General features: G+C 41.7%; 3 protein-coding genes and 1 non-coding gene across 9 annotated transcripts; 2 read left to right on the top strand and 2 right to left on the bottom strand.

Moving 5' to 3' along the window:
• Positions 1 to 1,753: 1,753 nt before the first annotated feature.
• On the bottom strand, positions 1,754 to 17,619 carry atxn7l3b (ataxin 7 like 3b). 6 transcript variants are annotated; one of them, XM_047032753.1, is made up of 9 exons: positions 17,536 to 17,612; positions 17,042 to 17,096; positions 16,795 to 16,898; positions 16,520 to 16,652; positions 6,458 to 6,629; positions 4,291 to 4,391; positions 4,016 to 4,038; positions 3,153 to 3,195; positions 1,754 to 2,498 (listed from the first exon to the last, which is right to left on the bottom strand). In XM_047032753.1, exons 3-9 carry the CDS (start codon positions 16,855 to 16,857, stop codon positions 2,419 to 2,421), a joined length of 615 nt encoding a protein of 204 aa, XP_046888709.1. In that variant the 5' UTR covers positions 16,858 to 16,898; positions 17,042 to 17,096; positions 17,536 to 17,612; the 3' UTR covers positions 1,754 to 2,418. The 6 variants fall into 6 exon arrangements, with proteins under 6 accessions (XP_046888709.1, XP_046888708.1, XP_046888712.1 ...); XM_047032752.1 differs by having other exon boundaries at positions 1,755 to 2,498; positions 16,795 to 16,946; XM_047032756.1 differs by having other exon boundaries at positions 1,755 to 2,498; positions 16,807 to 16,898.
• A 331-nt stretch (positions 17,620 to 17,950) lies between these two features.
• LOC124475899 (nucleolar transcription factor 1-B-like) lies at positions 17,951 to 35,212 on the bottom strand. The gene is made up of 13 exons (XM_047032760.1): positions 34,899 to 35,212; positions 32,998 to 33,170; positions 32,099 to 32,182; positions 31,764 to 31,919; positions 31,311 to 31,375; positions 27,665 to 27,761; positions 23,648 to 23,695; positions 23,426 to 23,505; positions 23,009 to 23,198; positions 18,623 to 18,670; positions 18,444 to 18,527; positions 18,280 to 18,345; positions 17,951 to 18,200 (listed from the first exon to the last, which is right to left on the bottom strand). The coding sequence occupies exons 1-13, from the start codon at positions 34,927 to 34,929 to the stop codon at positions 18,105 to 18,107; spliced, it is 1,218 nt and encodes a 405-aa protein (XP_046888716.1). The 5' UTR covers positions 34,930 to 35,212; the 3' UTR covers positions 17,951 to 18,104.
• On the top strand, positions 32,590 to 32,704 carry LOC124476144. Its single transcript, XR_006957012.1, has one exon. It is a non-coding gene; the product is annotated as a U5 spliceosomal RNA (small nuclear RNA).
• Positions 35,213 to 52,019: 16,807 nt separating the features above from the next.
• Positions 52,020 to 53,051, top strand: LOC124475826 (centrosome and spindle pole-associated protein 1-like). The gene is made up of 4 exons (XM_047032664.1): positions 52,020 to 52,097; positions 52,413 to 52,535; positions 52,645 to 52,757; positions 52,950 to 53,051. The coding sequence occupies exons 1-4, from the start codon at positions 52,025 to 52,027 to the stop codon at positions 53,049 to 53,051; spliced, it is 411 nt and encodes a 136-aa protein (XP_046888620.1). The 5' UTR covers positions 52,020 to 52,024.
• Positions 53,052 to 60,948: the final 7,897 nt, after the last annotated feature.

Raw genomic sequence — 60,948 nt, 5'->3', positions numbered from 1 at the left:
TAGCGATTGTAAAATACTGTGTTTATATAGGCCTAGCACAATTCATTTACAATGGAAATTCCAATTGCTTTGCAAATGAGCAGAAGTGTAAGTGTGGTGTGTATTTATTAAAACAAAAAAACAAAAAACAAAAAAATGAAAAATGATAAAATGGAAAATTATAAAGGAGAGAAATATTCAATTTTAAATTAGAACGGACGAAAAAGGTATAACTACTTATTTTGCGCAAACATGTCAGCTCTCAATTGTGCGTAAGAGTGCTCTTGGGTGTGCGTAAATTCTGTTTTTACCTAAGAACAAATCCCAAATAAGAAAACATTAGTGAATGCCAGAATCTTCGTAAAAACTGCGTAAGTGGGGTTAGAGAACAAATTTGTTTGTAAGAAAATTTGGTGAATGAGGCCCACAATGACTCTTATTGAGAGACTTGTTGTTCTTGTTGGTTAGTTGTAACTGGCTGTGTAATATAATTTTGTTCCTTGCTTTTTTTCCACAGTTACACCCTTGCACTTTTCAAGGTTCATGTTTAATTGTATCTTGTTTAACTACATGTTCTTATGGTTCTTCCCTCTGGGACTTATTTAGTTTTCACAATGTATGCTTCATGTTTTGGTTACCCGCAATGTTTGGGGCTATCTCGTTGTTATGATCAGTGACCTATGCGCTTTTGTAAAGTTCTCTTTTGGAATTCGCTTTGGATGAAAGCGTTTGCTAAATGCGTAAATGTAATGTAACAAAATATACAATTGTGGAATGCAATGCAAAATGCAATGTGTTTAAGACATCATTTGAGTCATTGAAGTCAGCGTGAACCCTTGGCCTTGTTGAAAAGGCCAACAGCAGATAGGAAGAAACTAAGTAACCATATACAGGAAAGCAACAACATTATTTAGGGATAGTTTACTTACTTGTCCGAGGTTTGTAGCTGGACCAAGGAGAGTTGATACTGATCCAGACTTTTTAAATTTCAGACAGGCAGCAAGGCCAGCTTTGTATTATCCCAAGTTGAGGAAACAGTCGTAGTTAAAATGTTTGGCGCTGACATGCAAAACTTTGGGAAGTTGCGCCGGCGCATTTCCAGAGAAAATACAATTAAGACACTGGTTCTTCACAGGCTCGGATAAAGGAACTAAAAAAATACTATGGTTTTCCATAGTATTGTATTTCCATTTGTACATCAACACTGATCAACTTCTATGCTTCGTTCGTTTGCGAGCCATGATGTCTCTCGAGGAAAAAACTATATCGAACTTGAATGGTCATAGCTCAGTTTCTCATGGGCATGCCAGATTCTCTGGGCGGGCAAAGCAGAGAAAGGGGAGGTAACCCTCCCTCTTATTACGACATAAGAAGATTTTCAAAACCGAGCGTTTGAGTTTCCATTTTCTCAAAGGCAGAGGAGAATTACCAGGGCTTGGTTTACACCTATCAACATTTCTAGCCACTGGGGGACCAAAGGCAGGCTAGGGGAACTCATTAATGTTAAATAACCTCCTAAAGTGAAATGTTAATGTCATGGGACCTTTAAGACTATGTGGTGTCAGAAACAGGCTGGCATAACTTTGGCAGTTACATTACTCTGTTTGAGCCTCTGCAGGTTTTGAAAAACTCAAAAGTATATAAATAAAATTGTTCCCTGTTCATATCAGGCTTACACATCTGAGGTAAAACATACATACATTTTATGGATTGTATTAGAATTTATGAATAATATTTTATGCTAGAAGACATGGTCAACGAAGGCATTATTTTTATAACCTTTAATATTTACATGATCACAACAAGTTTGTAACTGGTCACAATGTAAACATATAATATAAATTATTGTTTGATAGATAGAATCCAAACTAACCATAGAGTGGAGGTTTATATGGTGAACTAAATATTTGTCAAGGATTTGAAAACATCCAGAATCATAATAAACAGGTGTGACAACAGCTGGGAATCATTCCATGCATTGGTAAAGAGAATCATGATCTTAACTAAGTGAATCTGAAGAGTCTAAAATACAAAGACACATTAGCCGTTATTGTCTGAAAAGTGGTCAAATGGAATCATAATTATGTTCACTGTCTACTGAACAGCTTAGTATCTAAACACAAAAACCTTTCAGCTAACATTTTACACTTTGTACATAGTGGTACCTTTTCCTGGTTGTTAATTGCCCTGACACATATTTATATAATACATGAAGTGATCAAAATTGAGCCATCTGTAATAAAATAAGTAACAGATTGAGAATTGGTGTAATGATTTGTGTAAATAACAAAAAGGTTAATTAAACTAACAAATACATATATTCAGCTTATTGGCTGAATATATACATACGTACATAGCATACTGACCTATATAGAATTATAGGTCAATTTAAAAACAATAAACCAGAGATGGATTCTTTTTGGTTTTCTTGTCTGCACATTACTGTCGAAAAGTTTCATCTTTCATCATCATGTGCGGGCTTTCCTGGTTCTCCATACGACGCCGAGGACCCATCATAGCTGGTAAATAAGTTTTTTTTTTTTTTAACTCCCTTTATTGCCACAAAGACAGCTCCCTAGGAATACAGTACTGTGCAAAAGTCTTAGGCACAATAAAAATAAAATAAAAGTTAAAGAAAAATGCTTTAAGAAATAATAAAAAATAAAAAAAATCCAAAAGGTTTTGCAAAATTGCACATTTATACTGCTGCACAAATAAAAAATGTCTTTGATTAAATGTTGCATTCAAATCTGATACACTTAAACGAAAAAATTTAGCAACATTAAATTTCGATTTACTATAATTCTAATGTATTTTTACTACAAATAGGTACGGTACAAAACTTTCTGCATCACTATAAGTATCCTCATCTGCCTCCTCACCGACGAGACACAAGAGATGTCGCCTACTAATTAATAAACTGCTTTGCGCAATTCCTGTGTTGTTCTTAATTACGAATGAATTATTAATAATAAAAGCTGCCTTCGTGTACACACCACCCTCATCGAAACATAATTCGAAACATAATTCAAGAAAAGCTGTAGCATTTCATTGAAGAAATACAGTATGAGACATTATTTGTGTAAAAAATCTTGAACCCCCAAGACTTATGCAAAGTACTGTATATTTCAAAAGTCATGTGCTCAATTGGAGAGAAAAATGTGTCCACTTACTCTTATGTTTGAATGATTTTGATCTTCGGGGTGAATTTGAATTCTGATATTGAAAAACAATAGAACCGTTACAAAATGTGGACACAGTATGGAAGAGTTATAGCAATGCACATGAAGCTTGATGATCTGTTCTGTTTGTCATGTCCATATTATGGCATAGTATCTATTAAAATATTGAGATGAACCCCTGTGACAATGGGATTTTGGTTTCTTAAATGCATTCAATTTCAGGCAATAAAAGAAACATAGGCTATAGGTTGTTAAACTAAAAAGACGGCACTAGACAAATAGCAATGTCTGAGTAGTGATTGGCATAAAATCTTAATTAAGACAGAACAAGACAATTATATTATCTCCACAGTTTTGTAGATTGGGTTTCAACTGAATAGTGTTTAAATATTTAATGCCAACATTGCATTGATTTCAATGTATATCTAATAATAAATAAAACTGGAAAATTAGCGCTTGTAAAATATTAACAGTCATATAGATATTTCATTTCATTACGAAAATAAACCTTTTGTGGTGAAAAAGATCTTAACTAGAAAAAGGTTTCAGTTTATAAAAGTTTTAAGAATGGGGAATTGTCAATTGGAAAAGAATGAGTCATGAATTGGGTCTCTTTAGACAAATGTAAAGATGATCTACAAATCTTTTTTTTACTATCTGGTGGGCTGACTGGCCCATCCCACAACCTGGAAGTCGGTGAAAGCTCCAAGCTCACTACACCTATGCCTTTACTGTTTGATACACAGCAGTTCTGGGTATCATGAAGAGCAACTGGGAGGTCTGAATGGTAAACTGAAAACATTGGGTGTCACACCTTAGGGGAAGAGTGAATATTTCAAATAATATACAGGTACCTTATCGGATTTTCTCTTCTTGGCTGCAAAAAGAGGGATTTTAGTGGAACTCATCATGGACAATATGTAAGGTTCTCATAAAAGCACATATTCAACACTGGATATATGAGACCATGTGTAATCAGAGAAACTGCTCACTATATTATGCTATGCATGCAATTAAAATGAGCATTCTAGGTAACATTAAAGGTGTGTAAGGTATGTTACAAGTAAGCAATCAATAATGCTGACATTAATCAGTTGCTTTGTTAAAATACTAGAAACTTGTCGGTTACCTTTTTTTTCGGTCCCATAAGACCAGTCATTATCATTGACATCATCGTTGTCCTCTTGATCACTCTCTGATTTGTTATTGGTATTGTTACCAGTCACTATTCTGTGAGAGAAAGCATGAAGTGATTCAATGGAAAAAGTTACATAGTATTACACAGAAAAGAGTGTAGATCAGTGGTGCAAAACAGATGTGGACATGACATTTATGGTCAGAGGAGCATGCGTGGCATGCAGTGGCAAGTCTTAAGTCTCACATATTCGCCTTGAGACTCAGGCATTTCAACCATTTCTCACGCAACACCTTGTATTTCTCACGCTGAGAGGTAAGGGATGACTTGTGCCGTTAAAATTAATGGATGAGGCGCAGGCATTCGTTGGTAATTATCCTGCAGAGTTGAGAGCAACACCCCCCAGCACTGAAGCCTGTAAAAACTATAACAACCATTGTAGTTGTGGTGCTGCTTATAAGGTGCTGTAAAGATAATACCATGATTTGCTTCTCAGTACATTATATACGTGTGAAATGAGTTGCTGACAGCATGTGCAAAGCGCGAAACCTTTGTTGCACTGAAATGTGGAGTTAGACCGTTGAACAGTTTCTCACCCGTTTTCAGCTCAGGTTTTATAAAGGCGGGGCAAAACCCAACCTACCTACGTCACAGCTACCTATCTACGTCAGATCACAGACAGTTTGTATAACCTGCATTCTGTTACTCAGCTGGTATGATGCAAAGACAAAGTAATTAACACATAAAACACTCAGAGACTGCAGGTAGGTATGTTCTGATATCTGCAATAGGGGTTATGCGCAACATTCTTCCGGGTTCTACAAAACAGATGCAACTACTTCCGGCCAGCCGCTATTGAGTAAACACAGCGTAGTAATGGCCACCCTCTACCGCCGGTGTTTATAGAAACTACCCTTAATTACAATTTCCGATGTACACAGTATTGGCAAACGAACGTCCAGAGCCCAGAGTACTCTGTTAGACAAAGTATTTAAGTTTTACGCCTCATTTATTCATAATTATGAGGGTATCATGTAGCTTTTACTAATGGCATCGGATATAGCGATTGTGTTAACTGCTAGCTAACATGACAGTCGGCTAGTTAGTTTAGACGTGTATGCTATCAGTAGTTTTGATTAAAACAGTCAAACGAAGACTGCATTTTAGCGATGGGGTTATAGTACCTACAGTATAATTACTACGATGTCCTGTGTGTTTATGCTGGTCAACCGTAAGGTAATCCATCTGACTGTAGGTCTAGCCTGATGTAGAGAGTAATACAACTTATAAAATCCTTGAACTTCCCTGTCAATATAAGTTATTTGGATCACCTAGCGATGCAGATGTGTACGGACATGAGAAGCGGAAACGATTACATCTGTTATCCGGTTCATACGCTGGGCGCTCCGCATAACCCCTATTGATTTAGCTAAGTGTTGCTGCTAAATTCAATAAATTTGAGGGGCGGAGCTTCTGCTCTTTCAGGCGACACGCCCCACCAGTATCAAGCAGAGAAGGCTGCTGATTTTCTCACAATTTCAAAACCTAATTTAATCTACTTGTCAGTTTTTTTTCCCATTCGAATTTGGATGTGTAGTTAACAACACATTCTTCTGTGGTGTGATTAACTTGAAACTCATTTTCAGTTCTGCTTTACAGCCACTTTAACATGGCAGCGGCAACCAGCACCCCCTGTTGACAGCAGGAGAATTTAAAATGATTTGAATTGAAATAAAGTTAATTAGTTAGGTACATTTTTCACCTTTAGTCATACAATTGTTCAAAATATAATTTAGTTTTTATTTGATGTCAAATATGGTTTGTGATTTTGAGAAATAAATATGTTTCAAAAGTCGATCTGGTGTAAATGACGTAGCTACGCTAAAATTTGAATATTCAAACGAGAAAACAAACTCAGCCAACTATGGCGAGTCAGAAAAGAATATCTGATTTCTTTACAAATCCATCAGGCCAAAAGCCAAAGCCAAATTCAAACGTGTCTGCGGACCCTACACAGACGCGTCTGGTGTTGAAGTATAAATCAAACTTCCTGTGCTCTGGTCTAACAATTTATGTAGTTTTTTCCTTTAGTTTGTTAACCATCTTTATATGTAACTTTGACAATGCATTTACAAAAAATATTTTCAAGTCGCTGTCTTACCTGCGGTTGGCTATGCGGCTGCTGTTACGTCCCATTCCCAGGCACTTCTCCAAGTGTGGGGCAAAACGTGAAGCAGCAATGCTTCGGCTGCAGTTGGGACACACACACTCCTTGTTCTTCCACTGGTTGTACACCTGCCCAAACACGTCCACCCCTGGCTGGTCCACAATTTCTGGAAAAGTATTTTATTACAGCACAAAAAAAAACTCTAAAGAATAAACTAATGACAATAACTTTGAGAGCGGTCGGCCTGAACAGTTCCGCCCTTTTCAAGAACCTGTGGAAGACACAGGTTCTGAACACTTGTCGGGGCTGTGCACATGGCTGGTAACATTGTACCCAACATTTTTTTGTTTTGGTCCAACATAGATTACCCACATGTACTGGTTATATACCCGTCAACACCCCGATTAAAGTTCTAGGTGTGAACGAGTTTTACTGAGTACAGTAGGTGTATTTTTTAGGGCTGTGAAATGATTAAAATGTGTAATCAAATTAATCACATGTTCCTGTGGATTAATCATGATTAATTACAAATTACAGATTTTCCAAATTGTTGTCATTAGTGTGCGTCTTTGATTTTGCGGTACCTTGATGCTCGGAGTCACCCGTTGCCACTCGCAAAACTTTGGTGAACCCCTCGTCCTCAACAACATCCATCAGTCTACAGCTTTTTGCAATACATTTGGCAACTGTGCTAGTCACCTTGTCACAGGCAAATTTAGGGCCCTACGCTGTTCAGTGAGGGTGGTTTGGCGCATTCTACTTGAACTCCCCTCGCCGACCAACGCATGCTTCGCGTTGAGGTGGTATAGGTTACTTTAGGCTGGTATTGCTTCGGTGAAACGATAACATTCAGTCATTTAGCATTCAGTCATTTAGCAGTCGCTCTCTTATCCAGAGCGATAACGTCTTCCCGCAGAGTGTGCATATCACTTTGGTTTTATTGGATGTTCCATCTTAGTTTTTTTGGAACACGAACTTCTCATCCAGAAGTTGCAGATTGGGTGGAATTGTGGGTATATTACGTTAAATCCGTCAAACCAAAATAAAGAATTAATCCTGTAATTTAATCATAACGCGTTAACGCGTTATTTTTCACAGCCCTAGTATTTTTATCATGTGGTCTTTGCAGGACTCAAATGTGTTTTGTCATCAAGAGACAAATTGATAATTTTACTTAGGTCGTTTATTTCTGACTTTTCAAAATACTTTTACACTGGAACCAAGGACACTGTTGAAGATAATGCATCCAATTCAAGATCAACAATTTGATGTTGTTTGTCATATTTCATCAACTTGTTTTAACTTGATACAGAACAAGCTCCTAACTGTACATTACTGTGGGACTTATTCAAACAGCTTTAACCTATGAGCATTTCCCTGCAACTGTGCTGCAGGCCAAGTGGGTAGGAGAGAGAACCTCAGTTAGACTGCTACTCGTTACATTGCTACATGTGTACGCAACTTGGGTCAAGAGCTGGGTCAAGAGTTGGATCAATCTTGTTGAACACTGGTTGCTCCTGAACATGGACCTTGTTTAGTGCACACTACTGGCCATTGCTTCATACAAAAAATCATTTTGGTGACCATGTTGATGAAAGTGTGGGCAATTTAATTAGCTTCTCTATTTTACCCAGTGAAACAGATAGTAAATCACAAACAAGATACCAGGGCGTGTTGATTGGTCTGAGAAAGTTGGAGTTTGGTCACAACATGCATCTACTGTAGGCCGTAAGGTGAAGCCGTTTTTCGTTTCATCCCGTTCCCATATATGGGGCACTACATTCCTTTGATTCTGATAAAAACCCCTATTGGTTTTGAGCAAGAAAAAAAAAGTTATCCATGTGGAATCCTGCTGTTATTTTTTTATTAGTGTTTAAAGTAGCACTAGTTCTTTCATCGCGTAATTATATTTTGATCATGAGTGATGAGGAAATCATCACGTGCTTGCCGCTAGACCAATAAGGCGCCTTCCTTGAGTCACCACCTTACCGCGGTGGAGGGGTTTGCGTGTCCTAGTGATCCTGGAAGCTATGTTGTCAGGGGCTTTAAGCCCCTGGTAGGGTCACCCAAGGCAAACAGGTTCCAGGTGAAAGACCAGACAAACCGTGGCTCAAAAAACCTACCTCGAAGAAAAACAACAATGGTTCTCAGTTGCCCCTGCCCGGAAGCGGGTGACCGGGGCCCCCCCGGAGCCAGGCCCAGGGGTGGGGCTCGATGGCGAGCCCCAGGTGGCCGGGCCTTTTCCCATGGGGCCCGGTCAGGCACAGCCCGAAGAGACAACGTGGGACCCTCTTCCAGTGGGCTCACCATCCGCAGGAGGGGTCATGGGGGTCGGGTGCAGTGTGACACGGGCGGCGGCCGAATGCGGGGGCCTTGGCGGTCCGATCCTCGACTGCAGAAGCTAGCTTTAGGGACGTGGAACGTCACCTCGCTGGCGGGAAAGGAGCCTGAGCTGGTGCGCGAGGTAGAGAGTTTCCGGCTATATATAGTCGGCCTCGCCTCGACGCACAGCGTAGGCTCCGGAACCAGTCTCCTTGAGGGGGGCTGGACTCTCTTCCACTCTGGAGTTGCCCTTGGTGAGAGGCGTCGAGCTGGGGTGGGAATACTTGTTTCCCCTCGGTTCGGCGCCTGTACATTGGGGTTCACCCCGGTGGACGAGAGGGTAGCCTCCCTCCGCCTTCGGGTGGGGGGATGGGTCCTCACTGTTGTTTGTGCTTATGCACCAAACGGCAGCTCAGAGTACCCACCCTTTTTGGAGTCTCTGGGGGGGGGGGTGCTGGAAAGCGCTCCTCTCGGGGATTCCCTCGTCCTCCAGGGGGACTTCAATGCTCATGTGGGCAATGACAGTGAGACCTGGAGGGGCGTGATTGGGAGGAACGGCTCCCCCGATCTGAACCCGAGTGGTGTTTTGTTGTTGGACTTCTGTGCTAGACACGGCTTGTCCATAACGAACACCATGTTCAAGCATAAAGGTGTCCATATGTGCACCTGGCACCAGGACACCCGAGGTCTCAGTTCGATGATCGACTTTGTAGTCGTGTCGTCGGACTTGGGGCCGCATGTCTTGGACACTCGGGTGAGGAGAAGGGCGGAGCTGTCAACTGATCACCACCTGGTGGTGAGTTGGCTTCGATGGTGGGGGAGGACGCCGGTCAGGCCTGGCAGGCCCAAACGTAATGTGAGGGTCTGCTGGGAACGGCTGGTGGAACCCTCTGTCAGAATGAGCTTCAACTCCCACCTCCGGGAGAGCTTCGATCATGTCTCGGGGGGAGCCGGGGACATTGAGTCCGAATGGGCCATGTTCCGGGCCTCCATTGTTGAAGCGGCTGACCGGAGCTGCGGCCGCAAGGCGGTCGGTGCATGTCGCGGCGGTAACCCTCGGACCTGGTGGTGGACTCCGGAGGGGAGGGATGCCGTCAAGCTGAAGAAGGAGGCCTATCTGACTTTATTGGCTGGTAGGACTCCAGAGGCAGCTGATGTGTACCGGCAGGTCAAGCGGAACGCGGCTTTGGCGGTCGCGGAGGCAAAAACCCGGGCATGGGAGGAGTTCGGCGAGGCCATGGAGAATTACTTCCGAACGGCTTCAAAAAGGTTCTGGACCACCATCTGGCGGCTCAGGAGGGGGAAGCAGTGCTCTGTCAACACTGTATACGGTGTTAATTCCACCAACATGCTTTCCGACGTGGAGGCAGAGTCTGGGGACATCGGGGGGGGGCCCTTCTATCTCTGGGGCTGAGGTCGCCGAGGTGGTTGAAAAGCTCCGCGGTGGCAGGGCCCCTAGGGTGGATGAGGTCCGCCCGGAGTTCCTTAAGGCTCTGGATGTTGTAGGGCTGTCTTGGTTGACACGACTCTGCAACATCGCGTGGACATCGGGGACAGTGCCTCTGGACTGGCAGACCGGGGTGGTGGTTCCCCTCTTTAAAAAGGGGGACCGGAGGGTGTGCTCGAACTTTAGGGGGATCACACTCCTCAGCCTCCCTGGGAAAGTCTATTCAGGGGTCCTGGAGAGGAGGGTCCGTCGGATTGTCGAACCTCGGATTCAGGAGGAGCAATGTGGTTTTCGTCCTGGCCGTGGAACAGTGGACCAGCTTTATACCCTCTGCGGGATCCTGGAGGGTACATGGGAGTTCGCCCAACCAGTCTACACATGTTTTGTTGATTTGGAAAAGGCGTTCGACCGTGTCCCTCGGGGGCTCCTGTGGGGGGTGCTCCGAGAGTACGGGGTACCGGATTCCCTGATCGGGGCTGTCCGGTCCCTGTACGACCGGTGCCAGAGTTTGGTCCGCATTGCCGGTAGTAAGTCGAACTTGTTTCCGGTGAGGGTTGGACTCCACCAGGGCTGCCCTATGTCACCGATTCTGTTCATTACCTATATGGACAGAATTTCTAGGCGCAGCCAGGGTGTTGAGGGGTCCGGTTTGGTGACCTCAGGATCGGGTCGCTGCTTTTTGCAGATGATGTGGTCCTGTTGGCTTCATCGGGCCGCGACCTTCAGCTCTCACTGGAGCGGTTCGCAACCAAGCGGAAGAGTTCAAGTATCTCGGGGTCTTGTTCACCAGTGAGGGAAGAATGGAACGCGAGATCGACAGGCGGATCGGGCATCTGATTAGGATGCCTTCTGGACGCCTCCCTGGTGAGGTGTTCCAGGCACGTCCCACTGTGAAGAGGCCCCGGGGAAGACCCAGGACACGCTGGAGGGACTATGTCTCTCGGCTGGCCTGGGAACGCCTCGGGGTCCCCCAGGAAGAGCTGGTGGAAGTGGCCGGGGAGAGGGAAGTCTGGGCCTCCTTGCTTAGGTCGCTTCCCCCGCGACCCGATCCCCGGACAAGCGGCAGATGACGGACGGACGGACGGACGATGAGGAAATCATCACGTGCTTGCCGCTAGACCAATAAAGTGGCCGCTTTTTGTAACAACATTTAAAAAGTCCAAGATGTTTTCTCCATCAATCTCGTAAATATCAACTATTTATTATTATATATTAGGAGGTGTATTATATTTTTGCTTATCATAGATGTAATCTATGTTCTGTGTACTTATATGTTATGTCATGCCAGGTTGCTTTGCGTTGTCTTGTCCTAAGAAATTTTCAGTGACCAGTCTGACCTTGTGTTGTTCTGTGCATCTGACAATAAAATACTTGACTAGAAATCCTGCCCCTGAAAGTGTGTTGCAGGTAGTCCGCTGCAGTTGCAAGCAAGGCAAATGTGAGGCTGGAAGATGTTCCTGTATGTCTGCAAGACTTTCTTGTCTTGATTTGTCGGTGCCAAAATTGTGCAAATGTTACCCAGGAAACAGAGGAAGGGCTACATGGGATGACAGCTCTGACTATAGCGATGGGGATGATACTGATCCTAATGGATGAGACTGATGATTAGGGATGATACTGATGAGGAAAGATGATACTGATGATACTGATGAGTAAAAATGTTACTGATGAGTAGGGATGATACTGATGAGTAGGGATGATACTGATGATTAGGGATGATACTGATGAGCAAAGATGTTACTGATGATTAGGGATGATACTGATGAGTAAGGATGATACTGATGAGTAAAGATGTTACTGATGAGTAGGGATGATACTGATGATTAGGGATAATGCCGATGATTAGGGATGATACCGATGAGTAAAGATGTGCAGTGTTTCCCCTATGTTGATTTTACCGTGGCGGCCCGCCTTGTTGTCAGTTCATTTAAGCCTGTTATTGTATTAGTCTATAGTTCTTGCAAATTTAAATTAAGTTAACTGGTGATTTTCGTTGTTTGTATTCTTCCATTGCTAGCGAAATTGCACGTCTGTTGATTCGATAGCGATTGCTGCCCTTGCTCACGTTTGTATTTTAGGTGCATTATTATGCTTAAGTAGCCTAGTTTTAATGAATAAACAGTGGGTATATTGTTATTATTTGCTACAGAATGCTTAGCCAATCAAGATCAAATGAAGCAGACAGTATACATGCTTCCGAATGGCCTACCTTAATCTGTAGGCTAGGCCACCGCATTTACAATAAGTTGTTACGTCAATTATTAATTGGCAGCATTTATGCCATTTAGAACATACTGTAAGGTGTCTTTAAGTATGCTAATTGTATTTATTTAGGGGAAATAGGACGAAAATATGTGCAATATTCAATATTACATTAGCTATTAGATAATTACATTAAGCTGCTCCGAAATATATATATATACCTGACCTGCCCCCACTGCAAAAAAAAATCTTAGGGGAAACACTGATGTTACTGATGATTAGTTCAAGTTCAAGTTCAAGTCTTTTATTTGTCAGGTGCACAGAGCAACACAAGGTTAGACTGGGCACTGAAATTCTTAAGACAAGACAACGCAAGCACTTGGCATAACATAACATATAAGTACACAGAACAAATTTACATCTATGCTGAGCTTAGATAAGTGAACTTCCTAAATATACAGATAGCAATAAATAAACGACTATACTAACCCTAACACTAAAACTTCCTAAATTACAGATAACAATAAATAGTACGCTATACTAACCCTAATACACAAAAAAAAAAAAAAAAAAAAAAAAAAAAAAAAACCTGTTACAACCCTATAAACTAATCTAACCTAAATGGAGTACAGTGCAGTAGTGCAAATTTACAGATCAGTGACTTTGTCAATGACCAAACAGGAGCCTGGTGGCGAGGTACAGTAGTGCAATGTTACTGAAAGAGCAACCAGTAGCTGAAAGTGACAGTGTATAAGTGACTAGTTTGCAGTAAAAATGTCCATATCAGTGTCCATTGAGAAGCCTGATGACCCTTGGGTAGAAACTGTTGTCCAGTCTACGTGTGCGCGACCGGATGCTGCGGTAACGCCTGCCAGAAGGCAACGGGGTAAAGAGACTGAAGGATGGGTGGGAACAGTCTCTTAGAATCCTGCTGGCTTTCCTAAGGCAACGTGTGTGGTAGGTGTCCTGTAGGGCTGGGAGCTTCCTGCCGATGATGAACTCAGCAGAACGGACCACACTTCGTAGGGCCTTGCGGTCCCGGTCTGTGCAGCTCCCATACCACACTGTGATACAACCAGTCAGAATGCTTTCTATAGTGCATCTGTAAAAGTTAGTAAGGATGACTGAGTCCATACCAAACTTCTTCAGTCTCCTCAGGAAGAAGAGGCGCTTACGGGCCGTTTTGACCACCTTGTCCGTGTGAACAGACCAGGTGAGGTCATTGCTGATGTTCACCCCGAGGAACTTGAAGCAGCTGACCTTCTCCACTTCCGATCCATTGATGAATAGGGGTGCATGCTCCTCCTCCTGCCGCCTCCTAAAGTCCACAATCATCTCCTTGGTCTTGCTGATGTTAAGAGAGAGGTTGTTGTCCTGACACCATGATGTCAGGGTGTCAACCTCCTCTCTGTAGGCTGACTCGTCACTGTCAGAGATGAGGCCCACGATGGTTGTGTCGTCAGCAAACTTAACGAGGAGGTTGGAGCTGTGCGTAGCCGCACAGTCGTGGGTGAACAAGGAGAACAGGAGAGGGCTGAGCACACAGCCCTGGGGGGTGCCTGTGTTGGTGATCAGTACAGATGAAGTGCGGTCACCGATTCTCACCACCTGTGGCCTCCCCGTCAGGAAGTGGAAGATCCACTTGCAGAGGGAGGTGCTTAGTCCCAGGTCCACAAGCTTGGAGACCAGTCTGGAGGGGATGATGGTGTTGAATGCAGAGCTGTAGTCAATGAACAGCATCCTCACATATGTATTCCCCTTGTCCAGGTGGGAGAGAGCGGTGTGCATGGTCAGAGCGATGGCATCGTCTGTAGACCTATTGGACCGGTATGCAAACTGCATAGGGTCCAGTGTGGGGGGCAGCGAGGAGCAGATGAATGATTTGACTAGCCGCTCGAAGCACTTCATGATGATAGAGGTCAGTGCTATTGGGCGATAGTCATTCAGACATGTGACCTTGGTGTTCTTGGGCACAGGGATGATGGTGGTCCTCTTGAAGCAGGTGGGGAGTACAGACAGGTTAAGGGAGAGGTTGAAGATGTCACTGAAGACCCCTGCCAGCTGGTCAGCGCAGCCCCTAAGGGCCCTACCTGATATGCCGTCTGGGCCAGGTGCCTTGCGAGGGTTGATCTTCTTAAAGCATAACCTCACCTCAGCTACAGTTAGTGTAGGCACACCACTGGCTTGGCCTTCAGGTAGCTCCACTGCAGGGGGTTCACTGTCCCTCTCAAAGCGAGCGTAGAAGGAGTTCAGCTCGTCTGGCAGTATTAGGATTAGGGATGATTCTGATGATACTGATGAGTAGGGATAATACTGATGGGTAAAGATGATTCTGATGTGTAGGGATGATACTGATGAGTAGGGATGATACTGATGAGTAAAGATGATTCTGATGAGTATGATACTGACGGGTAGGGATAATGCTGATGAGTAAAGATGCGCTGTGTTGTATTTTAGGTTGTCTTTGAGCTGTAATTAATCTATTGTAGAATTGTCAAATGTTTGGCATTATTCAGAATTAAGTGACGGGGTAGTATTTTGAGTCATATCAGCCAACTTGGGCCAGTGTGCTTCTTTCTTTGTATCTTTCTTTGATTATACTGTGCCTACTGAACATTTTGATGTATAAAACATCAGTTTTGCTAAATTTACAATGTGCATGTTTAATTTTGCTTGGTGCCAATCCATAAAGTTTAAGCATATAAGCATACAAATGTACCATATTTCATGGTCTACATTCACACTTGAGTATACTAATGCACCAATACCTGTCTCAAATGTTTGGGTACATGTATAAATGACAGTTTGAGAACTATTTTGTGTTGCTAAAATGAATACAAGCAAAACCAGCAGCCTAAGAATTTAGTTTTTATTTATTTAAAATTATATACATTTATGGATCGTGACAAAAAACTTCAGGATATTTTGCGGAGAACTTTTAACAAAATCCATAAGGGTGTTGTCTTTGCAAAAATGATTTTAAAAAGTAGTGCTCAGGTGTGGGAACGAAAATCACTTTCTAGCCACTTTTTCCTAGTTCACCTTATGGCCTACTACTCTGTACATTGCTGCATTGATTTTTGGTTTGACCCCAAGAAGTGCCAGATGATGAGAAACAATGCTTGTATTCATGCCAGCAAGTGGTGTTTTTGTCACCTTTTGCCACATTCAGTAATTTGCTTGAATACAAACAGTGTTCAAGGTGGGCTTTTCTCACCCTACCTCACAGGCCAGATTCGTGGAAGGATGTGGTTAACACATGCATACTAGACTAGTCTTAGCTTTGAAGGCTGTAGCTTTATCAGATCTGCGAGTGGCGTCTTGGTCGTGTCTCTGATTAGTGTCCTTCTTGCTCGGTCATCTTGTTAGGAAGGAGGGCCTGATCCAGGCAGGCTTTCAGTGGTGTCATACACCTTCTACTTCTACATACTTGTCCTGATAGTGTTCCAAAGCCGTAGAATTTTGGATGCTCATGCACCCCTGATCTGTGCCATTTCACATCTTTCTTTTACATTTTAGCAGACGCTCTTATCCAGAGCGACTTACAGTAAGTACAGAGACATTCCTCCCGAGGCAAGTAGGATGAAGTGCCTTGCCCAAGGAGACAACGTCATTTGGCACGGCGGGGAATCGATCTGGCAACCTTCTGATTACTAGCCCGACTCCTCACCGCTGAGCCATTTGACTCCCTTTTATCTTTTAGAGATAATTTGAAAGCTCCTTCATGCTCATAGTTGACTGTTTAATTTCCAGCGGATTCTACCGACAGATGTGGCTGAATTTATTCTGGAATTATGTGAATCACAACATTGTAAAATGTGGATTTAACTTGTGTATGATTTTGAACTTTTCTTGTATGTTAGCTAATATGATTGATATAAGAGGACAATTATCTAACCAACTAAGCTCATGTTCAGCATTCAGAAAAGGAAATGAGTAACAGACACTTACTAAATGGCCAGAACTGGAATACGACAATCTGTCAAATATAGCCATAGCAAGAAAAACTCAAGTAAACTGTGAGAATCTTCTGAGTATCATGCCAGTCAACTAAAACATCCTACTGTGAGGCACTGTGCACTTACCAAAGTCCTTCATGCTTTCTTGGTCAGTGTCTTCCAAAAAGAAGTAGCCCTGCTTGACGGCCCGGTGGACTTCAAAACAGAGACCGAGACAGGCGTCTTCTATCAGCTCAGACAAGACGTCCTGAGCTAGGCCCTGACAAGCCAAAGAACCAGAGTATTGGGAGGGGGGGGGGTTACTCAAAGAAACTATCACACTGCACAACACTATAACAATTGGAATGAGTTTTTACAATGTGAAATGGACAATAAGCAAAATAACAAAACAAAGAGCACACCTCTAGTTTTACCTCTAGTTTGCTGTTGTCCAGACTGGACATTGAAACCTCCTCCATTTTCATTTGCCAGAACGTCAGGATAAGCCAACACCTCTGTGTTCATACTGTTGTGCAGCAAGTGCAGCAATGGTTCAGACAGGGACAGATGAGAACTGCATGTGGACGAAACATAATTAACCTACAAAATGGACCCTTTGCAACTTCTAATAAGACCATTCCTTGTGAAAGTACTTTAAGAGATACTTACCGCTGCAGTACAAATTATGTTATGATGCGCAGATTCAGTATATCACGTTCGTAACCTGTTTTGAATAAATACATGATGGCCTCTTAGTATTTTAGCAATGTTGCGGTATCAGCAGGCCCTATGAATGTTAAGAGACTTTTACCTTCGACAGTCCTGATTTACATTATTTTCTATATATAAGTGATAATGTAATTACAAAATAATTGTTACAGACACCAAATCATTATCATTTTTGCTGAGGCAGTCCGGTGATAGAAAAATGGCATGGGCATCGACTCAATTGCAAAGACTAAACAATGGGAAACATTTGTAACCCACTGAATTAACCTTTAAAAGATGTAATTAACTTTTCCACGACCGAATATATACTGTTCATCAGCAGTCTCGTTCGTCCGACAAATGACAGATGACAGAAAATTACCACCTCGTAAATTAGCACATGCCTTGTGAAAATATAAGTCAAATAAATGACCACAATTTCGGCTTTTGTTTACCTATTCCTGCAGACGTCCATCTTTAGACAACAGGGCTCAGGCAGTAGCAATCGAGCACTACAGCTGTAACCTATGAAATCATTGTCCAGTCAAACGAGTAGATACCGTAATCAGTTTGAGAACGATGTTTCAATTCGCGATTCTTATTTACCGTAGGCTATTTTTACAAAAATAGTTCAGTTTGTAGCTTTTAATTAATTGTTAAACTACATAACGCATCCATGTGCGTAAGTCTGAGTTCTTAAAGCTCTTTAAAAAAATAAGCCTCTGATGCCGATCAGTCATCATTTAATTCATTCAAGTAGTGTTACTAAGTATGCAATATAAACATTACGATTTGTTGTCATTTTTTCTCTTCATATTCCTCAGTTAATGACAACCACAAAAGCTCAAACCCAAAAAATAATAATTGTAAGGAAACAATTTTTTTAAGGATTTTTATTTTAGTATGCATTAACAAACTGCATACAAATTTACATTTGCTAAAACTCGAGTGCCACACCATCTTAACAGCACTGGCCTGTGATTTCACTGCCTTCAGTCACTGTAGTCTAACAAAACTAAAAAAATCAATCTTCTTCAGAACTGGAACCATCACTGGAGCTCGCTGTCACGTTCTGTTTTCGCAGTTTTAGGCACTCTTCTTCATCACTCACGTTCTCATCCTAAAAATGCATTAATAGATCAGTTTAAATGAATGTAATGTGGTAAATTCACAAAACTATGGGTTAGAGGTCTTCTAACCTCATCAGAATGGTCATCGTCACTCTTTTCACTGGACGTGTCATCGATCTCATCATCTTCTGAGTCCTATGGTAGGAGAAACACTGTAAGCCCCCGACATAGCATGTTGGTATTGGACTCCCCAGCTCCATTGTGCGTGACAGGAATGTGTTAAATCCACTTACTGATGTTCTTTTCCTGGACCTTTGTGACTCTTTTGTTCTTTTTTTTTCTTTGCAGAACTTGGAATGATTCAAAATAGCATGTTTCTGAGGAGCAGACATTTTTTTAAGTTTGAACACAGTATGATCCAAATATGCAAGACCCACATAGAAATACAAGTAACAAAAACATAATTACATACTCTTGGGTTGTGCTTCAAGAACTCAGCTTTCTTGATGGCTGACAAATGCTGAAATGTATAAATGTTAGGGCCACCAGTTAAAGGATGTCAGTAAAATTCACAGAAAATCAAAATGTTTGTCTCAAGACATAACTATATACAAACGTGCACATATGAAATAAGGTGAGTTCAGGTAATGTAGGACATCAGGTAAAGTGGAACAGTTATGCATTTTGATTATTTAATATGTGCAAAACCGACATCCATTCACCAGAGCTGATCTTGACTCGTAAATACAACACTTCTAGTCACTATGCGTTTTTATTTGTCTGACATCATCAGAGTAGGCGTGATCTGGCTTGACAATAGGTCTATACAGAAAAAACGCATCGAAAGTTCAGCGGCGTATGACATTCTATTTCTCAATAATAAAGCTGGCAAAGGAATTTAAATTAAGTTACAATGAGTACTATTGCAGCATAATGAAGGGTTTTGACCACTGATTGAAACATACACAAATTTGTAAAATAATGCTTTGTTAGCAACAAAAAAAACGTTTCATCTGACTGTCCCACATTACCTGATCATGTCAGGTAATGTGGGACAGCATTCTTCAGGTAAAGTGGGACATATAGTAATGCTTTGTTTATGCTATAAAAGTAATTTAATTCGACAGTTCTCACATTTTTTATACCAATGCATCACACTGCACTTAAGTTCCCAACTAAATAACAACTTTCACTGTTATCAAACCAGCGCTTTCAGACTTGTAGGGTTAGTCTGTAAAGGCCGATTTATACTTCTGCGTTTTTACGCACACGCACACGGGGAACGCCTTCTCCATCAAGAAACGCCCTCTGCGTGTCCTCTCCGAGCCCCTCGCAGAGCTCTGCATGCACCTCCTAATTTTCCTGGCTATCCTTCTGTCCGTCCGTCATTTTACGGAATTAAAATTAATCCGTATTAAGAACCACTTGCGTCAGGGGTGGGGTTGCCGTGACCAACAAGAGAACAGAATCAGAGAATGTGACAGAATCCTTTGACCGCCATTGTTTGAAGTTTTTACAATTCATATTTCAGCTAAACAGTACATGTAAATCAGCATCTGAATTAAAATGTAACCAGAAATGGCCAGTGTAGTTGCTGAAAATGTGCTTGTTTTATTGATGAAACGATTAATTTGTAAATTTTTCGATAACCTAGCTAGCATCGCAGTGCAGCGCCATCTACTGTTCTGGCGGTGAATAGCTTTCAGCACACAGAGCCGTCGGAGTAATAGAAATTCAACCAATCCTTCCGACTCCGTCCGACTCCGTGCGTGCGTCTGTCCGTTAACGGAGACCAGAAGTATAAATCGGCCTTAAGTCCAACGAAATGCTAAAGCATCATGACTAGCTAGCTAGCACATAGACTGCAGATCACTAAGGTTTACATCAGTTACACTTAATGCCTATTGTATAAATCAAACCCCACAATTAAATAAATCTTGCCACACCCTAGAATTATTGTATATTAACTACTTATTATTAATATTAGCAGACTAGGCTGACAGACAATGACTGTCCCACTTTACCACACAGGCTGTGCCACCTGAAAATGCTGCCTGAGTCAAAGAGGGGGTCATGTTATGTTTGAAAGTGTGTAGCTCCTAAAATACTGTGTATTCCCATTTCATTCCAACATGAAAATGTTCTTAAGCCCTAAAACCATTTACATAAACACAACTGGGGTGAGTTAACAGTTTTTTTTGTAAGTTTACTGGAGCCTCTACCAAAAGGTCTCCCACATTACCTGATATCACCCTATATATATATATATATATAGTATATATAGTGGTGGGCAAAGATTTCTTTTTTTAATCTTGATTAATCTCACTGTAATCTTGGCGTTAATTTAGATTAATCTAGATAAAACTGAAATCTAGATTCATCTAGATAAAACTGAAATCTAGATAAAACTGAAATCTAGATTCATCTAGATAAAACTGAAATCTAAATTAATCTAGATTAACAGGTTTCTCAAGCCAGGTGAGCGAGGAGATTAGTAACCTTGGCTGATAGAGCTGTGCTGACGGGCTCGCCTCGGTTGCACTCAAACAAAGTAGTTTGACAACGACTCTTCCCCTGCGCTACATCAGTGCTTGGCCCGGCATCTTCCGCATTAGCTAAGGGATGCTTTGCGTTTAGGTGGTATTTGAGACTGGAAGAACTCATACAGTAAACTAATTCCCCATAGCACAAGGTGCAAACAACCTTAGTCTTGTCGCGGTTTCCATTGGGAAGCTTCTTAATAATACATTTTCCCTGAAGCAAACCCGGCGGCTTCATAGCTGCATCCATGTTAGCACGTCACGTTTGATGTGGTAATTTCATACACAAGGCATAGAGGGATTTCACAACAGAAGTATAAACGTCATTCACGTCATCAGATCGGAAGTCGCCATACTGGAGGCACTCCGCATCACAACAAAGCACAGGCACTGAAGTATTTACCGAACGTCGTCAAGGAAAATTGTTAATTATTGCCGTGTTTCAGGTTGTACCAATAGGACAGATAGAGAAAAACAGTTGGAATATTATCGACTTCCAACAGTTATTAAAAACCAGGGCGAGGAATGCCAGAGATTATCAAAGGAAAGGAGGCGCTTGTGGTTAGCAATGCTCAACCAAGATCTACGAGGGAAAAAACACGATTGAGAGTCACTTGGCTACACCTTGAGTATTGGAATGATATCATACAGTTAAGTTTAGGTTGGTTAAATACGTTATTACATTAATTTGGCCTTCACAACGCAACGGTCGTTGATAACTTGGTACTGCGTCTCGCTCACCCATCCACACACCATCTGGTTATAGGCCTTCAAACCTTTGTAGGATTTAAGGTCTTCCGCTGTGTATGTAGCCTGGCTGCCAGCCCAACTTCGTCCCACCCACAAAAAGATTTGGTCGGGAAGTTGGGTCTGGAGGGTCTCGTATTGGGAACAACTACAGAAAAACAGGATCTGGGCGGACCAATTAAATTGTCAGGGCGGGCTTTATACGATGATGGACAGATGATCAACAGTAACGTAATCAACAACGTCACCAAAGAGCACTTGGGTTGAATTTGTTTTCAACAAACAACATATTACGTTGCTCTGATTGGTTGTAGGTCTATCCAATTGAGCGAAGAGGCATGCGTTTTACGTGCTCGGAAGGAAGAATCACCGGGTCGCCACGGATCCAAGAAGAGGGAGCTAACTCGTAGGGATCTGCACCGCCAATAAATCGTAATTTCTCGAAATATCGCGCCTTTTCTTGTGGTCCAAGTCCTTCCCTATATACCTTTGCATCTTGGACGCATTTTGATGAGCTTTTCAGTTGTTTAGACAAGGCTACATTCACTTAAAGTATCCAAAGCGCACAATACTCCATTGTACTGTTTTTTACACCGAGTGCCTCCACAATGGCCGCGCATCCGGGTTACGGCCCAGAACGTGACGTCGGTGAAAACCCTATAGACCATGGAGAGAGATATGTCTCAAAAGTATTCGTAAATGCAAGTACCATGATCCACAAATGTTTCACGATTTACCAATGTGTTTTCCGATCCACAAAAACAAAATTGTTACTCGCGATTTTTTAAGTTGTCATTTACATAAATGTGGTATGATTTGTACATATAAATGTCCATTCGGGGGGGGGGGGGCTTCTGTTTGTGGATCAAAAAGCTATTTGTGTGTGGATCGCAAAAGACCGAAAAGAATGTCTCAAAATTACGTCATTGGAAGAAGGATTGCACACGTGTATTGGGCGATCCACAAATGCAGATTCAACACTTTACACACGAATTGTAGATTAACAAATGACAGACCATGAGAAATGCACACACGAAATGTTAAGTGTTTTAAGAAATTACAAACGATACATTTACGAATGGACATCTATGTGTGAAAATCATAGAACATTTATGTAAGTGCCAATTTACAAATCACAAATAAGAATTTTATTTTCGTGGATCGCAAAACACATTTGTAAATCGTGAAACATTTGTGGATCATGGTACTTGCATTTACGAATACTTTTGAGAAATATCTCTCTCCATACTAAACACACGTTCGAAGACTTGTTCTCGCCCCCTACAGTGCAATTTGGCTAGGTATACATCCGCGCTAAAATATCAAGGTGAAAGTATAGCTTGCGTAGTATAGACCCAGCTCCCAACCCAATTTTGAGAATAGATTAACGGAAATATTTTTTTTATCAGCGATAAGAGTCGCCGATAACGGCCCACCACTAATTATATATATCACCTAAAGAAAAGCTATTCCAAAAGGATGGTGCCAGGACCCTCCCAAAAAAATACATCTTCAGAAAATGTTTACTATAACTGTTACACCTTAAGTGTGAAAAGATAATACAATCATACACTGAACCAGATTTGTAGCTCCACGGAGTATTTTAGAACACTTTTCTTTGCTCTCCTCTGGTAGTCCTCCTTCTCTTTCTTGTTTAGCTCCTTCCATCGAGGTCTGACCAAGGCCAGGCGTTGCTTGGCACTGAGGTGATGCAATTCTAACTTCTCCATTTGCTCACTGCAGAACAATGTGTGACCCCATCTGATTGAAGCAAACACAAGCAATACAAAATTCAAATTAATTATTCTAGTGCCCCTGCGTCAAAGAAGGTTGTGTACATCAAAAATCATGACCCCCACACTACACTGACAAATACATTTCCGCATTGTATTTCAATTATACTATTTACTAAATGAGTCAATTGTCTTATCAAAAGTCAGTCTAATTTCCCAACTTATGAAAAAAGCCTTCAGGGCTTAATGACTCACGCAGGTGGTTTCTTGGGTTCACCAGGAAACAGTGTTTTATTCTCCTTTGGGTCAGGTGGATTTGAGATGCCCAGGGAAGGCTGCAGTACATAAGTGTAAATGTAATTTTTTTACAATCAACACTTGATTGAGGACAACATGTCTAGGTTTGTTTTGATGAGGTAGTTCTACTGATAGTCAATGTAACGTATTTTGATTGTGAGTTGACACCACTCATCTAACCTCTTTGTTGGCCTTAGTTGATGTGTCCATGGGGCACTCCTCTATTGTCTGAAAACAGAAACACACTTTGGGTTAGAAAGATGTAATATTATGCTTGCGGGTGCAAGGGAAGGGCTAATGGTCTGAAAATGTGCTGGTGTTAAGTTTCCAGTTGACAGGAAGAGCTACTAGTGACTACTATTGTGGGAATTCTGCAGTTCTTCACATTTTGCAAAGAAACGTTAACTTGAGAATCGATCTAAGACTTATTCTAAATTCTTAAAAGTTGATGCAAAGATGAGTAGTTAGATTAGTAAGTGACATAAATCATATTGATGTGCAAGCCAATGAGCAATCCCCGATCCTGCCTTAAGACATTAATAACGAAATCATTGTCATAAAAACTGCAATTTTACCATCACCACTATGAAACTTGTCTGTTGTTTTTACATAAGTTTTCTGTGCGATCCATCATCCTCACACAATTTTAAGTATTTGTTTCTCCAAACTGATGCCTACAAGCAATTCCTATTTCAATGTGGACCAGAAGATACCCTTGATACTCCGACATTTATTAAATAATGGGTCCCATTTACATTTATGCATTTAGCAGACGCTTTTATCCAAAGCGACTTCCAAGAGAGAGCTTTACAAAAGAGCATAGGTCACTTATCATAACAACGAGGTAGTCCCAAACATTGCAAGCAGCCAAAACATGAAGCATACATTGTGAAAAAAACTACACTAAAAACAAGTGCCAAAAGGGAAGACCCATAAGAGCATGCAGTTATACAAGTTACAAATTAAAACAACATGAACCACAAAAAAGTGCAGGACTGTACCTATAGAAGAACAATCAATAGTCAAATATTTCACAGTGAGTACAAGACTTAACTTCGTTATAACTAACCTACAAGAGCAACAAGTCACTCAATAAGAGTCATTGTGATCCTGGAAACTAACAACAGGTCTAGCCAAGCATTCCTAAGTGCCGTTGTACTCCCGGAACAAGTGCGTCTTGAGCCTTTTCTTGGTGGGGAGACAGTCAGTGTCCCTGATGGAGGTAGGGAGCTGGTTCCACCATTGGGGGGCCAGGCAGGAGAATAGCTTGTGTTGGGACCTGGCAGTCTTGAGCGGTGGGACCACCAGGCGGTTGTCTGAGGAAGACCGTAGGTGACGGGTGGGGGTGTAAGGTTGCAGGAGAGACTTGATGTAGTCGGGTGCAGTCCCGTTCACTGCTCGGAAGGTCAGTACCAGGGTCTTGAATCTGAAACGGGCGTTGATGGGTAGCCAGTGGAGAGAGATGAGGAGCGGGGTAACATGGGAGCGTCTGGGTAGATTGTAGACCAGGCGGGCCGCTGCGTTCTGAATCCTCTGAAGAAGGCGGGTTACAAATGCTGGGAGACCAGCGAGCAGCGAGTTGCAGTAGTCCAACTTGGAGAGGACCATTGCTTGGACTAGCAGCTGGGTGGAGTGCTCAGACAGGTATCTCCTGATCTTCCGGATGTTGTAGAGGGTGAATCTACAAGACCGGGAGACTGCGACAATGTGGGCCGTGAGGGAGAGCTCGTCATCCATGGTAATATCCATTTATTTAATACTAGCCAGATTTGGGCTTGGTATTTTGTTATGACATGCACATTTAGGCAGTAAATAGTTTCCCTGTTATATAGACTAGGGTCCAAGTCTGGATTCATTTGATCATTTACCAAAATGTAAAAAAGATAGGTAAATGTCTATTTAAGCAATCAAAGCACAACCTCCCCCATTCATAAAGCCTTGACCCTAACCAAAAGGAGTGGCCCGCACAATCCTCCAGGACTTCACCCAGCCATTCACATCATTTGCACAGTGGTGGAATGAGCTACCCATTCAACTTGGCACCTTTCCTACAGTCCTTTCACCATGGTCTTAACACGCTTCTCTTCAGGCTCAACTCTTTTTTTGCTAGGTCACCGAAAGCAACACATTACTTATCTCACTGAGTGGGTATAAAGTATGAAGCTTACATACAGCTGTGGCATTGGACAAATGTCCCTCTGCACGCATCAGGGATGTAGGTTTCATTATACATGTATACATTAGACATGTGTACATGTCTAAAATGAAAACCCATCCACTTTAAAAAAAGGCTAATCTGTCAACACACTTTGTTTATTAAGAAAATTGTATTTAGTGGGAGTCAGATGGCTGAGTGGTGAGGGAGTCGGACTAGTAATCAGAAGGAATTCCGGTTGTGTCCTTGGGCAAGGCACTTCACCCTACTTGCCTCGGGGGGAATGTCCCTGTACTTACTGTAAGTCGCTCTGGATAAGAGCGTCTGCTAAATGACTAAATGTAAAAAATGTAATTTAACGGCTGTATCTTCAGTTATTCAAAAAACCTTTCCCATCTACATGGGAAAATAAACCTATGCCCCTGGCACACATTATGTGAGGCCAATGGGAACATATGCTTTTATTTTACACATTTACATGACTTTGAGTCTGGAAATCAACTGTTTTCAAAAATACATTTCCTAACTCTTCTGGGTTTTCCACGACCACGTAGAAACCCAGACAGTCATCCAGATCTGATGAACGAGCGAGGAATCTTGGCAACTTGACCGTGCTCCAGGCATCTTCAATGCCTCTCCTTCACACTGTTCTCCCAACTTTTTTCACATGGAAGTTACAGACAGGGTAAACAACAAATTTTATGAAATATCAGAGTCCTGTTCCATAAGGCCGCTCAAAAAAGCTGGACTTAAAATCTCAAAGCTGACTTGACCTAACAAGTCAGTCAGGGCTAAATGTCTAAACGGGGCTAAGGGCTAAATGTCTGTGACGGCTACCTTACAGACATCTCCGCCTGGATGACCGAGCACCACCTCCAGCTGAACCTCGCCAAAACAAAACTTCTCATCATCCCAGCCAAACCCTCCATCCTGACCCCTTCATCCTTTGCCAGGAACTTCAGGGTTAGCATGGATGACAAGCTCTCCCTCACAGCCCACATTGCTGCAGTCTCCCGGTCGTGTAGATTCACCCTCTACAACATACGAAAGATCAGGAGATAACCATCTGAGCATCCCATCCAGCTACTAGTCCAAGCACTTGTCCTCTCAACTACTGCAACTCGCCAGTCTCCCAGCATGCGCAACCCGCCCTCTCCAGAGGATTCAGAACGCAGCAGCCCGCCTGGTCTTTAATCTACCCAGACGCTCCCATGTTACCCTGCTCCTCATCTCCCTCCACTGGCTTCCCATCACGGCCCGTATCAGATTCAAGACCCTGGTACTGACCTTACGCGCGGTGAACGGGACTGCACCCGACTACATCAAGTCTCTCCTCCAGCCTTACACCCCCACCGCCACCTACGGTCTTCTTCTGACAACCGTCTGGTTGGCCCACTGCTCAAGACCGCCCGGTCCCAACACAAGCTCTTCTCCTGCCTGGCCCCCCAGTGGTGGAATTAACTCGCCACCTCCATCAGAGACACTGACTGTCTCCCCACCTTCAAGAAAAATCTCAAGACGCACTTGTTCTGGGAATACAACGGTACCTAGGAATGATTTGCTGGACATGTTAGTTTCCTCCAGGATCACAATGACTCTTACTTAGAGACTTGTTGCTCTTTTTGGTTAGCTGTAACTGATAAAAAATGAGTTAAATATTTTTACTGTTGCTTGCTTTTCTACAGGTAGGTAGGTTCATGTTGTTTAATTGTAACTTGTTTAACTACATGCTCTTATAGTTCTTCCCTTTGGCACTTTTTTATTTTTTCACAATGTATGCTTCATGTTTGGCTACCCGCAATGTTTGGGGATATCTCGGTGTTATGATCAGTGATCTATGCACTTTTGTAAAGCTCTCTCTTGGAAGTTGCTTTGGATAAAAGTGTCTGCTAAATGAATAAATGTAAATGTAAAACGCAATGTTCACGGCCATGTGACTTCATCCCAAAAGAACATTCTTTCTAAGCTAACTGACATAAGCCTGGCTTATTCGGTAAACTGGCTTTATGGAACAGGGTTTACTTACAAAACATAAAACTCACTTTTGTGGAAGCCGGCAAAGACTCCTGTTCATCGTTGTTCGGGAGTCCATGAAGTGTCACAGGACTGCATAAACCAATAAAGTCCAGACACAGATTTCTGAAAAACAATCGGTTTACTTGATACTTTTAATATCAATACAACGCCACATACCTTTCTAATGTAAGCATAAAAGAAGAATAAGTACAAAATAGTGCATGTCATTAAGTATTTTACAAGTGAGAATGTGAAGGAAAATCCTAAATAAATACGAAGAAACATAATGACTGCCAATACTTTCATACAGGTGTACTGCATGATCCAATTAAGCAATTAACAGCTTGTCATGCTCTGTGACATACTTAAATACTGAGAATGCCCATTTGACTTTAAACAACAGGAAACTAAGTGATTTTAAAGAGGCTAAATTAGCACGTTAACGCCGATAACGGCCCACCACTAATTTCATGATTCACAAATAAAAGTAACACGATTCACAAATGTATTTCATGATTCACAAATAAATGGAACGCAATTCACAAATGTATTTCATGATTCACAAATAAATGACCCCATTACATTTGTTTGCAACCTGACGACCGGACTAAATTACTACAGACCCGTCGCCCTGACCTCTGCGGTAATGAAGTCTGCTGAGCATCTGGTGCTGGCACACCTCAAATCCTGACAGACCCTCTTCTGGACCCCCTGCAGCCTAACAGGTCTATAGACGAAGCAGTAAAAATGGCCCTCCACTTCACCTTCCAGCACCTGGATTCCATAGCATCCTATGCCAGGATCCTGTTTGTGGACTTTAGCTCTGCCATTATTTGGCACCAATGACACGATCATCCCGGCCCTGCTTTAGGAAAAGCTCTCCCAGCTGAACGTGTCTGACTCCACCTGCAGGTGGATCACAGACTTCCTGTCCGACAGGAAGCAGTGCGTGAAGCTGGGGAAACATTTGTCTGACTCCCGGTCCATCAGCACTGGGTCCCCTCAAGGCTGTGTCCCTTCACCTCTGCTTTTCTCACTGTACACCAACAGCTGCACCTCCAGTCACCAGTCTGTCAAACTCCTGAAGTTTGTAGATTACACCACCCTCATTGGGCTAATCTCTGGCGGGGATGAGTCTGACTACAGGTGGTAAGCTGAAAACCTGTTGACCTAGTGCAGCCAGAACAACCTCTCAAGACAGTGGAGATGGTTGTGGACTTCAGGAAGTATACAGCCCCATCACCATGTGCCACTCCTCAGTCAACACTGTGGAGTCCTTCAGCTTCCTGGGCACTATCCTCTCCCAGGACCTCAAGTGGGAACTGAACATCAGCTCGAAAAGCACAACAGAGGATGTACTTCCTGCGGCAGCTGAAGTAGTTCAACCTGACAAAAACAATGACGGTGCACTTCTCCACAGCCATCATTGAGTCCATCCTCACCTGTTCCATCACCATCTGGTATGCTGCCACTGCCAAGGACAAGAGCAGACTGCAGCGTATCATCTGCACTGCTGAGAAGGTGATGGGCTGCAATCTGCCTACCCTTGAGGACTTGCACACCTTGAAGACCCTGAGGCAAGCGAGAGAGATTGTGTCTGACTCCTCCCACCCTGGACGCACACTGTTCCAGCCACTCCCTTCCGGCAGAAGGCTGCGGTCCATCAGGACCGAAACCTAACACCATAAGAACATTTTCTTTCCGTCTGCAGCTGGCCTCATCAACAAGGCCCAGGACCCCCAACTGACACCAACTCACTTATAAAATACTGAGCATTACATTAACGCTCCTCTGACTCACAGCCTACTGAACTCTCGTTACTTTATATGTTATTGCATACTGTACAGTTTGTCAGTATTTTGTTGTAAATATCAACAACAAAAAATACATTTAGTACTTTTTATATTTTAAGACTGCACACACTTTTAGAATTCTTATATGTTTACTGTATGCACCTAGCCTGGTCCTAACCAGACCCTCGTACATTTCATTTGTACAGAGGGTCTGGGATGTCTCGATTGACAAACGTTAACTTCCTTGAAGGCGGGTCCTCTGTTGAAGTTTAAAACTATTGGATCCGCCCAGAGCCACTCTGATTTGCCATAACCAATCGCAAGCGTTCGCCTTAGCCAACTCCTTCACCACTACTGTAACGGAGCTAGCTGCCGTAGCTGGAAAATCAAACTTTTCCCGAACCCCGTGGGGAGGAGGGCCACAACATCATGGCCACCAACAAAACTCAGCAAGGAATGTTCTTGCTCCGGCTTTAACCTATATTCGGCAGCGTTGCCACAACGGCAGAATAGTTTCGCTCGCATCTTTCTCCGCCACCATTACTGAACTACTCAAACAAGTGCACGACATTAACGTCATCGTTCTCAGGCACTCCCTCTGTTCGCTGATTGGACCTACAAAAACATTGTTTCTGGAAACCGACTACAGAACCGACATCCCAGACGTAGTACAGAAGCAAAATCCAAATTGAGCGAAAGTACGTAGGAGGGCAGAGCCAGGCTAGTATGCACCGCCCCTACCAAAGTAATTTCCTTGTTGTGTAAACTACTTGGCTATTAAACTGTATTCTGAATCAAATGTAACTGCAGCCATGCCATGGCCAACCAACAGAGGGCAGTTCTGCCTTGTGTTGGCAAGTGGCTTGTTATTGGCCTATTGTTGTTTTATAGCGTAGTTCTACTATGTAAAATGTACAGCACTTTGGATCAATTTGTATTGTGTTAAATGGGCTTTATAAATAAAGGTTGTTGTTGTTGTTATCAAAGAAAGTGTTTCAGGAAAGTCATGCAATCCCTCCTGTCCTTCCAGAAGCTCGCCCTATGAGGATCCCTCCTCCACAGGGTACCACGGGTCACTGAATGGTTTGATGAGTATGAAAATTATGTGCCTCAGGTGCTAGGGCCTTCAGTGCCATCAGATCGCAACCTAGTTGAACAGTTATGGGAGATTTAGAGAGACATGTTAACACTCTTCACCATCATCCTCCAACCACCAAATGAGGGAATATATTTTGAAATAACAGTGTGCCATTCCTCCAGTAGAATTCCAGTCTTGTAGAATCTATGCCAAGACTCATGAAGCAGATCTTGAATCATGTGATGGCTCGACACCATGCAAGACACTTTAAGTTGGTGTTTCCTGTCACTTGTTTCTATATTAAAAGGTGATGCGGAAGAAATCAGAGATTTTTGTTCTTATGTTAATCCCAACAAGTAGATCAGCTATTGCTTCATCCGTTCATAAATTCTTATCCATTCATTTATATGTGTTCCTACTATAACCTATTGTGTTCTGATGACAGTCACCAGTCTATGATGTAGCATCCGCATGCCTATAATAACAAACACAATGTAGACATGTTATCTTAGTTTTTCTCCATTGAGTATAAACCCCGTCCTCTGACATGTTTCAGAGAGACTTTGCTAGTACCGGTTTGTCTGAACACATCATGTCTCTCTGTCTCTCTCTGTCTCTCTCTGTCTCTCTCTGTCTCTCTCTGTCTCTCTCTGTCTCTCTCTGTCTCTCTCTGTCTCTCTATGTCTCTCTCTCTTGATCCTAAATTCATGGTCACACCATTCTAGTGGAGATGGATTGAAAATGTTTCCACAGTTGCCATTGTAAAATGCCTTACACTATTTCAAGGATGTTTCTACTTGCCTTCTGTGTTCCTTTTCTTCGGTATACTGTTTCTTTGCTGCCTGGAACTTCTCGATGTATATACCCTATTCACAGAAACAAAACAAGCATTACTTAGTAACACGATTACCTCTGTCAGGCCTTTCACTGGACACAATATCTAAAACTGTTGGTGGTCCTGGGAGTAGAATGGTACACAAATGAAAACAGTTAGCTTGAGGAAGAAACATCATAGATGGGTTGATGCATTTGGGAACAAGGCAGCGTTAGGCTGTAAAAATATCCCAGCATAAAAAACACCAAACTTAAATACCCAACGGGTGCACCGATGTCTACTTTTTGTTCTCGTGAGTTTCATTTTTATTGTCAAGTTACATTTATTGTACAAGGTAACTGTCTGGAATGTGAGTGAGTCAAAGCTTTGATTTCCTTCCAAAGGTCAGGTTTGTGTGTTGTTTTTCTATTTGTACTAACCTTCTCCTCCTCTGGAAGACCCTTGTACTCTTTGTTGGTCAACTTCAAAATTTCAACAGCATTCATCTCTGGGTGCTGCTCCTCAAACATTCTGTGCTTCTCCTGATAGAAAATGGCGTTTGGAGGACATGGTCTTTTCAGGCCTTTAGCGTATACCTATCAACAGTACAGCAGGTCATTTCTCTTCAAATGATCAACATCACAGGGAGACAAATGGATTGTAACAACATATTTATATGTAGCCTATTAACAAGGGCGAGAAAAAAACCCTACAAGTCTCATGTCTCATTGCAACCAATTTCATGCATTTTTGGAATGAGTGCCTTGTCGCTTACCTTCAAGTTATCTTGCTTGAAAGGACTGTCAATAGCAACCTCAGCATCACTGATCAGTTCAGAGAGAGTACGAATCTTCCGGATCTATCCAGAAAAACCCACAAGTTGCTTTACTGACACCATTTGATCACTTCATGCATGATTTTGTGTAAACAAAATAAGAAAACAAATTGTTTAAATTCAACAAAGTCATTAAAAGGGCTGCAAAATGCCATCTGAGTTGAGATTTCTAGTACTTTAGTATACATCCGCTCACTCAGTATTGTCTATATAAAAATGTTTTGTGCTGTAAACCAAAGCAAGTTAGTTAGGAGCATTTGTGCAGGTGTAAAAAATCATTATGGTGCAACCTGTTTGAATTTCTTTACAAAACGCTTGCTAATGAGGCCTACTTATTTAATTGACGAGGCGCAGGCATACGGAAGTGAAGTGTCTCGAGTTAAATGCCACCGACCAGCCCATCAGAAACAACATTTCCTTCAGTTTTCAGTACACTTTGGTTTCTCTTCAGCACGCACAAGCATTTTGTCCTTTTACTTAAGACTTCCGTGGAGAGGAACATCATGAGTATCAACCCATTTTTTGATGCCCTTCTCAGGCGGGGCTGCCTGAACTGTTTAAAACATGAGATGGTAGTATGGTATGATAGGGTATGGTAATCTCACGCCAAACTTTTGATCAAACTTGAGGGCCCTGTAAATCTATAACATAAAATGTTTTGTTGTGGTGCTCATTAATATTCAGTGAGTGCTCCAAATTTTTTGCTGGTGCTCCTAATTTTTTTTAATTGGGAGCAACAGTGCCACCAAGTAAAAAAAGTTCATTTCAACTTTGTGACAGTTTTGACAGTCATTGGATTGACCATAAAGCTCTCACATGCCAGCAGTAAAGTCACCAACCTTTTTTGAGAGCTCTTTCCACTTCCTGTCACACATTTCTGCTGTATATGGATGGAATGCCACCTTCTCCCAGTTCATTTTCTTTTGCCTCTGAGAGTATACACTCATGTCCCTTTTTGGTATGTTGTCTTTCATACCAGAAAACAGCCTCTGAAGATCCTCCTTATTCCAGGCTGTAATGCAAGAACATATTTAATGCAATTATCAGCAGCAGTAACAGCTCAATCCACAAGTACATGCTTTTTGCACTGTTAGGACAAGGTTAACGTTAGTGCTGGTTGGTTGAGACTGCTCTGAGGGAACACGACTATTTGACTTAGGTTCAGTGATTGTATGTTGTCTGTCAACGCTCTAACATTACATGTTTCTAGCATTCAGACTTTAGCAAGAGAGAGTAATGGCTGTTTCCAAGAGGTCCTGGTACGCAATTAACATTTCTGGTAATCTAAATAACAAAAGGAGAGGTGCTGGTAGTGCATACTGATAGTAACTGTCCCGCTTTCAGAACGGACTATAGGAATTCAAATTGGTCAGGTTTTGACCTTTTTTTTACTTGCCATTCAGGTCAGAGTTCAGTGTTTGTTTCATCAGACCAGAGATTCTCCTGTGTTTTTCCAGTATGCCAGTAATTGGAGCAGAACTTTGTCAGTAACCATCAAGTTCTTGGTCATTTGCCTGACCAATGCATTTCTCCCCCAAATGCTCAGTTTAACCAGATGAACAATTTGTTCGTTTTGGTGGACTCAAGACTTTTTTCCATCATAGAATGATGAAGTCACTCTACTTAATTTCTAGCTAGTAGGCTGGAATTAAGCAAATATGAATTAATTTAGCTATATAAGCTACAGTATTGAAACATAACCATTCAACTCTACCAAAACCAAATGACATTGTCTCTGCCTTAACTGATCAGATTATTCAGCAAATTGTGGTTATTTGAATAAACATAAGAAAATGTACAAGAGAACGCACATTCTGTCTGTTGAACTTGAGAAATAGGGAAATGTACGAGAGAAAGGACGAATGCTCAACCAAAAGAACTATAGCAACCAGTAATAGTTTAGTGGCCAATTCCATTAATGGTGTGGGGTTTTGAGGTACTGTTTAGCTAATAATGTTGCACACGTGGTAACTTTAAGAGTTGGGGTTAGCCACTACACCACTAATTCATTTTGGCAATAAACTGTGCAAAATAAGCCCCTCCTTGCAGTGAGCAATTCGGTGCATGGCTCAACGTGGGCGAGGCTTAACGTTTTGATTGATACGTGGTGGCAGAACAATCACAAACGTCCAAACCCGTCTCCCTCGTAATTCTGTCATCCGTCAAGATATCAACTTGAACTATGAAATGAGAGTGAGTGGCCATGACTTCTTCATATTTGGTTAATGGGAAGAACTTACGATATGTCTTGGACACACAAAACATGCCTACACAATTTGTCATTTCACACATCATGAATTCAGCCATTTGTGGTTTTGTATTTGTAACTTCGTGGGACTGTGTACATGAGCAGACAGATTCCACGCATGTAGTCCAATTTTCTAGCTTTGGACCAATGAACGCTTAGAATTGGGTGTTTTCTCCAAATATTACTGTAGGCTACAGAAAAATCCATGATGGCACACAAATGGAATCGAACTTCTCGAATGGATTGTAAACTCGCTTTCTTTATATGATTTGAGTGGCTACTAAGCAGCATTCTCTCAGAGTGTATAGTTATTGTTATTTTATTACCAAATGCACAGTGATTGAGTTATTAAGTGCATTATAAGGAATTGTAGGTAGCCATATGGCCTTCGCCTCATCGCAACTCGCCTCGGACCTGGTAGAAAGCCTAAGTTTTTTTCCTTGAGTAAGAAAGCCTCCGCATGACGTTATTAGTACGTGAGGTGATATTTACCTTGTTCGATAATAGGCAAGCATGTCTCCATTTTTTTGTTTATCCTGATTCTTAATACGTTATTTTCCAAGTATGTTACAGGGGGTTTGATTCGTTGAACAGACTGATATTAAACCCACAGCACCTAAAGGTATTTGTCAGCTATGTGAGACGGGCTACATAATGTCTCAAGTGACCGTCTGCTCTTACGAAATTGCAGGTGATGTTAAAAAAATAACGTTCACATCCACACACCTAGGCTAACCATAGACTTTATTATATACAGAGGCTAACGCTTGTAGCATTATTGACTTCTTCTTTTCTTGAGGTTATGGTAGGTGAGGTGAATCACCGCCACCTACTGTTCGACAGTGTGAACCGGTGGACTGCACTATGTCATCCCTGTGTCAACCACCGAAATCAGCTAAATAAATACATCAGGCTATAAAATGAAAACCTATATACACACCCACCTTCGTCTTCTTCTGGTTTAACAACGTTTGGTTCCCAAGTTATTGGTGCATTACCTCCACTTTCTGCTCTGGAGTATGGATCTGCTTACTGGACAATCTAAATCCCTCCAATTTAAAGGGGTGATTGACTGTGTTTTTGGGGTATTTCACACTGTTCCTTAAGGTCTCCGAATAGGGTATGTAATATTGGTTGGGCTGAAAATGGCCTGAGTGCTGTTCTATGCCCCCTGATATATCCAGTGAAAATTTCCCGGGTAAAAATAAGTGCCAAAGTGAAGAACCATAAGAGCATGCAGTTAAACAAGTTACAATTAAACAACATGAACCGCTATAAGTGCAAGTGTACCTGTGGAAAAACAAGCAACATGAAAAATAATATATCACAGCGAGTACAAACATTTTAGTCAGTTACCACTAACCACAAGAGCAACAAGTCTCTAAGCAAGAGTTATTGTGATCCTTGAGGAAACTCACAAATCTCACTTTTCTATATTTGATTGGCTTAGAGATGGTTTTGGGAGCAGTGATCCCGCCTCCTTCTACGGAACTTTTTTTACAAGTTCCAAATGTTTTCTAAAAGTACACAAATATTCTTTTACAGAGTTCCTCCTGGCACTTATTTCACGCCATTGTCTCACGCATTCAAAACCTTTGTGGCTTTGCCGCCTAATTTTGCCTCAAAATTGTTCTTTGCCCAGGGCCTCCAATTAGCTAAAACCGCCCCTGGGTACAATTTCTGGGGAAATTGTGGGGTGTGCTTGCGTCGGTTGCAAATGGGTCCGTTTTTTTACCGACATTTTTACAACTGATATACAGCGACGCACCACATAAGCTTGAGTTTAAATACATTATTTAATGTGACTTTGCGTACTGTACATGTAAGTCTTAGCTAAATGACTTAAATGTATGATGCGCTTTTCGATCAGTCCTCCGACACCACGACACGATACTTGCTGAATATAACAGTGCAACATAGCAAACACAGGCAGGGATACAGTAGCAACACTAGCGCTAAATTAGTATTTAGCTGCTCAGCTCCATGACGCCAGTGTTATGTCCCTACTGGTTTTCTAGCTGTGCGTGCACCCATCAGTCTGCCTCTATCACATATTACTGGCAATTTTCAAGTCGGGTCTCATATTTGCTGAGGCGAATATGAAAGTATAGGCTGCGTGCCCACTACATTACCATTCACGACAAAATAAATGTAGCCAAAATAAAACATTTGCAGGCTCGCATGAAGCGGGATTCGATCGAACTAAAGCAAAACACGTAATACACCAAAGGCCATTGCTTTACACTGCAAGCGATTCGGGAGTAGCTAACAACGGCTCTCAGGAATGATTGGCTGATTGTTAGTTTTTTCCCCAGGTTCACAATGACTCTTATCGAGAGCATACCTGTCAACACTCCCATTTTCCCTGGGAGTCTCACGTATTTCACACCCATCTCCCCCCCCCCTCCCGTTTTGTCATTTCTCCCGTGAAACTCCCGTAATTTGTATGGCCAAACCTCATTATATAAATATTCACATCAATATATTATTTCAATGTTGTCCAGTTGCCAGATCTTGTATGAAACGCATCCTACTCACATAATAGATAAACTATCATACAATTTTCAACCCATTTGTGACCGCAACCAGAGCCCGTCTATATTAACTACATTCTCTGCCGCAACCTACAACCCAGTTGCGCTGTTGATATCTCCGCAGGTAGGCGGGAGAATTTGAAAAATACACGGTTGATTTTTGATACAGAATCACTTGTAGAAATGGCAAAAGTCTCAGGTGGTGCTACGGCAAAAGAAAAAAAATATAGCTGCAAATTAACAGTAGGCTACACAGTAGCTGACTGGCCATCGGGAGCACCTGGAGAATTCCCGATGGGCCGAAGCACTTCTGGTTGCCTTATAATTCGCTTGCCTTATATATTTTTTTACTACTAATACAAATTTCGGCAGAAGAGTAAGCGATACGGTTGGCCAGCAACACGGTTGGCCGGCCCCCCTTTCCCCCAGGACGGTTGGTCTATTCCAAATGAACGTTTATGCACACAACAGTGACACTGACATATCGAAAGCTAGCTAGTAGAGACAATATAAAGATGGAAAACCTGGCCAAGAAACATAAACGTAATTACCTTCACTGGACAATGTTTTACCAATTGAAAAGGCGGCTATGTTTGTTTGTTTTACATAAAGCCCCCCAAAAAACGTTTTTGCTCAAATCAGCCACAGAAAATTCGCTCACGTGCTATGCGCGCTCGCATTATGCGTTTAAGTCCCTAGCATCACATCAGGCACATAAGTTGCATATGTTTGCAGGGCGCTCGCTGTGGTGGCGTATAGGGGGCCGGTTCTGGTGGGTCGGTCTGGATCAAAGTCCAGGGCCTATTTTTACTCCCAGTCCGTCCCTGACAGTATAGGCTACATGGACGGATGAATTTAATGTCTAATCAGCAAGTCGCATCGACAATTCCAACGCCTTCTGCAAAGTGTGTCACGCCGATATCGCACACGGTGGGAAAAATGATGTTCTGCAGTACATGAAATCACAACGGCACCAGTGTAGCCAACTATTCTGTAAGGAAAGTAGCTGGTAGCCCTCCCAAATGTCGCCATCGCTAATCTGCATAATATGCAAATGAGCTGCGCATGCGCAAATGTTGCAAATGCTAATATTTTGCTAATGCAAATGTTTGCAAATGCTAATATTTTGCCCGTGAATACAAAGTTCAATTTTTTGCCCGCGAATTCAAAGTTCTAGCGGCAAAGTTATGAAATAATGTGGCGAGTCATTGCCTGTGCTGCATCACCTCCAGGCTCCATCAAAGGAGCTCAGACAAAGGCATTTGTCGATCGAAAATATGTTTTTTTCCGTCCTTCCTATGGGATCCGATAAAATCAGCTGGTCCCGATGGTCTACGTTATGGTCATACTACGGTGCTCTGATTAGTTCTAGCTATATCCAATTGAGCGAAGAGGAATTTTTTCCTGGTTCGGTTGAAACACACCCCATAATCACAGCCCAATAGAGCAGTATCAGACTCATATTCTGACTAGAATTTTGAGTATGACATCGTCAGGCTAGAATATAACTATAAGGCTAGCCTTTTTTTCTTTTCTTTTTTATGCATTTGCCTAATGAATGTAGAACTACAAACTATTTACATATTTACAAACATATTTTTTTGTTGCCATATAATTATAATATATGCTTTTTGTTATTTTCTTTTTTATGCAGTGGCCTAATGAATGTAGACCTACAAACTATTTACATATTTACAAACATATTTTTTTGTTGCCATATAATTATAATATATGCTTTTTGTTATTTTCTTTTTTACGCAGTGGCCTAATGAATGTAGACCTATAAACTATGTACGTATTTACAAACATATTTTTTTGTTGCCATATAACTATAATATATGCTTTTTGTTATTTTCTTTTTTTATGCAGTGGCCTAACGAATGTAGACCTACAAACTATTTACGTATTTACAAACATATTTTTTTGTTGCCATAACTATAACATTTGCTTTTTTCCTTTTCTTTTTTTCCCCTATGCAGTGGCCTAATGAATGTACACCCACAACTGTACTGGCTCACAGACAGAGTGAGTCATCATCACTTCCATCCAGATCCATGGCAGGTTCAGATACTGAGGGAGCTGCCTTAAAGGACTAAGCAGCTAATGTGCCAAAATGCTGCAAAACGCTATCTGGTAGCTTGTGCTCGTAGCAAGCCTCTCCAGACAGCCTCAGACCATAGCGGACATACAGGATGGAGTTTAGGGTCTGCAAGGACATCCGATTTCGAAGTTTGTTTTTGACCACACTCATCTGACTGAAAACCCTCTCAATTTCAGCATTTGAGTGGGGCAAGGACAAAACAGACACTGCAACCTGGGAAAGCTCCTGAAACGGGTTGAGGCCAACCGCATAACTAAACTGCCAAACTTCACTCCGAAAGCCCACTGTGTTTTGTATTTCATTCCACTTAGACAGATGGATGACACGCCATTGCTGGATAATTTTATCAATGTCTCCCCGAGGCAAGTAGGGTGAAGTGCCTTGCCCAAGGACACAACGTCATGTGCACCGACCGGGAATCGAACTGGCAACAGATTACTAGCCCGATGCCCTCCACGACGTGCTGCGATGATAGCTCAGTTCACAATATCAGAACACACCGATCACTTTCATCTTGTCAATGGAACCATTTGGCAACCTTTTAAAAGTAAACTTTCCATTCAGATCTTATTGGCATCCATTTCGGCGTCTAGCGCTGGCAATCAACTAAAAACGTAACGTTAGCCTACTACTGCTACTACTCTTTAGCCGGCCCGCAAGCCCAAACAAGTGTGTGTGGCGTGCTTGTTGTTTGTTTCCGGTCTAGCTAGATCCTATGGGGTATTGTAGTTTTTCTAACGTCAGTGGTTGTTGCAACAGAATGTGAAAAAAACTACAAAGTTTGCTAAGTCACAAAGAGCGTTAATCGTGCGGAAAAAAAATTGACGCCGTTAATTTGGGTTTGCGTTAACTTTGTTAATAACGCGTTTAACTGACAGAACTAATGATAAGGTATAATAATAAAAAATATAATAACACATACGGTACAGAAATACACTTCTGTGAGGCACTAGTGATATTCTAACAAACATTCAGTGTTTCCCACACAGACTTATTTCACCGGCCGCCTCAAATTGCATTTCGTTATAATATTTCTGTAAAACACGCAGCATATTCGTTCAGCTGCATTTCCTTTCCCTGCTCTCCCTCCGTCTCTCTGTCACTCACGCGTCTCTCACATACACACATACCCCCTTTTCACCAAAGTGAACCGGGAGCTAGTTCGGAGATGGTGCTAGAGCCAGTTCGGGGCTGGTTCAAGAACGGAGCTTACTAAGAACCGGTTTGCTTTTCCACGGGCGAGAGCCACCACAGAGCCAGGTCATTACGTCACTGTATACGTCTCATATTTCCCAGCAACGCTAGCGCGGTAGCGCCAAACACAACATCAACAAAGGCGGACATTTCGTTGCTGTTGTTGCTCATGGTTTTGCGAACCTACATCTGCATCCAAACACGCCGCATTCGAGGTGTTTGTTCAACTCAATCAATAAAAAATAAGCACATTTTCAGCAACTACACTGCCCACTTCTCGATACATTTTCATTCAGATTCTGATTTACAAGTACCGTTTAGCTGAAATCTGAATTGTAAAAACTTAGAGCAATGGTGGCCAAAGCGTTTTGTTGGTCACGGTAACCCCGCCCCAAGCAGTTCTTTGTTGGTTCGTAAACTAGACCAGCTCCGAAGTGGTGCTCGTTGCGAACCACGTACGAACCACTTTTCCGGTTCCCAGTCTGTCGAAAGAGAACTGGTTCGCGATTTGGCACCGGCTCCGAACCGGCACCCAAAATGCATTGTGGAAAAGGGGTAACAGAGCTACAATGTCAGCACACGTTAGCAATGACGCTATGCGATATCAGCGAGCCCTCAGCTTTACAGAGCTGCCAACTCTCACGGTTTTGCCGTGTGACACGCATTTCAAGCATTTCTCACGCTCTCACGCCACACCTTGTATATCTCACGCTGAAAAGGCAATGCCAAACAAGTAGCCAATCTAACATTGTAACAGTAACGGATGACGCGGAGGTTAACGGAGTGAAGCAACATTAACGCGCAAACAGCCGTGTAAACTCGCCATGTCTCTCCCCCCACTCCATGGCGAGTGTTACATTGAGGGGGGGGGGAGTAAGTGAAGCTAGCGAAAGCTTGCCTCGGGGGGGGGGGGGGGTAGGTACCTACGAACATGTCTTAATCTGCTAGATCAGTGGTTCTCAAACCTGTCCACAGGGACCCCCTGTCCTGCATGTTTTAGATGTTTCCCTGCTCCAACACACCTGATTCAAATAAAAGGGTGGTTATCTAGCTCTGTAGAAGCCTGTTAACGAACATGCAATTGAATCAGGGAAACATCTAAAACAAGCAAGACGGGGTCCCTGAGGACAGGGTTGAGAACAACTGTGCTAGACAAGTGGGTTCCCCATCGTTCTTTTGGTGAGCAGTCTCAAGAGCCCTACTTACCCGTCAGCATGGAGCCGACCAGCTAAATAGTTATTTAGCGCTAGCGTTGCTAGCTGCATATATGCAGAAATTGTTTGAAATATTTTCAGGCTTCAACCAGTGCTGCTCAAGCATAAAGACAGGGTCAGGGAGAGAAAGAGATTGATTTGTTAGGCATTGAAGAAAGAGTAGGAGAGGAGGACACCATCCAACAAAATTAATACATATATATTTAATTGAAAAAAAAGGGAAGGGGTCCTTAAAATTATATGGAGTGAAAGAAAGAGATGGGGAGGATGTAAGGTTGCTAGTAATTGACATACTGGGAAAGATGGCTCCAATTCTCTGTGATCAACTGAAAGAAGGGATCAGGGACGGACTGGGAGTAAAAATAGGCCCTGGACTTTGATCCAGACTGGCCCACCAGAACCGGTACCGTATAGGCCACCATAGCGAGCGCCCTGCTAATGCATGTAATTTCTGTGCCTGATGTGATGCTAGTTAGGGACTTACATGCTTAATGCGACCACACGCAGCACACGAGCGAATTTCTTTTGCTGATTTGAGCAAAAAATAGTTTTTGGAGCTTTATGTGAAACAAACAAATAGACGTTTTTTTAATTGATAAAACATTGTCTAGTCAAGGTAATTACGTTTACGTTTCTTAGCCTGGTTTTCCATCTTTATATTGTCTCTACTAGCTAGCTTCTGATCTGTCAGTGTCACTGTTGTGACTGACAGAGCGGCACTAAGGGCTGCATAGACATTCATTTGGAATAGACCAACCGTCCTGGGGGAAAGGTGGGCCGGCCAACCGCTGGCCAACTGTGTCACTCAATCTTCTGCCGAAATTTGTATTAGAAGTAAAAACATTTTTTAAGGCAAGCGGCCCTCCGGCCCAGAAGTGCTTCGGCCCATTGGGAATTCTCCCGGTGCTCCCAATGGCCAGTCTGCTACTGGAAGGGATAGATGTTGCTCACCGCCTTGGCCAGAGAAGGCGCGAAGGCTCCCACAGATTGATTGTCATCTTATTTGTAATATGCCGCCTACGGGATCAGATTTGGAGAGACGCCAAAGGCTCAAGATTTTTTGCAGATAATAATCTTCGTCTATCGGAAGACTTGTCACCGGAGGACCATGCAGCAAGAGAGCAGCTTTGACCTATTCCAAAAAAAAAGCAAGAGAAGATGGACAACGAGCGTCTTTCAGAGGTCCCTTTCTATTTATCAATGGAGAAAGGGTGGATTCCCAGGAAGTATTCTAAACATCTCGTAATCCTGTTTAGGGCTTTTGTATAGACTTACCCGATGGAGGGTAAAAGAAAAAATAGAAAACATCTATGATTGTTATATTGTTCATTACTGCCTCACCTTTGCAGTAGCTTACTTAACACAGCTAAGTTCTACCACTAGTTGGTAAGTTCTGTTTCTTTAACAACATCAAAACAACTAAAATTGTATAATGGATTTTAATTTAGGTTCCTTTAATATTTTATCACTTAATGTCAGAGGTATTCGCGATATAATTTAAAGAAAAGCTTTTTTTTTACTTTGAGGAAGGTATGACGCAGATTTAAGAAACTCTTGTTCTTAAAAAATCCTAGCCCTGGTCTTTGCGAATAGATTAACAGACGGTTTAAATTATATAGTTTCAGAAACTCAATATAGATTTCTTAAGAAAAGACATGTAAGCAGTAATATAAGACTAATTTTAGATTTACTTGATTATCCAGATTTAGTTCAATCTGAGGCTCTTATTTTATTTCTAGACTTCCAAAAAGCATTTGATACAATTGAACATAGATTTCTCTTTCAAACCTTGAGTTTATTTGGTTTTGGAGACAATTGTATTAATCTTGTCAGTATGTTATATAATGACATCAATAGCTCCATAATCGTTAATCTGAATACAACAAGAAGGTTTTAAATTAACAGAGGTGTTCATCAGGCATGTCCAATTTCTCCTTATTTATTTTGGTTGCAGAGTTATTATCTTTAAATATTGCTAAGGCAGAAGCTGTTTGTGGTATCTCTTCAATAAGGAAATTAAAATTATACAACTTGCGGATGACACAACACTATTTTTGGAAAATTCAATTCAGATACCAAAAGTTCTTGATTTAATTAATTCCTTTTCAAATCCCTCAGGATTTGTCTAAATGTCAAATAATTACTTTATATAATTGTAAGGAAAGAACCATTCCGATTCTTCCGAATATTCCCATTAAAGACTCTGTAAAATATCTTGGCATAAACATTTCTAAGAATCCCTTAATTAAACAAACGAAAAAAATTGATAAAGCCAAAAATGTATTTAACCTATGGCTTCAGAGTGACCTTTCAATTATTGGTAGGGTCCTCCTTTTGAAAGCAGAATCTCTTTCATTGTATTTCAGTGATATTTACATTTAGTCATTTAGCAGACGCTCTTATCCAGAGCGACTTACAGTAAGTACAGGGACATTCCCCCCGAGGTAAGTAGGGTAAAGTGCCTTGCCCAAGGACACAACGTCATTTGGCTCAGCCGGGAATTGAACTGGCAACCTTCAGATTACTAGCCCGATTCCCCACCGCTCAGCCACCTGACTCCCTGATATAACTATAAAAGAGATAAACAAGACTTCATTGACATTCATTTGGAAAAATAGACCTCACAAACTAAAAAAAACGCCTACTTTGTAACTCTAAAGAGATGTCTTAGGTTTCAGTGACACAATATATACTTTTACAGTTAATTGGCTTAAAATATGTCTTTTGAAACCATCATCATTGTGGTATTTCATCCCTAATCATATCTTCCAAAAAGTTGGTGGTCTTGATTTTCTGCTGAAATGCATTTATTTACCAGATAAACTCCCTATCAAGCTATCTAAATTCCACCAACAAGCCCTTCTCACATGGAAATGATCATTTGTTCATAATTTCTCTCATAAAGCATTGCTCTGGAACAATAGCGATTTCACTACTAAAGGTAAATCTTTGCTTTTGCCTAAATGGCAGAAGGGTATCTCATATGTTGTCCAACTGTTTGACGGGTCTGGTACTTTGTTATCCTATGGTCAATTTATAACTGGGAATGAATTTCCCATTCTACCTAAATAATTTATATCTGTAATTTGTGCTATTCCCTCTGGTTTAACACAATTTATTGAGAACCATTTGAGTCATGAGACCGTCAAACTTTGCTTGCTGTTATTAATTCTAGATGGATACGAAATTACAGACAGACGATGCAACAATAAACATATACGAAATATCTTTGAAAAAAACAAATAAGATGATCCCTAAAAGTTTATTTAAAGAACACATATTGAAGACATTTCCTGGAGAAGAGCTTGGCTATTGCCCTATAGGTATTGTATTTTCACAAGAAAACTCATTTCAAGATACTACATAATATTTACCCTGTTAATGTAACTCTAAGTTTTCAGACACCAGCAGTTCTTGTACCTTTTGTATGTCTGGAGTGGAAACCTTAATTCATTTATTTTATGAATGTACGATTACAAACTTTTGTACGATTACAAAAGTTTTGGAATGATTTATCTTTACATATATTCAACAATAATTGTCACACATTTTCTATGAAGGATGTTTTCTGTTATTACCAAAACCCCATTGATACTAACTTAAATTCCATCTGCAAAATGTTACATACATAAACAGAAATACTCTCATCATAATCCAAATGTTATTCATTTTGTATCTGACCTAACATTAATATTACGGTTGCTTAAATATGTAAAATAAAATATATAGGTTCAAATTTTTGACCCTATAAAACAGCTTATTTTCTGTTACCTCTGTAACTTTATAATGATGTTATAATGTATTTTTTAATTTTACTTTAATATTGTTTTTATATCATATCTGACTGTAAGAGTATATTATGTTCATATATATATAATTGAATGTCTGTACACTTCTTGCAATAAAAAATGAATAATAATTTGTAGGTCGCACATGCGCGAGTGCTTGTAATTTTTTTTTGCATTGTCTCAAAAACTGGTGGCAAAATGCGACCATTTGGTCGCAGTCTGGAGCCCTCCGCTTTAGTCTCACATGCTTATGTATTTGATATATTTTTTATTTCTGGCCTGATTTGCAACTGCCAGTTCAAAGTGACTCAATATATCATCCACTGTTTCCTTGGTTTTGCTTAAGATTCGCCTCCGTTTTGCCCAATAGGAGGCCATAATGTTAAGGCCAAGGTAAGGGAAGAATGACCTATTAAGAAGACAAGGCAGAAAGAAGAGCTTGAAACTGAGTCTTCAAAGTCCATAGGGAAAATGGGAAAAGAGACAAGACGAGTTAGTTACAAGGACAAGGATATCATATATTGCGTGATGCACCCTTGCAACTAGCTGGTCACGTCATACTTTGCGACAACCAGTCTCAAGTTTGTGAGTTGAAGCTGGATTGTAATGATGATGAGTGTTGCTTACTATTACTATCTTATTGTTAATACCATCGTTGTGGTGTTAACTGACATAAAGTTCTAACAATATAACGACCATAACAATGTTGTGGTTATCAGACATGATTTATTCATCTTCGTCTTTGCTCCATGCCACGATATTATAACTAATTATATTATTGCAAAGGCTAATTACGTTTGTCATGCCATCATGAGCATAATGCGCGTTTAATACAAAATGGTTAAATCTGCTTTAAAATAACGAAAATAAACTCTACAAACAACCTTCATGTATGTGTGCAATCATTTATCAAACGTGCTACAATTCAATTCAATATTTGTCATCGTAGAAAACAACGAAATTCTATTTAGAGCATTCAAACACTGCATAGTTTGACATAAAAGTGTAATACAAAGTGCAATATCCTTTTATACAATAAAGGCAGGCAACTGTAGATTATCAAGTCCTTTGTTCTCATTCAGCTCAGGTAAATCAGCGATTTGCTGATGTTCCATTTGTGCTCGTCCCCTGTTCGTATCCGCGAACACGTTTTCAGGCAACTTTTCTTGACGTAAGCATATAAATGGGGTGCTAGTTTACCTATTGAGGATTGGTTTTAAAACTTAGCAAAAATCTGGAAAAATGATTCTATGAAAAAGTTAGTAGTATGATTCAGGTTCGAGAATCGAACAAAAATTATTGGGGGAGATCGTTTTGTAAATGTTGACTGGAGTTATTAAAATAAAAACAACCGGAAGAGCCTGGTGCCTATCCGTAAATGCAATACCACCTACATCCACCGGGGCCGTTGCTTCAAGCCAAGGGGCGAGGGTCTGCTTTAAACAGGTCAAGTACCTGCCACTTTTCTACTTGCTTCGATACCAGTTGAGGAACTGAACTTCAGCAAGGTCCGTCATTCGTGATCGTGATCAACACTCTGAAGTGGTAAGGTGTTTATCTCATACAGAAGGCTATGCTTTAGATTAATAGTTGTATTGTCCAGTGTTTCTCCTATGTTGATTTTGTCGTGGTGGCCCGCCACGGCTAAATTTCTGCCGCTACGGTATCAGAAATATAGCCTGACGTTGTCATACTCATAATTCTAGTCAGAATATGAGTCTGAGAACTCTCCGTTGGGCTTTGACTACAGGGCATGTTTCAAACGAGCCTGGAAAACAAATGCCTCTTCGCTCAATTGGATAGATCTACAACCAATCAGAGCAACAGAGTATGTGACGTATGTTAAGCACCGCATAGTTGTTGTCAACAAAACTAAACTACAAGCAGACTTGAAGTATGCTTGAAGAATGAATACAAACGATTTTTGCCGGTGTTGTAAAATTAATTTAAGGGTAGGGAGAGTACTTGTTCACATGGTCAACCTTTTTGAGCGAAACAATAAAGGGCAATGCATATACGAACAAGTTCTCCGTTTAGGATTACAACTCCATCGGGGCCAGCTGATAAATTAAACTTTTACCGAATCCCGTAGGAAGGACGGCAATAACATATTTTCCATTGACAAATGCCTTGATTGCGTCTCTCTGTTCCTCTTTCAAAATTAATGCGCTGTCGATGTCTTCTAAAACAGACTCGATGGCAGAATCATAACATCCCAGATCTCCAGCGGTAGCCATGTTTGTTCAAAACGAATTCAACTTAAACGCTCTTTTGTGACGTGGGTGATTACGTTACTGTTGATCATCTGTCCATCATCCTATAAAGCCCGCCCGGCAATTTAATTGGTTCGCCCAGATTCTGGTTTTCTGTAGTTGGTCCCCAATACGAGATCCTCCAGACCCAACTTCCCGACCAATTTTTTGGGGGGGCGGGGAGAAGTTGGGCTGGCAGCCAGGCTATCAGAAATAGGGCTGTACAAGATTTTAGGCCGTCTATCAGCAGTGATTGTTAGAGTACATGTCGGACAATAGCACGGACACGCGCTTCACAGCGCAGTTGAGATTGCGTGTGTGCGTCCTTGAAAACTGTAAGTCGTATAACGTTTTCAGTTCATTAAAGCCTGTTATTTTATTAGTCTACAGTTATTGCAAATTTAAGTTAACTGGTGATTTTCGTTGTTTGTATTCTTCCCCTGCTAGCATAATTGCATGTCTGTTGATTCGATAGCGATTGCTGCCCTTGCTCACGCTTGTATTTTAGGTGCATTATTATGCTGTAGTTTTAATTAATAGTGGGTATATTGTATTTGCTACAGAATGCTTAGTCTATCAAGATCAAATGAATCCGACAGTGTATATGCTATATGTATATCAAGTACCTTGATCGATAGGCTAGGCTACTGACCATTTACAATAAGTCGTTACGTCAATTAATAATTGGCAGCATATTTCTGCCATTTAGAACATACTTTAAGTAGCCTACCTCTATTGCTTTACAGAAAATAGGACAAAAAGGGGGTGTTCCATCAACATAGCTTAAGGGAAAGCGAGACTTATTTCGCCAAGTCTCACTTACTTTAGCGAGAGTTCCGTTCCATTAAGGTGGATTATTCTAGTTCTAGCTACGTAACCAAGGTTCGGAACTAGCCTGATCCGTGTCAGGCTAAAAGTCTAGCTAAACTAAAATGTGTTGCAAATAATTTCAAACAGGCGGAAACAGTATTTCAAAAGGCAGTTCCGTCGAGTAAATTCCTGCGCTCAAAGCACTTAAGTCCTAGCCTGGTCCTAACCAGACCCTCGTACATTTCATTTGTACAGAGGGTCTGGGATCACTCCATTGACAAGCGTTAACTTCCTTGAAGGCGGGTCCTCTGTTGAAGTTTAAAACTATTGGATCTGCCCAGAACCACTCTGATCTGCCATAACCAATCGCAAGCGCTCGCCTTAGCCAATTCCTTCACCACTACTGTAACGGAGCTAGCTGCCGTAGCTGAAAAATCAAACTTTTCCCAAACCCTGTGGGAAGGAGGGCCACAACATCATGGCCACCAACAAAACTCAGCAAGGAATGTTCTTGCTCCGGCTTTAACTTATGGATATTCGGCAGCGATGCCACAACCGCAGAATCGCTTCGCTTGCATCTTTCTCCGCCGCCATTACTGAACTACTCAAACTACTGCACGACATTAACGTCAATCGTTCTCAGCCACTCCCTCTGTTCGCTGATTGGACCTACAATTATTTTTTTCTCCGAAAACCGACTTCAAAGTCAAATTTCCAGACCTAGTACGAAGCAAAATCCAAATTGAGCGGAAGTACGTAGGAGGGCAGAGCCAGGCTACTTTAGTCCGTGTTCGGAAACGTAAATTCAGACTTTTTGAAGTGCAGACATGAATGATTCACGTGTTAAGGCCTACTTCATCTCCTAAAAATATATTAATTAAAATGAACAAGTTAATAAATAATGTCACTTTATCTGTTTTCAAAAGCCATTGGTTTATTGACATAAAATAAGGCTAGAAACTAAGCAGAGCGTCGAGACAAGTTACAATCAATTATGGCGTATCCGTTCTTTGACAAGCCTATGGTGGATGAAGGTGCTCAGATTATACAAAGAGCTTTTGTCCCACCAACCCCCAAGGGTCTTCAGAGACAGAAGTAATGCTTCCCTGACCAGTATCTGTGGAAGAAGTATAGGTTCAGCAGGCCCAGCATAGTTTATCTAGATCTATGGATTTAATTGTCATTCTCAAAAAAAATACAAAATCATATATATACATAAAATAACACTTTAGCAACTCTTAAGGATGGCAATGAACACATAAGAGCAGCCTACCATCCTTTGTAGAAAGTAATAGAAAGGAGAGTAGACTATAATAGTAGAAAGGAAGGTAGAAGACTGCAGTCTATGCAGGTAGGCCTAGACTATGTAGTCTGCTGGAATCACACACAAGGAAGCAAACCCACTGTAGCCAAGCCTTGACACCGTTCAGTCTGTCTGCATCTGTCTATGTTTTTTCACGTGGGGCGTTCTGGAACTATGCCAGGAAATACGAAGGGTATACCTTGCTCCAAAGCAGTACCTGAATATTATCATCAGTTTTTCAGGTAATCTTGAAACTCAAAGAATCAAAGAGACTTTTTATTCAATTGTATAAAGTATTTTCATTGTTTAAAGTAGCCTATATGTTGACAAGCCTCTATATTGCTTCTCCTCTGGCTTCCCCAATATTATCGGTGCAATATACTGTCCCCATGGTTGTATCCAGGCCCATTGGAAGACTCAGGGGGTGACTGCCTGGTGCCCCTATGGTTGAAAGTGTTTCTAAAAAGCCCTCGAGTGGCAAAAATTTGACCAAGTGCCCTACTGTCTGCCATTCACATTGTGAAATATGCTTGAGTGCCCAGGATGCCCCACGCCATAAATGACAGTGTTCCCACTATAAATGTAAAAACATGTCTTAATGAGTTCCTTTATAGTATAGAAAATGTGATGCAGTACCCTATAAGGCGTGAACTGGACTGTTCCCATGTCCTTACTTCCAATGGAAAAGGGTGCTGTTATGAAGAGCCCTTGATGCTGCCCCTACATGACAGTGTAGGGACAGTTTCACAGGGGACAGGGACAGTTTCTACACAAGGGTCATCAGGCTTCTCAATGGACACTGATATGGACATTTTTTACTGCACACTAGGTTAGATAGGTTATAGGGTTGAAACAGGTTTTTTGTGCATTAGGGTTAGTATAGCGTACTATTTATTGTTATCTGTAATTCAGGAAGTTTTAGTGTTAGGGTTAGTATAGTCGTTTATTTTTTGCTATCTGTATATTTAGGAAGTTCACTTATCTAAGCTCAGCATAGATGTAAATTTGTTCAGTGTACTTATATGTTATGTTATGTTATGTCAGGTGCTTGCATTGTCTTGTCTTAAGAATTTCAGTGCCCAGTCTGACCTTGTGTTGTTCTGTGCATCTGACAAATAAAAGACTTGAACAGTGTCCCAAATGTTGAACCTTTCCAAAGAAGACAATTAGAGGCTGTGCCCAACAGTCTCCCTTAATGTTCCCAGTAGGGCATGCTTTCCCAAAGTGCGACTGTGACAACACTTGGCACAGCCACAGTCTGTCACTGTCCAAGCCCCCTCTGGATCTGAGGAGACAGACTATGTTAATTGGAAATACTCATAATATAATCATGATACTCATGCTGAGCAATTTTAAATGACTGTTCTGCCAAACAAAGTGTGCAAACAGGTCACCTTCTGATCTAAAATGTCAGTGCTGGATCTGTGCAATACTAGTCATTTCAGTGAATCCCTGTTTTAGTAATGATTATCTTTCCCTTTTATCTTAAAGCTCAGCATTTAGCCTATCAGTTAATAAATGCGTGTGGCAAAGTTATATTGAAGTAATTTATTGATTTTGTTCAAGATGTGAGGACAAAAACATTATTAGCCCACATTAAGTGCAATTAACCATGGCCTTCTTCAGTGTTTTGAATTTTATCCTACAATTTTCAATTGCTGCCACGTTCTTTTTTGGGCTATTATTCTCAATCTCCTGTTGAGAATCTTGGCCATAGGCTAGCCTATACTGTCAGAACGGTTTCAGACAGCTCATCAAATTACGCAAATTATCATGGAGCCTAAATGCATATGTTAAGTAGATTTGGTAGGTCTACAATTTACGCATGTTAACGGTCGTAATGGTTTGACAAGTTGTCTCCCTTCCCTTCTATGAGTTGGGATACTGTACAAAAATACACAAAATACTGTCAATAGTATTGATTCTGCTCATAGATAAGTGACTGGTATTGAAGGTACAAACTCACCAAAACATGGACTGAACTTAGATACATGGAATTTTCTTGCTCAACTTTGAGTTGAGATTCTGTGTTTGACCTTAGTCTATTTTTGAAACAAGTAGAGCAATGATGGTGGGTATGTAATGTTTTGACGTGAATGGTACAGAGAATGGAGGAGTGAACGTTTTGGTCAGATCAATGATAAAAGTTGTAGATTTATATTGATTTTTAACATCATTTCGAAGTTAGTTTGATTCATCCCATTTAGACCGTCTCACCCAGTGAAAGTCAGTCTCATGTTCATGATGATGTGACAATCTATGCTGGGTCTATCCTCAAATCTCTGGTACATGTGTTTCCAGGGGGAGTCAGTATTCCATATTCCTTCAAAATCTTGAATTCCTCCAGATCCAGGAGAAGCAGGAGCACCTGAGGCTGGAAAAGAAAGAAAGAGACTGGAATGAGGCCAAGATGGAGGCTGAAATGAAGAACTACAACCCATGGGGCCGGGGAGGGTGCGGCGCACCCCTCAGAGACACCCGAGGGGACCTCATAAGTACGTTGTAGCATGTTTCACTTACCTTCATTGTTGGCTCACCTTTCAGGATTGCATAAGTGGATCTGTGTTAAATTGATGAGAGATACAGGCTCATCCCCATATATATATATATAGGTACTCATCTGATCTGTGAAGCCCTCTGTTACATTGTTTGTAAGAAGGGCTATACAAATAACATGATTTGATATAGTCACTTTGTAGAGGGCCACATTTTAAAGAGTTTTGAAGTCAGGGGTAAAAATGTTTGTTGGTCTGCTAATTTTTACTTTTGAATCTTGTATTTAAAACACTTCTTATGATTTGCCTGTCTAGCTGACCTGAAGCAGATGCACAGGCAGAATGAGGAAGCTTGGCTGAACCCCGAGACCTCTCTGAAAAAAGCCACCAGACCCATCCTGAGGGAGGACAGACTGCCTCCCATCAACACAGTCTCTGGTAGACAGTCAATGCACCAGCTGGCACACTGCAGACGTCACATCATTTCACGCGAATGTAATACACACGTACACACAATGCATATGACTGTTCTACTTTATCTTTGCAGGTTTTGCCCCTGTCCAGACCTCCATGTTTGCCAGAGGAAATGTGTTTCCTAACCAGCCAACGCTTCATCAACTCACTGAACTGGATAAGTATAAGCTTGGCCTAAAACAACAGGTACAGTGTGGTATGGTATGGTTTGGGATGTGTTATGTACAGATTTCAAGACCCTGGCCTCTGGTGGCTGTTGGGTCTTATAGGTTCAACAAGCCATTGATTTGAAGGATGTTGTGTACTGTACACAAACACACACCCACACAGGTACATGATGTTGTATAGAAAACTGTTTACCTTTCGGGCCCTGCCCAGATTGAGGAGAAGCACCTTAAGGAGGCAGAGGAGAGGGAGAAGCTACGTCTGGAGGAGGCAAAGGAGGAGAGGAGGCTGGCAGAGCAGAGGGCTCAAATTTAGAGGGAGTTTGACGAGGAGAAGGAGATCCGAAAACTCAAAGAGATGGAGGTCAGCTGGGCACTGATTGGCTAAGAGGGATTTGGCAGACATTACTGTATATGCCTTTGCAATTTACAGTATACAATTTATCTTAAGTGGACCACACACTCTTGAATAACAATGCTGAACAATCTTGATAGTAGAATTGGATTTTTATGGTAAGGACAATAAACACTTGACGTAAGGGTCGATTTTAAGCGAGTGTGACATGTTCTTGTGACTCAGCTATAATTAGCTAAATAAAGTTTGGTCTTCTTCTTGCAACAGAAAAGGGGCAAAAACAAGGAGCTGGTCCGTCTTGCAGAGGAGAAGAAGAAAGAGGTGGAGAAGAAAAAGAAAGAGGTGGAGGACAAGGAGATTGCTGCTGGGAGGATGCGCTATGAGAAAGAGAGACAGGCGTACATTCAAGAGGTGAGAGGACCACAAAACTATTTAGAAAGATTCGAGGGCCCAGGTTACAGCAAAACATTCCTTTTCCACCGTGGAATAGTTCTTCTCTCTTGGAAGTAGCTTCCTGCTTATGTAGAGAATTGGATGTTCCTCACCATCATGTGCCTACGAGTACCGCACCCAGACCCACCTCTGAAGCATCGGCCTGGACAATGAATTATTTCTTGAAGTCTGGCACCACTAGTACCGGACAGGAGCACAGAGGTCGCTTCAGGTTGACGAAGGCCGCCTCCGCCGCAGGGTTCCACCTCACCATTCGTGAGTGCTGTTTGGTTGTCAGCTCTGTTAAAGGTGTAGCTATGGTAGCAAAATCCTTAAAAAAACGTCGTTAGTAGCCGGCTAGGCCTAAAAATGACCTCATCTGCTTCTTGGTGATGGGCTGGGGCCAGTCCTGTATGGCCCTCAACTTGGCTTTCTGAGGCTTGACCAACCCTCTCCCAATAGTGTACCCCAGGTAGTTTGTCTCGCTAAAGGCTAGCCTGCACTTCTTAGGGTTCTTCTTAGGGAAGCCCTGCTTCCCTGAGCGAATCAATCACCGCTTGCACTTGGGGTATGCGGCTGGCCCAATCTGGACCGTGTATGACCACATCATCCAGATATGCCGCCGCGTACTTCTTGTGGGGAGCAAGGACTCGGTCCATCAAGCGTTGGAACGTGGCAGGTGCCCCGTGGAGACCAAATGGGAGCCGGGTATACTGGTAGAGCCCCTCCGGTGTACCAAAAGCCGTCTTCTCCTTGGACGCCGGGGTCAGGGGCACCTGCCAGTAGCCTTTTGTGAGGTCAAGAGTAGTTAGGAAGCGAGCACACCCTAAGGAGTCTATCAAATCATCGACACGAGGCATTGGGTATGCATCAAATTCAGACACTTCGTTCAACTTTCAAAAGTCATTACAAAACCTTACTGACCCGTCTGGTTTGGGAGTTAATACGATAGGACTTGTCCAGGCAATCAGCCAGGATTCAGCCAGGACCACTTAGAACTTCTCTTCAACTGCATCAGAGCATCTGGTAGGGTTCATCATTTATATTTACCAGCAGCACACTAAGTGACACAAAGTTTCAGAAAATGCTTGTATTGTTTTCAATTTGTCGGTCTACATGTTTTTCTTTTTTGATAAAATGTGTTTTCTGAAGACATACACATTACCTGGAAGTGTCACAAACTATTTTGATTATTTGGAAAAATGTGTGCATTTCCAGTACTTCAGTACCACTGATACAGACTGAATTGTTTGATTATGTCATTCAACTCAATTTATGAGTAAAGATCATTCAGGGGTGGCTGGTTCTAATTTGTCTTTTTTTTAAGCATAAAACATTTTGAATATCTGTGTACTCGTATATCTGGTGTTTTTTTTTAAATGGCTGGAATAACAACCCTACTGCCAGCCAGTTCAAGTCTTTAGAAATCTTTAGAAAGCTGATGGCCCGGTGTGGAGTTGTCAAATCATGCAGAGGCAATGTAACAGCACAGGATGAGACAGAGTCCCTACCAGCGGTCGTCAACATAAGCCTAAACTGCATAAGCTGTAGATATGTCCTCTGCAGCAGGAGAAGAAGATCTTCCATCCCTGTTTGCTGACATTCCTGCCCTAGTACATGACCACAGCTACCTTCCCGTCCGCTTTGATGGTCTTGTGGACAACGCTCTTATGGACATCTCAGGTAAAGACAATGTTTTCAATTTTGCCCATAACCGAAATGTCCCCTTAATTTCCCCATGCTTATTATATCATTATGTTATATTATTATACTAACTCAAATTTCAGGATTTGTTGTGCAAGGGGCTCTGAAGAAGCTGTCCTGTGATGTCTGCCGTGCCAGCCTGGGGACAGATGCTGCATCTGCCATCGAGGACCAGAGCTACCACCTGCTGTTTCTAAAAACCAATGCAGGCCTGGTGATCCCATCAGAGGGTACAGTGAGGGTCGTCAGGGCAGCAGAGTGGGTCATTCGCCAGGCATCATCGAGCTTCAAACGATCACAGCCCATCAAACTACTGGAGGTCATGTACATTGTACGGATGAGGATCGGGTCAGAGGATGTGTTTGTGCTCGGGGAGCACATCAGCGACACACAGTATGGCATAGACAGCCACCACCATACATTACTAACATTAGTTGTGTCCCTGTTTTTTAAGCTAAGGCTACACCACATTACTAAAATTACTACACTTAGCTTACAGAGCAACAACATGCAACAAAATCTTAATAAAAACAGTCCTTTTCAAAGGGCATTAGCTCAATGTTACGACCCTGGTGGGTCTCTCTGTGGGCCCGCCCATTTTTGCTGCCTCTCTCTCTCTCTGTGTGCAGGGCAGGAGTTCTCAGGTGCAATTGGAGGTTGATTGACGGGCTCACAGATATATACAGTGCCCTCCAAAAGTATTGGAACAGTGAGGCGAATTCCTTTATTTTTGCTGTAGACTGAAAACATTTGGGCTTGACATCAAATAATGAACGTGAGACCAGAGATCAACGTTTCAGCTTTTATTTCCAGGTATTTACATCAGGATCTGATGCACAACTAAGAAAATATCACATTTTGTTTGAATCCACCCATTTGTCATGTGATCAAAAGTATTGGAACAGATATACTTAAAACATATTTAAGTGAATAAGACTTAATATTTAGTTGCAAATCCTTTGCTTTCAATAACTGCAGCAAGTCTGTGACCCATTGACGTCACCAAACTTTTGCATTCTTCCTTTTTGATGCTTTCCCAGGCTTTCACTGCAGCCTCTTTCAGTTGTTGTTTGTTTTGTGGGGTTCCTCCCTTCAGTCTCCTCTTAAGCAGGTAAAATGCATGCTCTATAGGGTTTAAGTCTGGAGATTGACTTGGCCAGTCTAATACCTTCCATTTCTTGCCCCTGATGAACTCCTTTGTTGTTTTGGCAGTGTGTTTTGGGTCGTTATCTTGCTGCATGATGAAGGCTCTGCCAATCAGTTTGGTTGCATCTTTCCTTAAATTGGCAGACAAAATGTTTCTGTAGACTTCCGAGTTCATTTTGCTGCTGCCATCATGTGTTACATCCTCAATGAAGATTAATGAGCCCGTCCCAGAAGAAGCCATGCAAGCCCAAGCCATGACATTACCTCCACCGTGTTTCACAGATGAGCTTGTGTGTTTGGGATCATGAGCAGTTCCTTTCTTTCTCCAAACTTTAGCCTTTCCATCACTTTGGTAAAAGTTAATCTTTGTCTCATCAGTCCATAAAACTTTGTCCCAGAATTTTTGAGGTTCATCTCTGTACTTTTTGGCAAATTCCAGCCTGGCCTTCCTATTCTTCTTGCTAATGAGTGGTTTGCATCTTCTGGTGTAGCCCTTGTACTTTTGTTCATGAAGTCTTCTGCGAACAGTAGATAGTGATACCTTCACTCCTGCCATCTGGAGGTTGTTGCTGATCTCACTAACAGTTGTTTTAGGGTCTTTCTTTACAGCTCTCACAATGTTTCTGTCATCAACTGCTGATGTTTTCCTTGGTCTACCTGTTCGACGTCTGTTACTTAGTACACCAGTAGTTTTCTTCTTCTTCAGGACATTCCAAATGGTTGTACTGGCTATGGCCAATGTTTCTGCAATGGCTCTGATTGATTTTCCATCTTCTCTAAGACTCACAATTGCTTGTTTTTCACCCAAAGACAGCGCTCTGGTTTTCATGTTGTTTTCACCTCTGAATACAGTCTGCATAGACAAAACCTATCTTACCCAATCTGAACCTGAGTGTAGACATTCAGTGGTATTTATTGATTGAATAATGTATGTAATAGGACACACCTGGGCAACAAAACACACCTGTCAGTCACATGTTCCAATACTTTTGCTCACGTGACAAATGGGTGGGTTCGAACAAAAAGGTGATATTTTCTAATTTGTGCATCAGATCCTGATGTAAATACCTGGAAATAAAAGCTGAAACGTTGATCTCTGGTTTCACATTCATCGTTTGATGTCAAGCCCAAATGTTTTCAGTCTACAGCAAAAATAAAGGAATTGGCCTCACTGTTCCAATACTTTTGGAGGGCACTGTATATCTATGGACGGGCCTACAAAACGCCTGCCTAGTCTGTGCTCGAGGCTGCTTCTCTCCCCTCGGCGTTTTGACTTTTTGTTTGGTTTTACAGGACTGATCTTTGCACCACACTTTTGGTTCCCTTCCACTTACTGATTTACACCACCTCCCGTTACTTTATATTCTTATGTATTGTTATTGGTAATCCTTATCGTAAATATTATTTATTTTGATTGATTTGACTGTTTTTTTATTTATTTTTTATTTCTTTCCACCATGTGTATACCTCCACAGTAGTCTAGTCTCTAATTTCTTGATGTATATTTGTAAATGGAAATCTTGCACCTTTTTTTACTGCAAATAAATGTCACTTTTATGAATAAGTATACCTCATGTTGTCATTCTGTATGCTGAGTTATAGTAGCCTATATATTGATTTAACATGAATAACAAATACCTTGTGCATGTGTGTATCTACAGGGCTGCCAACTTTTCCAAAAACCTTGGCGTGAGATTTGGTAGCCCCCCCCGGGCGAGCTTTTGCGAGCTTCACTCCCCCCAAAGGCGAGTTTACACGGCTGCATAGCCGCGGGAACATATTTTATCAGGGGGGTGCTGGCGGGGGCTTAATGTTGCGGGGCGGCAGGGAGGAACTGGGAGTAAAATTTGGCCCTGATCCAGACAGGCCCACCAGAACTGGCCCTATACACCACCACAGCTGCCCTGCTAATGCAAGCATAGTCTGTGTTCAATGTGATGTGAGTTAGGGGGTTAAATCCTTAAAGCGAGCGAGCATAGCGCGCGAGCCGAAAATTATTTGGCCTTTATTTGAGCGCAAAATAGTTGAGCTTCATGTAAAATAAACAGCCGTTTTTCAATTGGTAAAACCTTGTCTAGTGAAGGTGATTTTTTTGTCTCTTAATTTTTCAGCCCCACCCTACGTTTCTTACCCTGGTTTTCCATAGTTATTCTTCTCCCGGTGCTCCCGATTGCCAATCCGCTACTGCGGAGCTGTGCCACGGTGGTGGATTTTTAAGTCATATCATTTTAAACTCTCGTGATGTCAGGGGGGGCTGCAGCACCCTCAGCACCCTTAGTTCCCGCGGCCATGCACGGCTGTTTGCTACTTTGTCAATGTTACTTCACTCGGTTAACCTGCGCAACGTCCGTTAATGTTTACAACGTTAGCTTGGCTACTTGTTTGGCCTTGCCTTTTCAGCGTGAGATACACAAGGTGTGGCGTGAGAGCGTGAGAAATGGGTTAAATGCGTGTGTCACACGGCGAAACTGTGAGAGTTGGCTGCTCTGGTATTTATTGCACCTATCTGTTCTGTTTAATGTTATTTTCACATGAAAACCCATGGTTATAATTAAAATTATTCATAAGTATGCAGTGTCATAAATGCATCTCTGTACAGGGTGGGGATTTCAACATGCACCATTTATTGATGTATATTTGTAAAGGGAAATCTTGTACCTATTTTAAAACATTTTATTTTTTATAACATACCATTATTATTCATAAGTAATAACTACATCTCTGACGTTGATAAAAACCCAAACCGTTTCAAAATTGGTTGAAAATTGAACAAGTTATGGTCATTTAAAGAGTACATGTAGCACCAACACAATGTTATGTGTGAGAGTGTTGACTGTAGCAAGATGGCCGCTATGTGCGGACGTTCGACTCCGTTGTCCGGCAACGCGGACGAGACATCTAGTGTTTTATATACATCTATGGCTATACCGATTGACATAACAAAGACCCCTCAAAATCCACTTTTCTCAGGATATAATTTTTTGTCTTGTAATTTGAATTCTGAATTTGAAAGGGGTGGCAAATACACACCGTTGGGTGATAAGATTTTTAAAAAGTCGCCTTTAAAAGTCTAAAAAGCCTTTTAAAATGTCATTGACGTCATAGACATTGTACGGCCCGAGATACTGCTTGACGGCAAACTCTGGTTACTTCCAATTTTCTCTGGAGGCATCGACAACACAGCTGACATGTTTGGCTCTCCCTGTCAATACACATGCTAGAAAGAGTTTCGGTTTGCAAATGTTGTTGCTAATGTTGCTAATGCTCAGACATTCTGGTTTTGCTTCGGATGCCATCAAGCGGGATCTCTTATCGTAGTCAGTCTTTCACTAACCAATCAGCATTCGTCAGCAGAATGCTAGCGTGTTATGGGCAACAACGACTTACCCTGTAAGAAATCGAAAGAACTTAAGTACTCGTTCATTCAACTTTCGACCTGTAATCCACGTTGAACATGCAAAAACTACAATCAAGTCTGAGATTTCTCAACGACAATCAAGTGAAAGAGACCAATTTAGCAGTTTAGCTCCATAGACTCCCATTCATTCTGCACTCGACCGCGATCACTCCCAGTGGAACTCTGGTGGAACTGCAACAAAATTCGGTACAATGGTCTTAATCATAGAGTTAATATAACTAGAGTAAGCTACTTTTGTCTTCCAAGATGGCGTCCCCATTCATTTCTATGAAAAGTGCTCAGTGGCGCAGTGAGGCAAGCGAGAGCGTGAGACTGGACGCGGCCATATTTCCACTTTCGTCTTCCGGTCTAGCTTTAAACAGTGGCTCTTTTTTTCCCTAGCTCCGAGACCTCGTGCACGCTTGCAACTAGCTGTACACGTCATACTTTGCGACAACCAGTCGCGAGCATAGATTTATATGGTTACGAACGTGTGAGCTAAGGCAGAATCTATGAGCAGAAAGTCCGATGAGAATTAGAGACATGATGCAAACTTAACGGAAATGTATTCTGTCACTGTATAGTATTCCTTCTACTTGTTTTTTAGAAATAGGTTATAGGGCTAAATATAGGGCTATTCTAGATGGAACTCATCACATATGTTGCTTTTTTTCTTCGCGATATGATTTCCAACGCATGTATCGGATGAAATAAACTGTTTAAGTGAACAGCTCCGTCGTTGTTCTCGCCAGGCAAAGAAAGCTTAGTTATTTTGGTAACCGAAATCTTCCATAATGCAGACTTACCATTACTGTCAACTTTATATTCAAACAAAATGCCACGAAAATTCACACTGCCTTCAATTTATCATCAGTGTAGAAATGTGGCCTGTGTTTTATATGTTCATCCTACAAAACTAACGCCTATTAATGGATATAACGTGATCTAACAAGACTTGGTAATAATGTAATAAATAAAAGCTTGAGAACTGTGTCTAAAATATACTTTATTGAACATTTGCCTTTGAAAGGGGCTTATTCACAGAACCATAGGCTACAAGACGTTTCCATTGAATGTAAGTGGGGGTGAAACATAATCACTGAGGACCTTCATTGTCCCACAAAAGCAGTCTGGCTAGATGACACGATCAAAAAAAGAATAATGGGTGTATTTAACAAA

The sequence above is a fragment of the Hypomesus transpacificus genome, chromosome 13 (genome assembly GCF_021917145.1).
Source record: "Hypomesus transpacificus isolate Combined female chromosome 13, fHypTra1, whole genome shotgun sequence".
NCBI classification, from domain to species: Eukaryota; Metazoa; Chordata; class Actinopteri; order Osmeriformes; family Osmeridae; genus Hypomesus; species Hypomesus transpacificus.
Note: the sequence above shows the minus strand (reverse complement) of the source record. Positions and strands in the feature narration are given on the sequence as shown.

Coding starts and splice junctions, on each gene's coding strand:
- atxn7l3b (XM_047032753.1), bottom strand. CDS start 16,857: ATGAAAATGGAGGAGGTTTCAATGTCCAGTCTGGACAACAGCAAACTA. Junction 4,392..6,457: donor AGCCGCATAGCCAACCGCAG/GTAAGACAGCGA, acceptor TTTCTCTCACAG/AATAGTGACTGGTAACAATA. Junction 4,039..4,290: donor TTATGGGACCGAAAAAAAAG/GTAACCGACAAG, acceptor CTCTTTTTGCAG/CCAAGAAGAGAAAATCCGAT.
- LOC124475899 (XM_047032760.1), bottom strand. CDS start 34,929: ATGGAGACATGCTTGCCTATTATCGAACAAG. Junction 31,376..31,763: donor GTCTTCCAGAGGAGGAGAAG/GTTAGTACAAAT, acceptor TTCTGTGAATAG/GGTATATACATCGAGAAGTT. Junction 18,528..18,622: donor TCTTGAAGCACAACCCAAGA/GTATGTAATTAT, acceptor TCTGCTCCTCAG/AAACATGCTATTTTGAATCA.
- LOC124475826 (XM_047032664.1), top strand. CDS start 52,025: ATGAAGAACTACAACCCATGGGGCCGGGGAGGGTGCGGCGCACCCCTC. Junction 52,536..52,644: donor TCCCATCAACACAGTCTCTG/GTAGACAGTCAA, acceptor TTATCTTTGCAG/GTTTTGCCCCTGTCCAGACC. Junction 52,758..52,949: donor AGCTTGGCCTAAAACAACAG/GTACAGTGTGGT, acceptor GGCCCTGCCCAG/ATTGAGGAGAAGCACCTTAA.